Raw genomic sequence first — 72,089 nt, 5'->3', positions numbered from 1 at the left:
ATTTTAGCCTCGGAGAACCCTGAGCAGAGAACCCAGTGTCACTATGGCCAGACTAATGATCTACATAATTTTGAGATAATAAAGGGGTATTAACGTTACTCTGTTAATTCATGGCAATTGCTAATTCATCATCAGCGAACAACACACCTTGGCCAGGCTCAGCCTCAGCGTATTGTAGTAAAATGCATCCTATGTATTATGGCAGTTGTTTGATTGAACTCAGTAGTCTAAAGGACAATTATGAAGAAAAATATTGAGGATAATCTATAATGTAATATAAACTTCTGGGAAATATTCTTTAAGAGATCCAGAGAAAAGATAGGATTTTCAAGAAAAGACTTGTCTATGGATATTCTCTTCATAAGAGATGGAAAATTCTGTCCATATCAAACCCAATAACACCAATTATTTTAAAAGAGAGGCATCTAAACCAAACATGTTAAATTTCTGAGACATTAATCTTTTAAAAAGAATGTTTACAAACAATGATAAAATAATAAAATAACATAAAAGTATTAATCTAAAATAGAAAAAGAAAGTTAAGTATCAGAATAATTTTAGGTTAATAAAAATTAAAAAATAAAAGAAGTAATCTTGTGATCCACATTCAGGCTATTTATTTATCTATCCAAAAAGCACTTCTCTAATTCTGTGCACAATGTATCTATAAGCCACAAAACTTTATACTTTGTTTCATCAGCCTATGCTGATAAGTCATCCAACTGGCTAAATGAGAGGCAAAGTATCCTTACTTCAAATCACGGTGAAAAACTAATTTGGATTCCCCCACCCTTCTTTTTTTCTGGATCTTCCTTTTATAGGCCAGATTTTTTTCTGTTATCCACGCTGGAGTACAGTGGCTCAATATCAGCTCACTGTAACCTCTGCTCTCAGGTTCAAGCAATCCTACCTCAGCCTCTTGAGTAGCTGGGGCTACAGGCATGCACCACCATGCCTGGCTGTTTTATTTTGATTTTTGTTTGTTTTTGTTTTTATCTTTTTTTTCCAGTAAAAATGGTTTCCCTACATTGCTCAGGCTGGTCTTGAACTCCTGTGCTCAAGCAAGGCACCTGTCTCATCCTCACAAAGTGCTGGGATTAGAGGCATGAGGCACCATACAAGCCTGTGTTCTCTGTGTGTGTGTTTTGTTTTATTTTGGTTTTTTTTTTTTTTTTAATCAGTCATAAATTTTCTTTAACTTTCTATTTAGAAACCTGAAGAAATCCCATCTCCCTGCTTGATAAAACTCATGGCTTAGGCCTATAAAGACACTGTCACAACTTTATGCCTTGGTTTCATTTGGACCTATGAATCCTGGTTATTCCAACATATCTACTATTACTTCCTCGTCACTTTTTGCTCCTGTTCAAAATATCAGTTTGCTCTGCTGATACACCTAAATATTCTGGAATTCCTTTCCCTTCCCTTTACAAAGTATGTCCTTTTTAAGAGTGAACAAATGTTAAAACAAGTTAATCCACATTCACTGGATGTCCAGGCTCCATGTGGACCACGTGGCTTTCAATAGGTAGGATGCGGCTGTGACATCAGGAACAGAATATCTTTGCTGGAATAAATGAGTAAGACAGAGTCCGGAAAGGCTACTGGCAACCAGACTGGAGCCAATAAAACAGTTGTGTAACAGAGAAAGTAAGAAGACAAGGTCAGGGGCTGCTGTGTTGACCTACCCTTTTTTCAGCCTTTTTATGGCAGATGAGCTTTGAGGAACATTAATTAGACAATTGGAAAAAATTACAACTGGGTTGAAAGCAGTAGACAGAAGCTTCAGGAAACAGTAGATCCAACAGGGGTGAGGAAAATGAAGAGTTATAATCTTCAGTAGCGGTGATACAGAGGCAGATGGTCACTGAGCTGGGTCCAGCTCTGATGTTTTTCCAGAAAATCATGTCTTGCCAATACATGACTTTCAAAGTTCTCAGTATCGGTTTCTAAATGATACAAGGGGTGACTGAAGTGAAACCCTATTTCACTTCAGGATTGGATTATATCTGTTTATTCTGCCTAGGATCTTGTTGTGCACAGTACAAATAATTTCAGGTGGCAGAAAATGTATTGGTAGTATTAGATTAGTAGGTAAGAGACTCAGAACTAGATGCAGCTGTCCCAAACACCAATTGGACTTTTACTAAACTACCTCAGTTTCCCTAATATTAAATTTTTTTTGGTTGCTATAAAAAGTCTTTGGCCCAATAGACGGGATCTATCTCAAAATGTATTATTGAGCTTTGCTGTGAAGAGCTCTATCGGGTACTGGCCCAGAAATGTGAACAGCAAGGGAGGCAGTATGGAATCATGGTTCACCATAAAACTCTGGAGACTAATTTTCTAGATTTGAATCCTTCCTGTGATAGTTAATAGCTGTGTGAATTTCAGCAAGTCCCATAACCCCTATTGTTCTCAGTCTTCTCATTTGTAAAGTTCAGTTAATAATAGTGTGTACCTCATGGGGCCCACGTGCCCATCAAATGAAATGTTGTGAGTAAAATGCTGAGCAAGGAGCCTGGCCCGTGGAAAATAACCAGTTATTGGCTAATTTTATTATGAAGTGCTTGTGGGAAGCCCACTTTCCTATTGATCATATGTGATACCTCCACCACATCTTGGGAGCAGTAGTACTCTGGCATTACTAAATATTTAATAAAATAGAGACTCTTGATTTCATTAATATCCTCAAGTTATTTTTATGTGCTAAGAGTCTCCATTTAAAATTGATATTCTCTTGCTTTATCAAAATTCTCTTGTGGTGAAGAATTCACATTCATAAGGGAGAGAGAAAGTTGTTTTTTGCTCTTGGACCAATGAGAACAATACCGCAGTCTCCCATTCCATCTGCCTACAGAGTTATTGAAGTACAGGTGCCAGAGGAAAAGGAATAGCAAACATTTGGCTTGCAATGATAACAATATTAGTATAATTTATTATCTTAACAACTGACTCCAGGCAACCCTCAGGTACAAATACTTTTATGTCTCCTAATCCTACCTAAAATTAGGAGCTATTTTCCACTATGTTCAGGCCTAATGTAAACTGGGGTGTCTGGGGACCATTAGGTGGCTGGGTTGATTCTAAACTTTTCTGCAGGGCTTCAAATTCATTCTAAAATGTTTTATGTATTAGATGTTTTACAAAGGCTAGATTCGCTCAAGGCTTTTCTGCCAGAAAAGTCTTGTCTTCTAATATATCTGGATCCTTTTGGCCTAATATTACACTGATTATACGTTTCTTACTAGAGAGATCAAATCATTGTTCTCTTTATGATCCCATACCCCAGGAGTCAAAGAGTATCTAGCCAATCATGAATATATTACACAGAACAATGAATTAGGCCTAAGGGCAATTATGATCCAAGAGCTATGAAGGTAAGCATATTTATTGAGGTTATAACTTGGTTACCAAAAGTTAAGTAAAATATTGTTAGGTTTTATTTACATAGTTACATATATGCAGGGTAAATCCTTTCTTTTCCTTCCTATAGTCTGGCATTTTGTGTAGCATAGGAACTGAAACTGAAATACCGAATCAGACACACACACTGTACTTTTTTTTTCTTCTTTTTTTTTTTTTTGAGATGGAGTTTCACTCTTGTTACCCAGGCTGGAGTGCAATGGTGCAATCTCGGCTCACCGCAACCTCCGCCTCCTGGGCTCAGGCAATTCTCCTGCCTCAGCTTCCTGAGTAGCTGGGATTACAGGCACGCGCCACCATGTCCAGCTGATTTTTTGTATTTTTAGTAGAGACGGGGTTTCACCATGTTGACCAGGATGGTCTCGGTCTCTTGACCTCATGATCCACCCGCCTCGGCCTCCCAAAGTGCTGGGATTACAGGCATGAGCCACCGTGCCCAGCACATTGTACTTTTTTAGGCTACCATTGCTTGGAGGCAACTTACCAATAATTGGTCTGGAAAAAAGACATTTATGAATATGTAGGTTTCTAGTAAAATGTATGTGGTAAATACACATTTGTTTCTCATTTCTGTTTGATCACAAAATAATAGATGCTCATTGGAGGGAAATCAAAAAATGTCGACCAGTATAAGTAATAAAGAAAAATTAGCACAAATTTTTTTCTTCAGAGATAAACACTGTTAATATATTGGTGAAACTTCCCGTTTCATTTTTCTTTCTCTGTTTCTATCTTTGTCTCTCTCTAGATCTACCTTTTTGATTCTGTGTGTATATGTGAACTGTTTTGTAAATAGCTTTTACTCGGAATCAAAATATGAAATGTTTCCCTTAATAAATAGAGATATTTATCTAAATGCTTTAATGGCCACAAAATATTGCATTATCTGGAAAGGCTGAAATCCTCTGTGAATGGACATTTATATTGATCTCAATCATTTACTATCAAAACACCATGATAAGAAAGTTTTAGTGTGTATGGTAGAATAAGGGCCCCAAATATCCCCACATCTTGATCCCTAGAACCTGTGATTATATCACATTCTATGGCAGAAGGGACTTTGCTGATGTGATTGAGTTACACACCTTGAGAAGGAGAGATTATCTGGATTACCTGGGTGGGCTCAATGTAATCACAAAAATTCTTATAAGAGAGAGACAGAGGGGGCAGTGCCAGAGAAAAAGATTTGACTAGGGAAGTAGAAGGTGAGAGACAGAGGGAGAGGCCTGACCCAAGAAATTTAGGCCTTTTCTACACTCTGGAAAAGGCAAAGACATAGTTCCTTGTTTAGAACCTCCAGAAAAAAGGCAGCCCTGTGGACACCTTAATTTTAGCTCTATAAACGCATTTTGAGACTTCTGACCTCCAGAACTGTGAGAATAAATTTGTCTTATTTAAGCCACTAAATTTGTGGTGATGTCACAAATGAAACAATGCAGTGTCTCTTTGTACTCTGTCCAATTAAGGTAAAATCTCAGAAGTGAGATTGCAAAGTCAAACACATTTTGTTTGCAATTTGTTGCACATCCTCAAAATTCCACAGAACCCCTCCAAAAGTTTCTAACTATGTGTGAGTAGAGACAGGGTTTCACAATGTTGGCCAGGTTGGTCTTGAACTCCTGACCTCCAGTGATCTGCCTTCCTTGGCTTCCCAAAGTGTTGGGATTACAGGCATGAGCCACCATCCCATCCTTTTGTTGAGATAATTATAGCTTCTTTTATATATTTTAACAACATCAAGATGTTGTTATCTTAATCTTGAATTCTATTTGCTTTTCATTTTATAGTTCTAATGTTAACTTGCTCATATGTTATCTTAAAATATGCAAGTAGATAGAACTTCTACCGTTGACCATAAACTGGAAGAATAAACAATTAAAAGTGGTGTATTAATATTTAAATTTTGGCTAAATTATATCATTAATTTGGAACTTATTAATAGTCATAATTGAAAAACATACTTTTTCAAACTGTGTGCAATTCAAAATTAATAAGATAAAATCTATGTAGCTACTATTAAAATATGAGCTTGTTTCAGTAATTATTTGAATTTCACGTAGTCCCAGTTCCTTACATATTCAAGGATTTATAGCATCAAAAACTGGCTCCTGCTTTGGTGGTAACATTGGGTATCTTTGGTTGGTGCCAGGCTCCTGCAGTAGTTTCTATGATTAACATCATAGTTATCAGTGGAGAAATCAAGTTCTCTCCATTTTTCTTTGACTCTAGTGCACAAAGGAGCTATAGCGCATAAAAGGTTAAAAAAAAAGTATTCAGTAATAACCATGAATGATCATTAAGAAGCAGAGATATTTGCTTCCCCAAATTAAATGTAACATGAGCACACTAATTAATTTAGTATAAACTGTGACCTCTTGTGGTAGGATTTTTGACATTGTTTCATTACGTTTATGCTCAGTATTCTCTGACTAACGATTAGTTTAAAGGGATTTGTCACTATCTTAAGACCAATCTGCCAGAAAACGGTTTTATTGGCAATTTTGATGCATTATAATAGAGGTAATGAAACTGTTTCACTGCTAATCTGTAGGATTTTGGCTTTTGGCATTAATGAAAAGCCTCCTTCTGTTTGTTTAAGGTACAATATTATTTGTAGAGTTCAAATGGAACTTATAATGATGTCTTTGTAATTATTTATTTTTTACTTCATTTGCAAGATAAAAATCTCTTTTCATGTGCCCAAGCAAACCGAAGTTTGTGAAGGGAAACAGCATTCTTGAATTTCTTTTTCTCCTACTTTTTAAAAAGTAGAATGGTCTGTTTTGTGGAACAGCAGGTTTTTGTGCCATTTCAGATGACATTGCATGTGGCAGAATGGGCCCCATTCACATTTTCGGTGGGACAATTTGCAAAGGCACCGCGCTGTGAGAACCGTTTTTAAGAGGAGGGTCTGTAGGGGCAGGCAAAGGGCTACACAACACCTGTAGTAAGACACAATCTGTTCAGGACTCAGACCTGATTTTACACTTTGTTTTATTCCCCATAAGTATTCAGCATATGTTCTTTTCTGTGAAAAATAAAGGGCTCCCTCAGATGGTACATATCAAGTGAGCTCAAGGAGGTTAATAGATTAACTCCAATCAATCTAAACACTCCCTCGTGAGACCTTAATGCTGGTTATTCACTACCCTTGCTATGATGATGTTCATTTTATTAGAGCATATAGCTCAATAGCCAGAGAGCACAATCTTTTTACGGTGAAAATCTTTCTGCATGCCTTCTTTTCTCAGGATGAAAGCAGCAGTAAAATGGTATGCATTCCCTTTACAAGACTCACAGTGAATCTGGAATAACAGAAATAGGTTTTCCATTTTAAATAGCTGAAGTGAATGTCTAATCTTTTCCTGGGCCTGGCAGTACATTCTGTGGACTGGAATTTTTAAATACAGTGTTTCTAAGCCCCAAGGCTCTGCCATGTTTCTTTCAGTCTCCTTTTCCCCCTTGTATTTCTAAATTAGAGTATTTGGGTCTGTACAGAGACACGTACAGTAGTGATGCTCTGTGGTTCAAGTCAAAGAATGTTTAGTCTGAATCCCACAGAGGCCCACAATTCTCAGCACATAAACAGATACAGAAAGGAAGGGAGAAAGTAAATGTAGCATCAAAGAAAACTTCTGAATATAGACACCACCAAAAAAACTAGCTCTGTTAGCCCAATAAAAAAAGAAATAACAAGGGTTTTGAATGCTAAAATATAGAGGATTGTATGAAAGGGAGGGAAACATACACAAAGTAGACAAACTGAATAAAAGTATTTATCTTTAGACCACGCAAGTCATGGTAATTAAATTAGGTCAGGCTGGTTACAATGCTACAAAAAGCAGGCTGTAACTAATTTCAAAAGGAACAGAAAAGACCTGAAAAGAAAACAGATTGACAGCTCCTGATTTTTTTCATCCAGTCAAAGCAACCCAACATCAAAAAGTGGGAAGAGAAACCTGATTTAGTAGGAAATTTGTCTCATTATAATATATAAACTTTGCACATTTATTCAAGATCAGCTCAGAAATACGGGAAATTATTATTTGCTCTATGTGAGAAACAAAAGTATACATATATGAAGCTTGCCATTTGAAGGAAACTGATTTTAAAAAGTCTCTGCTTCTTAATAGTTCAACTTCTGTTACAAATGCCACAATCGCCTTGCATATTGTAACTACTTAGGGACTTTCTCCTTCTCAGCATATTCTGCTTTCAATTGTTTAATGCAAACTCTGAACGTATTATGTGAACAAGAGAACATTATGAGATGTTTCTTTCAAATTGTCTTAATAAAGACCACTTGCTGATGCCTATTACAATGACTTTTAAACATAATTTCAAATATTTACTTTGAATGTAAATGAGCCAAGTTGTAAAATTACATTTGGAACATGAATTTGGATATGGGAGAAAATAACACAGGCAGACTTTTATTTGGAGTGCATTCGATATTTTTAAAAGAATGTTTAAAGTGTTTCACATTCTTCCTTTCTTTCTTTAAAATAATTGATACAAGATTGGGAAGATTTTATTAATTTAATTCTTTTACATACGAAAATCACTGAATACCAAGCAATTAATAATGCAAAGAAACAATAATAAAATGTTTATTAAAATTTCTTCATTTTCATCTATTAACTAACTTCATTTGTCTTTATGTTTCACTAAGGAGATCTGAGTTATGGGGAACGTTCAATAGCTATGCAAGTGTAGGTGCTGGATGAATAAAAGTAATTGTGCGGTCTGATCACATGTTTTAGGCATTTACTATAATATAATATATTTCTATATTTCAGAGATGAGTCTGTCTTCAGCTGCTATGATAGGTAGACCTATTTTCAAATTTATATAGTGTTCTGCTCCTCAGGAATTCTGACTTCAGCAGGAAATGCTAGTGCATAGAAACACATATGTCATCATAGTTTTATTTAAACATAGTTTCAACTTTCTGATATATGTTTAGAGCATGTTTAATACTTCTCCATTTGCTGGAGGGCTTTCCAGAAATGTGGTTTGGAGATTTCACAGGGTGGGCCAGTGGCGACTGCTGTTAATGTTATTGAGCTCAGGGTAGGGTGCATAAATGTCCATACCCAGAAAGCATGGATACAATTGTTACTATCAGAAAAGACTGTTGAATATAGGTGAGTCAAAGTGAAGTGGGAAAAACCTGTGTAGGAAACAAACCATGTTTAAAGTCTACCATAGCAACTGATAGCATCAATATCCATTAGCTTAACTCTCAAAGATCCCACCCATGCATCAAGAGGCAGCGGTATAGAGAATGTGAAGAAGGCAGATGCTGCTGTACTAACATCTCCACGTAGTGACAATGGTGTGTACCCCAGTTCTTCATGAAGATAGGCATCCCAAGGGGTTGTGAAAAATCTTTCTGGTGTCCCTCTGCAGCAGTCTTTCCAGTGCCCAGAAATCTTAGTAAGGTCTGCTGTGTCTGTTAGGACACTGGAAGAGATGTCTGCATGCTTGTTAACAGGATGCAGTTGCTAATTTTCCAACTGCCTCACACAACATCACATCCCTCTCAAATAACCATTCGAATTTTTACTGTGTGCCTCCTCACTAAGTTTTGTTTTGCAAGGAAAGCAACATAAAAGGGGAAGTGCATCAAGGCAGAAAAGGGTGGATTTGCAGAAGGAAGAGGGAGGGCAAGCCAAGGAGAAAGATGTGGAAATTGAAAGGGACTGCATGTTTTAGAAAATAGGCAGAACAAAAGAGCTAATGTGACCCATGCCCCCTTGTGAAGGTCTGCATCTGTGGTAACGAGGTTCTGTTGTTGGGTATTCAACCTTGTAAATGGGAGCACCCGAGGGCCCAGAATGGGGGTGGGTGGGCCAGAGGAGAAGGGGAACAATCTCCTTTCCCCACATCCATGACCTGGGGCTGACAGGAAACCATTGTGCACACCCACAGTTCGAGTGCTGAAAACAGGAGGCAGTTTTATTGCACAAGCCAGGGCACGATGGAAGAAACATTTTCTTTTTAAAGGTAGCTCATTGAAATAAGTTATTTCACCTTTAGAATTGATATATTACATAAATCTGGACAGTATGCACACAGATAGAATGGTCCTCTAAGAACTGAATGAGAATATGCAGGCTAAATATCCATTTTACAGAAAGCACAGGTCTTCGCAGTGAAAACTACAATGTAATTCTCACACTGAGATTTATTTCTGTGTTACGTTCTTCAGCAGTTACATTGACGGTATCGTTTCTTTAGCCACCCTATTCCATGTTTCCATGGATCTCAGGGTTAATTTTATGTGACATTCTAGAATGAGGACTCTGTGCATGCACACACACCCACACACACATACCCCCAGGCTGGAATGACTAGCTTTGTGATATTGACTGTTAGGCTCAATCTACAGGAAGACACAATAAGCACTCAATAAATGTTAGCTACTGTGGCATTATGACTCTCAAGAAATTATAACTTAGATCGTGGTGTTCAGCAGTTTTTATTTTTGTCTTTAACTCTTCACATTACATCATAGTATTAATTTTCTCAGATTGGAAGGTGGTTTAAGGCAAGGCTTATGTTTTATTTATCCTTTTGTTTCTAGTTTTTAACACAATACCTGGCACTTAGAAGGAAGTTGAGGGATGGCTGAGTAAATGATTGGATGAATGAAGGAAATAAACATTGTTTTATGCTGACAAATTTATTTTTCAGTTGAGTGATGATTATTCTTTTAAAAAATTCAGCAGAAATCTGAAATCTGGAGGAATGGAAGTTTTTAGACACACTTTCAAAAAATAAGCTTAACTCAAAACCTTCTAAAATCCTCAAATGAACCTTTCAACACATTAGTAATTGTGATTTCTTTTAATCTAAAACACTCTTGGCATTCTTAATTATTACATTAACTTCCAAAATCTCTTGGAATGCTGATCTAGTATGCAATCAGTTAGCTTACAGCTTTACCAGGCATTTAGAATTAAATCCCTATTTGTTACTTGGATAACTCTCAAAGAATAGAAAACTTGTGACAATATTATACCAGCCTCCTCCAAATTTTTGTGGTCTAAATGTGTATTTTGTTTTTCATAGTATTTTCTGTTGTTACTATCATGTTGCTTTAAACAGTAATTCTGTATTTAACTCTATTAAATATTAAAGCTGGTGGTTCCTAACTTGGGATCAAATTTTACTCTAAATTCTAGTTTACATTGATTTCTTGGAACCTGGTACAGACATTTCCAAAGAAATTCTATCTTATAATGGATATAGAATCTCTCCACCCAATGAAAAAATCCTTTTTTCATTCATAGGTGCTATGGTCTGAATAATATGAGAATTCATAGGTGCTATGGTCTGAATGCTTGTGTCTCCTCAAAATTACTATGTTGAAATCCTAATCCCTAAGGTGGTAGATTAGGGGGTGAAGTCTTTGGGTGGTGATTAGGTCATGAGGGCAGAGTTGTTATGAATGGGATTAGTGCCCTTATATAAGAGTCACACAGAGACCCTTACCTCTTCCACCATGTGAGGATACAGTCAGAAGACAGCTGTCCATGAATCAGGAAACAGACCCTCACCAGATTCCGAATAGGATGGTGCCTTCATCTTGGACTTCTCAGCCACCAGCACTGCGAGAAATAAATATCTGTTGTTTGTAAACTATTCAGTTTGTGGTATTTTGTAGGCCACAGTGCACGCAGACTAAGACATAATACCATAGTGTTGGAGAGTATGGACAGTGGACTCAAACTACTGTAGTTGTCCCAGCTCTTGTCAGTGCTAAATGTCTGTCCTTAGACAAAACAATGATCTAAATTATGTTCAATAAATTTTAAAATATAACTTTTAATTTTAAAATAAAACTTGTAATGAGATTTTAAAATAGAACTTTTAAGTACAGTATACATACAGAAAAGTACATAGATCCTAAGTGTGCACATTGATACATTTTTACAACTTGAATACATGCATGTAACAAATAATCACATAATGGAATAGAGTATCAGCCCCCCAGAAGCTTTCTCATGTCTTCTTCCAATAATAAGTCCCTTAGTTTTCTCTTTGTGAGCTTTACATAAATAGAATCATAAAATATGTACACACAGTCCCTGACTTACCATGGTTGGACTTATGACTTTTTTCTACTTGATGATGGTGCAAAAGTGATATACATTTAATAGAAACTGTACTTTAAATTTTGAATTTTGATATTTTCTCAGGGTAGTGATATGTGGTATGATATTCCCTTGCAGTACTGGGCAGTGGCAGCGAGCTGCAATTCCAAGTTAGCCACATGATTAGGAAGGTAAACAGATACTTGACTTCCTCCTGAAAAACATCACACCTGCTAAACTATCAAGTGTAGGATGCTCCAGTGCCTTCTACCAGCTATTCTTGAGAGTCCTCAGGAGAGAGATTGATGACACTGTCTCTGCAGCTTTCTCATCGCCCAGCAATTAATTTTAGTTCAGTGCTTCAAACACTCTTCATGCACAGTGAGTTTTCTCACATTAATGGTGAGAACTCACACTACCATCCTGTTTTTCACGTTCATTACAGTATTCAATATATTATATGAGATATTCATCAGTCTGTTATAAAATAGGCTTTGTATTAGTTGATTTTGTCCAACTGTAGGCAACTGTAAGTGTTCTGAGCATGTTTAAGGTAGGCTAATCTAAGCTATGATGTTCGGTAGGTTAGGTGTGTTAACTGAAGTTTTAACTTGTGATATTTCCAACTTACGTTGGGTTTATCAGGATGTAATCCCATCGTAAGTTGAGGAATATCTATGCTCTGTTTTAGACAACATCTTTTAATCAGTTCATGTGTGTTTGTTCATTTTGTTATGTGGACTTGTAGTTTGTTTAATTTCATTGTTGTATATTATTTCACATATGCATACACCAGAAATTATTATGTATTCTACTTTGATAAACAGTTGTTTCCAGTTTTTTAAGCTACTGTAAATGGTACTGCTATATACTAAACATGTCATTTGATTCATTTATCTATGCATTTCTGTTGAATATATACTTGGAAATGGAATTACTGAATCATAAAGAATGCATATATCTAGATTGTATTAGTTTTCCAAAATCGTTAAACCCGTTTAAATTTTACCAGCAATCAGTGAGAGTTCTAGTTGTTCCACATCTTTGCCAGTATTTGATTTTGTTTGACTTTTTCAGTTTTGACAATTTAGTAAATGTGTAAGGGTTTCTTTGTGGCTTGAATTCTCATTTTTCAGATGTCTTTTTTAAAAAAAGTTGATCACCTTTTCACATTTTTATTGCACGTTTGAATATTCCTCTTTAAAGTGCTTATTTAATTTTTTGCTCATGCTTTTAGTAAGTACAGTGTTGACTTTTTAAATAGTTGTGTAGGACTTCATTATAAATTCTGAATACAGATCATGTGATGTATAGGTTGCAGTTATATTTTCCTACTATGTGATTTGCCTTTAGACTGTCTTTACAGTGTATTTTGATGAACTGAAGTATTCAGTTTTAAAGTAGCCAAGTAATCAGTTGTTGTGTGTGTGTGTGTGTGTGTGTGTGTGTGTACAAATTTAAATCTAGAACCCCTCTGTAATTGATCTGTAAAAATCAATTTTTTTTTTCTCAGTAACGGTATTCACATGACATAGTACAGTTTATTGAAAAAGAAATTTCCTCTCACTGTACTACAGTATTTTTATTGTCATAAATCAAGGGATAGCAATCAGGATTCAATCAGAGAAGCATCATCACTAGAAGATAAGCATATACGTAAAGGTTTATTATATGGATTTGCCCATATGGAGGCTGGTTGAAGAGCCTATATGAGGTTACTGCTTCTGTGTCTGGTTCTGCGTAGTCAAACAGAAAGGAAATACGGTTATGAAGTGGGGAAAATATTGTCAACTGGACCCTGTGAGGATGAGCTAAAACCTGAACCGAAACTCAGGGCAGTCTCACTACCTCCAAAATCCCATCTGCAGTGATGGATCTGCAAAAGTGGATGTTCTTCCTATGGAGCTAACATGTTTGGCCCAGGGCTCAGGGAAACTGAAGGAGAGAGAGTTGCAGGTCCAGCTGCTGCCCTGCACCAATGAGCGAGCCTCCAGATAAGTGACAGTGCAAGCGAGCTACAACAGCACCTGTACTCTGTACAGACTTTGGGAATATGCTTTTTTTTTTTTTTTTTTTTTTTTCTTTGAGACGGAGTTTCTCTCTAGTTACCCAGGCTGGAGTGCAATGGCGCGATCTCGGCTCACCGCAACCTCCGCCTTCCTGGGTTCAGGCAATTCTCCTGCCTCAGCCTCCTGAGTAGCTGGGACTACAGGCACGCGCCACCATGCCCAGCTAATTTTTTGTATTTTTTGTAGAGACAGGGTTTCACCATGTTGACCAGGATGGTCTTGATCTCTTGACCTCGTGATCCACCCGCCTCGGCCTCCCAAAGTGGGGATTACAGGCGTGAGCCACCGCACCTGGCCGGGAATATGCTTTTTAAAATGTTCCTGCTGCTTCACCTCCAGGCTCCAAATCTCATGGCAAATGTTTCTTGTGGCCCATGCTGACTAGGAAATACACAGGAAAGGGAATATTAAGAAACATAATTCCAGTGTAGTTATGATATAATATAAACCCACCATTTCTTGTATATGTGGGTCTCTTTCAGAACTCCCTATTCTTCTCTACTGGTTTATTCATCTATTTTTGTTACAAATCACACTGTTTAACTAACATAGCTTATAATGGGACTTGACATTTGACAATGTAAATTCTCCAGATATTTTCTTCCACAGATGTTTTAAATAGGTAACCTTTTGCATTTAGTCTTAAATTTTAACATCAAGTTGTCAATTTCCAAACAGACTGCTGGGATTTAATTGAGATTGTATTAAATTTATATTTCATTTGGAGCATAACTGAAAAATTTGCCTTACTGGAACTTTTAATCCAAGAACATGATTTCTCCTTTCATTTTATTAGGTCATCTTTAATGCCTTCCTGTTTTTAAATTTTCAGGGTAAAATTCTGGCATACATTTTATTAGCTGTGTTTTTTAATGTTATTTGAAGTATTATCTTTTACAATAATCTATTTTCTGTTTTTTAATTATATGTATAAATATAATTTATTTTAATTTGTTGTCATATTCAAAGATCTTGCTAAATTTACTTTTTGTTACTGTTTTCTGAATACTTTTCGAAGTTTCTACACAAAAATCATTTTAAAAACTTAGCTAATAATTACAGATTTATTTCTCTCTTTTCATTCATTTGAGTGTTATTTCTTTTTCTTGTGTTCTTGTACTAGCTAGGAACTCAGTTAAATGTTGAACAGAAATGGTCATAATTCACCATTTAAATAATTTATCACTAAGTTTAATGTTTACTGTGTGATTTTGTAGATACTGTGTCAGATTAAGGAACCTTCCTTAATCCTATGTGGAGAATAATTTTGCTATGGTGGATATCATGGTAAAATTCCACTGAAGCTGTTTTTAACTGTACTTCATAAAAATTAGAGGTTTCTAATGGAGATGCCTGGAAATCATTTTCCTTCCCATTTTAAGTTCTAGCAGACACACCTTCTTTATAGCCTAAGAACATTACTTAATCCCCCACAACACCTATTTCTTTCTTGGATACAAACCTATAATGACAACCTTTTTGGTTCCATACACTCATCAATTTATTATTAAGAATTGAAACAAAGTGAAATTTCATTACAATTGCTTTTGACACACAGATAAAGATTAGGAATCTTTGAGGAGGTGTAGATACCATAGGTATAAAAATTCTTGCAGCTTCTGTTCTCATGTGTTCTGATGGAGCTGGGGCTCTTTGGGGAAGTTTATTTAAAATAGAGTATGTAGCATATTGTTTAAAAGTTTGGGCTCTGGAGCCAAACTCCCTGAGTTCAAATGTCAGCTCTGCCACTTGTGGACTACCTTATATAGGTAATTTAAATTTCAGTTTTCTCATTTGCTAAGAGGGTGAATGTAACAATTTCTACCTTATGGGATTATAGTAGCATTAAGAGTTTGAATGTAATAAACAAACAACAGTGTCTGCAAAGTTGGGAACAATAGACACTGGGAACCACCAGAAGGGGAAGGAGGAAGAGGGGCAAGGTTTGAAGAACTACCCATCGGGTACTGTGCTCACCATCTGGGTCGCAGATCATTCATATACCAAACCTCATCAACACACAATTTACCCATGTAACAAACCTGCACATGTACCCATTGTATCTAAAAGTATAATGCCAGCACTTTGGGAGGCTGAGGTGGGCAGATCACCTGTGGTCACGAGTTTGAGACCAGCCTGGTTAACATGGTGAAACCCCATCTCTACTAAAAATACAAAAATTAGCCGGGAGTGGTGGCACATGCATGTAATCCCAGCTACTCAAGAGGCTGAGGCAGGAGAATCGCTTTAAGCTGGGAGGTAGAGATTGCAGTGAGCTGAGATCATGCCTCTGCACTTCAGCCTGAGTGGTAGAGTAAGGCTCCATCTCAAATAAATAAATAAATAAATAATAAGTCACCTGAACAACTGTTCTTCTTCATCATCATTAAAATAGCAATATCACTAAGACATAATATTATACATATTTAGGGAAATAAATAAGTAGTAAGATATTCTTCAGGCACTCATTCCATGAACTAATATATGATTATATATAAAGGATTGTATAAAAGGAAACAACTGAGTAGTAACACTATAAACTGAGATATTCTTCAGGCACTAATTGTGCCAGGTTTCTGCTTAGCTCTCCTTCCTCAATGCCCATATGGGGAGTTACCCACAACCACGTTTTCCTGGCAACGGCTGGCCTGTTTTTCACTGATCTGAGGTAGAAAAGGCATTGAAACTGAAGGAGGATGATGAAATACAAATTTTAGTGAAAAGTGGCATTCAGTGTTGCACAACTATAAATAAGACTATAATATTAGGTCATAATATTTTTACTTCTATCATCAGAATAGCTTTATTAACATTATTACTTCAAATAATGTTCTTTTTAATTATCTTGTTTGTCAGCTTTTAGTCAAATATTACCTGAGCTCACTAGATACCAACAAAATGAACCATTTTTTTTTTTTTTTTTTTTTTTTTTTACTGCAAGCATTTTACTATTGCTGCATGAGATTCTTTTGTGGGAAAGATGATATCTTTACACCAAAAATTAATACATTTATTCTATTGTATAGATTTATTGCTGAGAAGTGGCTGTCCAGCCAGGGACCTACTTTTCTCAGCTCTCCTCACCTTGAACCGGGGGAGAGGGGTACATGAATAATTCTCCAATGTAGAATGGTGAGTGGAAGTGATGTGTGGTTAAGAAGCAAATGTGCCTTCTCTCGATCTCTATTTTATTAACTGGCTGAAGAAGAGGAGACAGCCAGAAGAAGAAAAGAGATCTGTTCCCTGAGAGATCACTGTGAAGTCCTCTGAACCGGAAAAAAAAAAAAAGGTTGGGGGGATGGTGATGTGAGCAGGAAGTGTAATACTTTGTTAAGCCTCTGCAACTTCAGGGTTTTTCAGTATAGCAGCTACATTCTTCAGGATATGATTCAATTCCCTGATTAATCAAAACTGAGAAGAGAGTTACCTATTTGTTAAGGTAAGAGATGGAGGGAAGACACATTTGAGTCCATTTTGCTTTAGATGTCTTCGTTCTGTGTTTTTCAAGCAAATAAAATATTTATTTAAATGATGAGTCTCTGGTCATAATCTTTTTTTTTTTTTTTTGAGAAGGAATCTTGCTCTGTCACCCAGGCTGGAGTGCAGTTGCATGATCTTGGCTCACTTCAACCTCCACCACCCAGGTTCAAGCTCTTTTGTGCTTCAGCCTCCTGAGTAACTGGGATTACAGGCACCTGCCACCACACCTGAATATTTTTGTGTTTTTAGTAAAGATGGGTTTTCACTGTGTTGGCCAGGCTGGTCTTGAACTCCTGACCTTAAGTGATACACCCACCTCGGCCTTCCAAAGTGCTGGGATTGCAGAGATGAGCCAGCCCGCCCAGTCTCTGGCCATAATCTTTACACTTATATTTTACGATTGATTTGGAAGTGTGAAAGTCAGCTTGCAAATTTTTGTAATATGGCTGGAAGTCGTGTGTGGAAAGCATTCACCATTCCTTTTGTTGAGAGCTTTGTATTTGAATAGTTTTATCTAGGAGTTGGCTGAAGAGAGAGATGAGACTATAATGCGCATAGGCAAATAACAAAATTATTTAATGCCTACTCAGAGTTTGGGTCCATTGATCTAGAAGGCACCTTCTTTTGTTGAGTCGTTACAGCTTTGGGTGGGTGAGTAATTTGTGCAGGAAACCTAGACAATAAGAGATCTGAACTTCCTGGAAGAAATATGAGAGAGGGAGGAAGTGCTGCCATACAGACACAGTGTGGGAAGAGTTAAAAAAAGAAAAGAAAAAACTACATTTCCTGCCATGATGGAATTTTGAAAAACAGAAATGTCTAATGCAGAAGGTTGGAGGTGTTAGTGAGGCATGCAATGTGAAAAAGGTGTGCTTGCTCATGCTTGTGTAAGTGTTTCAAAGAAACAAAAAGTATTTCTGATTTAGTTTGCTTCTAAAACAGGCATAACAAGCACCAGAAGCTGGGAAGGGTAGTGGGGGTGGGGAGGAAGTAGGGATGCTTAATGGATTTAAAAAATGGTTAGAAAGAATAAGACCTAGTATTTGCTAGCACAGCAGGGGAACCATAGTCAATAATAATTAAATTGTACATTTAAAAATAACTAAAAGAGGGCCTGGCGCTCACACCTGTAATCACAGCACTTTGGGAGGCCAAGGCGGGCAGGTCACCTGAGGTCAGGAGTTTGAGACCAGCCTGAACAGCATGGAGAAACCCCATATTTACTAAAAATACAAAATTAGCTGGGCATGGTGGCACATGCCTGTAATCCCAGCTACTCTGGAGGCTGAGGCAGGAGAATTGCTTGAACCTGGCAGATGGAGGTTGCAGTGAGCTGAGATTGCACCATTGCACTCTCGCCTAGGCAACAAAAGTGAAACTCTATCTAAAGAAAAGCAAAAAACAAACAAACAAAAAGAGTATAACAGGATTGTTTATAGTACAAAGGACAAATGTTTAAGGGAATGGATGCCTCATTTACCATGATATGATTATTATGCATGCATGCCTGTGTCAAAGTATCTAATGTACTTCACAAATATATACACCTATTATGTACCTGCAAAAATTGAAAATTATTAAAACAGATATACCATGTATGGATGCAGGGACAGAATGGTCCACGGGCCGTAATAGTGTTCCATTGTGTACACAGACCACATTTTCTTTGTCCACTCTTCTATTGGTGGCACTAGGCTGATTCCATACCTTAGTGATTATGAATAATTCACTTTAATTTATTTTTGTATTTGTGTTTCTTTTCCTTTTCCTTTTTTATTTCTAGAAGTATTTTAATTTTAAAATAGAAATTATCATTGTGTTAGTTTACTTCATTTTATGCCTTTTTTGGTTAATATTTTTGCTGATTGAAGAAATTAGTATTTTTAAAAAAATTTCTCTAGCATCAAAGCCCCTATTTGTTTCTCCATTAACATTATTAGTGACAAAACAGTAAGCAAAATCAACCTTGATCAGTGAAACAATTGTGTAGCCCCAAATCCTTCCCTATCCTATACAACATGAGAGCTGCATCTTTGTGCCAGCTCTCCAAGTTGGATGGAAGAGGCTTCTGATAAAACTGAACAGCACGGAATTTTGTAAAATTTAACTGTTTTTTGGCCTGGAAATTAAACTGATGTATTACCAGAAAAGTTTATTTTTGGTAAGCAGTATTTTATCTATCCTATTCGAAATTATTCAGGGAATACAACCTGACAAAGCAGGCATCTGGAAAATTTTTCTAGAAATTGGAAATGCTTAAAAAATAACATTTATAGAAACTAAAGCTAAAAATAATTTTGGATTATTAAACTGAAGATAACATCTATCAAGTACTTCATTATCTTTCTCTGACACCAGATATATATTTTTCTTTATTGCTGGAATAGAGCCTTGGCTGTCCTTTGTGGCCCTCTCAATCAATTCCATCCTATTTTGTTGTGCAGTATTTGTGTCACGCATTTACATTTTAAAAGTTGTAGTCTAGGCAGTGTGACTTTCAAACAATTGACAAACCTATTCCCATGTCAAACCCTCTGCTTAATCAGCAGTCACTTTATTCCCACTCTTTTCAAAGGCACTGGAACTGCCTGAAAAGCTAAGGGACAATTCAAGTGAGTGTGCTGGGCTGGTCCCCTTCTGTGTCCGTCTATTCAAATTCACCCATGTAATCTGGCAAAGAAGGGGTGCGCTTCAACAGCACCATCACAGCAATATGGAACAGACGTCATAAAATAAAAGAAGAAACATTTCGTTCCAGAAGGAGGAGTTGATTTTTCTTATTCTATGTATGTGAGTATGTGACAGTTGCAAGGTTTAGAGTAAAGACTAAAGTTAGAGAAAAGGAACACTTTACATTAGCAGCACATGGTCTTACAAGACCTTCTTGTTTGGTAAACATACCCTGAATAGTTTTATTGAGTTAATACCATTGTTGCCCTACCCACCAATTGTTTGACTCTGATGATTACTTTCTACCATGTCAATTTAAATATGCATTCAATATCATTCAGAGTCCTGTCCTTGATGCTTAGGTGCTTAGGCATAAAACTATTAAAATATTATTGATAAAAATTAGTTTTTATTTGTCTGTTGGTTTTACCAGAGAGCATTGGATAACGGTAGGCTTAAGTCCCTTGAACCTTTGAGAAAATGTTTTAGTTTTTACTGTGTTTGAGAATTCAGATTTGATCAAAAGCAAATATAACAGGGAACTGAAATACAAATATTTTAAATATAAATAAAACATTCGATTTGATAAATTTATTTGACTATGTGTCAATTTCTTTAAAAATTTTTGAATGTATAGGAAATGTAATTTGGAGCTAAAACTTGAGAAAGATGCATGCTTTTGTGACACACAATTTTGTGACCATTTAAATTTCCAATTTAACAATGTTTTAAGTAGATTTAATTATAAGATGGCTACGTTCAAAATATGTGAATATTGACATATCAGACAGGTAAATGTTTATGTTAGAGAATACAAAGCAAAGGATGATGGTACTTGCCTTGATGTATTCCCAACCGCTAACTCTAAGAGCAAGATTTAACTGTCACTTCAACATTATCCACCTTGGGAAAAGCATAATTTTAGAGTAAGACAAACACATTTGAGCTTTATTTGGGTCAATAGCTGTGTGACCAGGAGAGATTATTTTACGACCTTGGAGCTTCAATTTTCCTTATTAATAAATACTATTTCCACCCACACCCAGGGCTGTCTTGACTTTTACATGGTAGCTATGAATATTTTACCTTGAAAGTCTTTGTCTAAATACATTAAACACTTGAGAATAAGAGCAAAATCATTCATATTTCAAAGGTATTTTATTATGATTAGGTAGGTATATTTTGTCATGTTTAATGTACTTATCCTTTCTTAAAAATGAGGATTTCACTATTTTCCCTGGAGTAACAGACTTGGGGGTTCTCATTGTTTCTTGATTACTTTTTGCAAATAGTTTTGCCTGCTACCTTTGAATTTAGGTTGAACTTAAAACCCACTGTTGTTTGGCTCGTACAGTTTTGGGTTCATTTGTTCTGTATATTAGTTGCAGACACCTTGGGGTAACTTGGCTTCATTTCTGCTCTCTTTTTCTTATTACATCCTGGAGTTTTCAAAATGGCTGGAATTCAAATTAAGTTTGGTATCAGGAAGCAGGGAACCCCAGAAGAGACTAAGGGAAAAAGGTACTGGGTACTGCCTTTAGATGAGATTTATACATGAAACAGATTTCAGTGAAATTCATGAAATCATTGCAAATTTGTTAAATTTAAGAATTCATTACCTACTATGTGTTAGGCACTACTTCAGGTTCTCAGGGCATGGACAGCTTGGGGAAGCTGACATTACTGAAAAAGATGTTGTTACTGTAATAAGATTTGTAACATACACTAATGTGCTTCTAAACATTCCTTTTAATAATCCTTACATCAGGGGTCCCCAACCCCTGGCAGCAGACTGGTATCTGTGGCCTATTAGGAACTGGGCTGCACAGCAGGAGGTGAATGGCAGGCTAGCAGCATTACTGCCTGAGCTCCGTCTCCTGTCAGATCAGTGGGGCCATAAGTTCTCATAGGAGCGTGCACCCTATTGTGAACTGTGCCTGCCAGGGATCCAGGATGCAAGTTCTTTATGAGAATCTAATGCCTGATGATTTGAGGTGGAATAATTTCATCCAGAAATCGCCCCCAGTCCCTCACCCATCATCCATGGAAAAATCAGCCATTGGTGCCAAAAATGTGGGGAACCACTGCCTTATATACATGTCATTCTAGCTCATTCCTTTTGGTACAACTGTTTTTGAACCCAGAGACTCCTTATCCACAACTTCAAGCCATGGTGTTTTCACTTTTTTTAATGTGTGTAATTACCCAGTAAGAGTCATCATCGACACGTGAATATCGGTGCCTCCAGGCAATACCTCAGCCTTAGAACTAACCATCCTATCTCTCCCTCTTGTTTCCTTTGCTCCAGGGTTAATTCCCTTTCACTCCCTTTTTGAGCCTTAACAAGGATACAGTTTAGGGGAACTAGGAGAATGGATTGCCGACTATGTTGGGTTAAAGATCAGGGATGTCCTTTACATTTATCACTCTAATAGTACAAAGCAGTATTTTTATGGTGTGGACATGTTTCACTCAAATTAAATCTAGATAGTGTAATCAGCATGCCCATATTGTTAAAATAGGGTGTAGGAAGTCCACCAGATACCTACTTTAGACCTTCCCAACACAAAGATGGATATGTATGCATTAGTGGATGCCAGGTTTTTTTGGTGTGAGATTTTTACTTTTTTTTTTTTTTTTTTTTTTTTTTTTTACAATGTTTTTCCTCTTCCTTTGCCAAAAATTCAAATATTCAAATATTAAAAGTGACATTCTGGGTCACCTTTCCCCAAGTGAGGTAGTTTGCATGTATTAGTACTGCTTTTCAGCTTTTCCTTATGTGGTGTAAGGTTATAAAAATGTCTTCCAGTTGATTTCTTAGGTAGCAGCAGAATCTATTTTCTTAAACAGTAGCGGGGGATTCTTGATATACTGCCTTCTAGAGGTACTGAAAACAACTGGATCAATGTGCTGAAGTCTGTATTTATTCACAAGCTCGTTAGAGGCTGAGTCACAGACACACGTCAGCTCAAGTCATCATTTCTTTTGTCTAAATCGTTGTTGTTGAGCCACATCCATCTGTATGTGCAACACTAATGTGGTAGGTAACAGCTTCTTTATACTAAGCCAGAATTCATTTACCTGCTGGTTTTATTTTAAATGTATGAGCTGTATTAAATAACATTCAAATAAGTAATCGAAATTTAACTCAAAGAATATGGAATGAAAAGTCATACAGGCACATGGAGAACAAATCGGAATCTGGCACCTGTCAGTGATTAACAGGCTGAACAGATTAGCCTAGACCCAAATCTCTGTAAACAAAATGAAAGACAGAAAATCTTTTTATTAAAAACAACTTCAACAATTTAATAGGCCTATGCAATTTGAAAAAAAAATTGATTTATGTATCCATCATCAATCAATGTTGAGATAGGCTGGATGATTTTGAACAGGGCATACCAAAAAGGAAAAAAATTAGTCAACTATCTCCAGACTTCATTTGATTAAAACCAGACTTCTGGGTATTTGAAAACACCAAATTATTGATGAATATTTATTCAAAATGGCTACTTGATATCATATATATTACTAATAACTAAAAGATGATATTAATAGGTTTTATTTATGAAATATTTGTGAAAGTATGTCTATCATTATAGTTAAAAATCAAGAAATTAGTTAAATCTACTGCCTAAATAATTTTGATCAAAATATTTGACATTTTAGTAAGTGCCAGCTTTCATGTAGTATGGCAAACTATCCATTTCTTTATTTCGTTTTGCCATATGATAAAATAAGCCTGAGTTTGTGGAGGCATTTTTCAAGAAACCAAGTCTCTTCCAGAAAAAAATTTGGATATCAATAGAGATATTAATGTCATTATATACATAGATTTCTGAACCTTACAGTAATTTGTAAAATTTGTTTGGATACATCAATTTTAGATTACTTCAACATGAAATGGTCTTTTTTTATGTTATATTGAATATACAATGGTCCAAAATAGATGCAAACAGACAGCAACTTTGGCTGCCATTTTAAAAACCAAATATGTTAGCATAATACACTATTCTGTGAATATACAGATGAAAACCCAAACTTTGAAAAGAGAACTTTCTTCAAATACTGGTGCCTTCTTAGAGGAGCCAGCCTTCTGAAGGAAAACAGTTCTCTAATTTTTTACCACCTTGTCTCCTAAATACATCAAGGAGATCTATTCAGAATTAGTTGCTCGGGTGGGTGCAAGGGGAGCCTATTAATATGTATAGACTGCCCATTTCCAGAATAAACCATGTTTCTTCAACATATTTCTTTCATGGCACTTTACAATATCTCCAAGTTTAGTTGGACATAATTCCAGAGATGTGACAAGCAAATAGGTGAAAAAAAAAACTCAATAAAACCATAAGCTTGATCTTCAAAACATGCAATTCTTCCTCTAAACGAAGCTCTCTTATTGGTGATCTGTCTCAAATTATATGTATATAAAAATATCCTGGGTGAGTAACATGACCAAAGCATAGTGTCTGGTTGAGATAAAAGTCTTCTTTGAATATTGTTTGTAACTTGAAGACTTTGCTCACTCATTGGATAGATTCCATTAAACACAGCCGGGAGCAATATATAATGTGGATTATATGACTTTGTCATAATGGACATGCAAATACATATTTTTCACACACAATATACAAACATTTCAGCAGGACAATTGGATAATGGAGCCAAAAAATCAGAAAACTGGCAAATGTACAATGGATTACTATGGTTTGATTCCACACTTCAAACATAATTAACGTTTAATACATCTGATGCCTTTTTCAAATTGGAGACACATTGGTAGAGGGGCATTTGAGTTCACAAACACGTTCAATTACTTCCATGTTAACCACATTTCACAAACTTCCAACTTGTGAAGTATTTTCTTTAAAAAAAACCTTATATAGTAGAACTTGCAGAGCTGACCAAATAAAATTTTTATCCTTTTTTTTTTTTTTTTGGCCTTTGCTTCTCAAATTATGCTCACCTGAAGTCAGATTTCATATTTGTTTCGTCTTCATGTGGCAATTTTAAATTGTAATTAAAAATTGTCACAAATTTAGAAACTAAAAATTTAATTTATTTTGCCAAAGTGTTTTCTGGCTTAACATAAAACTTTCAATAATGTTCCCTGGATGTTATAACTATACCTTCTATTTGATTATATTAAATAAACTATAGTAAAAAATAATAAAAATATCTTGATTTGCTTAGCTTTACAGTTTAGAAAAGGCATTTATTCATTCATTTAAACAATAAGTGTTTGATGAATAAATACAATGTGCCATGCATTTTTTCAGGCTCAGGAAATAAAATGGAGAAGAGAAAGTATTGGTCTCTGCTCTCATGAAACTTTCAGTCCGGCCTCAGAAAATCCTCTCACATTCCTGTGAAATGAATACCTCTAAAGTCTATTAACCTCCCACTGCCAAGTAACTACCATCTGAACTTTGTGTTATAATTTATCCCATACAATTGTATTTCTAAACAACGTATTTTTCAGCAATGCCTGTTTTTGCCTTTATATAAATGAACTCCTATTATAAGTTTTCATTGGGGGCGTTGTTTTTTTAATTCATAATTATTTTAAAATATTTTTCCATGTTGCTTTACGTAACTATAGTTGTCTGTTTTCACTGCTGCATAATATGAATATATATCAACTTGTAAATCAGTTCCTTTTCTAGTGGCTATTTGTGAATTCCAAGCCCTCCATATCTTAACCAGCTCTTGAAAGTATTAGACATAATTCTTTGACAAACTGGTGAATTAGAAAAATATATCATTATAGTTTTAATTAGCATTTCCATAGTTATGAATGAAGTTAACATTTTAACAAGCTTATAGGTCATTTGTGTTTTAAGACTTTACATTTGTCTATTTTTAATGTTTTTTACTTTTCTTTTTGAGTCATACACATTCTGTAATATACATTTTCTAAATACGTATCTTTTGTAAGTAATATGTGTTTTCTAAATATTTTCTCCCTGCTATCACTTGACTTTCCACCATCTTTACTGAAATATATTTCTTTAAGTTCTTGATAATCAAAAATTCTTAAAATTGATCTAGTCTCATTTACAGATATTTTTATGTATGATTTTTATATTGTATCATGTTTAAGAAATTTTCTTTACCCAATAGTTAAAACAGTCTTCTCCTATATTTTCTTTTAAAGATTTTAAATCCTTAGTCTATGTGAAAAGAGTTTTGTGTGAGTTGCTTTGCAGGTATCCAGTCTCCCAATGCAAATACAGTTGCGCAAGTATGAGTTTATTTAATTCTGCTTTGCTAGTGCCATTGCACACCTAATTTCTTATTTTACCCTGTTGGATAGGGTAACACATGCAATGTTTAATAAAAGGGTTGATAGCAGCATCATTATCCTGTTCATGATATAAAAAATGAGCTTTCAATAATTCATCATGTACATTTGGCTGTAGCTTATTTTAGACAACTCATATATTTAGAAAGTTCCCTTTTGTTTTCAGTTTGGCAAAAGTTTTATTTTTAACCAACCTCTTTTTCTATGCTTATTTTATATATATTCATAGATTTTACAATGTTCAACTATTCTGTAGTCCTGAGATAAAGGTATTCATGGTTTTATTCATTTTATATACCTATATAGCAAAATTCAGTTTGTTAGTAATTGGCTTAGAATTTTTATATCTGTGTTCACAAATGAGATTGTGCTAAAGTTCTTCCTTTCTTGTTTTGTATCAGTCAAGCTTTGGTATTTATCCTCAGGAATTGAGTTGTGCAGTGTTTTCACTTATTCTTTGGAAGAGGTTATATAAGATCAATATTATGCTTTTATTTTTACATTTTGAATGTCTTGAAGACTTACCACTGAAGTTTCTGAGATTGACCTTTCTTACATATGTGGTAATTTCCTCCTATATGTCTTTCTTCCAGTTTGCCAATTCTTCTTGGGGATACATGTTCCAATGTGGCTAATGAGCTTTTTAGTTATTGTTTTATTAATTCCAATATTTAGTTATTTTTCAAATCATTTTTGTACTTTCTTCTCCTCTGCAGATACTTTCATTTGCTATTTATTTTTTTTAATCTTGTAAGCACAGTTTTTTATTTTAATTTTTTATTATGGATTCAGGGTACCTGTGCAGGTTTGTTACATGAGTACATTGCATAAAAGCATAGTTGTTTTAATATTTTTGTCTGATAAGTCTAATATTTGATATATTTGCAGATTTGTTTCTGTTACTGTTTTCCTCTGGCATCTTTCACGTTGTCTTACTTCCTTGTGAGCATGTTATCTTCTGCTGCCTGCTAGTCATCGCCTAGAGAAAATTATTTTCAAGGTTCATCAAGGTCTAAGATAGACGTGACTTCCTTCAGAGAGAGTTTGCTTTTGTTTATTACAGTTTCTTGAGGAAGTTAAGTTTTGGGGCAATCACTTGTACAACTTAGGTAGTATGGTCCATTCAGCATTAATATGATTAATGGGTAAATTCATGAAAGACTAATATGTAGCAACAAGTTTGCAGAAAACTTCTTCCTTTTCTTTTAATTGTTTTTCTTTTATTACCTGTACTCAACCTTAATACTGCTTTGTATGCTATTCCTCTGTGTTGGGAAGAAAAGTAAAAAGTTTGAATCCTGTATAACCTTTTGAGTCAGAGGTTAATTATAAGCAAGTTTTTATCATATTTCCCCAGTATGGTGCTAAAATTCTTTTTTTTTTTTTTTTTTTGCACACAACGGACTCCCACCCCATCTTTTTACTTCTGTTGTTCACAAAGGCATAAGCAAGGGAAAAAAATTGAAAGATAAGAGTCTTATGATAGTAGAAACGTCTCGATCCATGATCTTGGGTTAAAGCTGTCTACATCAAGGATGCCATCTTCTTCTCGGGAGGAACTTCTCTGGTTAGTTTTACTTTAAGGATTTGAATGGGCATTCAGTTCCAATAGTGTAGAGGGACACTTCTGAATTGTAAGATTATGAACCCAAGGTTCAAGGTCCTGAAGTTATGCTACAGTGTGGATGGCAAGGGCAGTTTTTCTCTGATGCTCTCAGAAGATCCAATCTTTGGGTTCTAGATTGTGAAAGGGTTGATTGTCCTCAGTCAGTGAACCATGAAGAGCTCTCTTTACCTTGTGAAAATATGCCAGTCCAAATGATATGATTTGAAAGTTATTCAGAAACCTGTATTCAAGAGTGCTTCTCAGGTTTCTTTTCATCCTGTCATGAACCTATTATCTTTCCTACTGAAGCATATACGTTGTCTGGTTTTCTGGGATATATATCCTGGGGTTCATTTTTGTAAGCATTCAGGTGCACTACTAAGTTGTACAAAGAGAATGCTTTTTGTTCAGAACATTTTCCAATAGATTACTTATGAACTGTGAATAAGTTTGCAGTATGTATAAGGCAAAGAATTAGTTGTTTGGATTCGATGATGCATTAGATCAAGCCCTCAAGAAACTTTCTGTTATATTTAGCTGGGGAGCAAAGATATGTTGAAATAGCTGATGGAACTCATGGATTTCAGGTTTCTGCCTCCTACCCTCACCCCACCTGGCTGTGCTGGGCTGCCAGACACCAAGATTTTTTTAATCACTAAAGAAGAAATATTCAGAAAGTGAATCACATAGTCTCTTTATATACACAAATATAAAGCAAAGTCCTTATCTGACATCAGGGATGTGGTTCAGCAGAGGTAAAATGGCTTCCGGGTAAGAATGTAAAAAGCATGGGAGAGTCTGGCTCTGCAGGCTGGGTTGCCTTGGAAGTGATGAGCTAACATGAAGAGCAAGAGAAAGATCATGAAGGGATGATTTGTCCTTTGTATCTTTTATATCTGTTCTTTTAAATTTAATTCAATTCATGGATAACGAAATTATGTGAATTTATTTTGTTTATAAGTGTTTTTAAACATTATAGAGGCAGTGCTTTGGGAAACCAAAGCAGGAGAATTGCTTGAGCCCAGGAGTTCAAGAGCAGCCTGGGCAACATAGTGAACTCCCATTTCTACGAAACAAACAAACAAGAAAATGTCACAGAGAATGCTACTTTTCATGTGACCTTCTGCACTCCCAATCAATTCTAGTGTACTTTCTGCAGGTAAACCTGGTGTAAATTCAGAATTTATGCAAATGTGTGTGTGTGTGTGTGTGTGTGTGTGTGTGTGTGTGTGTGTGTGTGACTGTACATATCTTTAGAAGTAGTATTGTATGTGTGTTTCTTCTGTAAGGTAGTTTATTCAGTGGTGGGGAGAGCAGGCTCAAACTACCTGTGTAACCTCAGGCAAGTTACCTAATTTCTTTATGACCCATCTGTTACTTGGGGATAATAATAAGGCCAATGAAATCAGTGTTTTTCTTTGAAAAGATTAATAAGTAGAAAAGTTATTTTAAGAGCAAGAAAGAAATAGAAAGTCCAAAAATGAGGAAAGACAACAGGAAATATTTGTAAATATGGTCAAGATTTAAACATAATAAGACAATGTTGTAAATATAATTTTATGCCATTAAATTGGAGAATTTAGGTGAAATGACAATTTTTCCAGAAAAGTAGAAATGACAAATATGTATACTTACATACACATAGATGGACAAACAACCTCCCAAAGCTGAAGATATATATGTGTGTGTGTGTGTATATATATATATACACACATATATATATATATGTATTTAGCTTGAGTAGGTATTAGTAAACCCTCTACGAGAATTGTAGTACCAACTTATACCAACAGCAATTGGTGAGGAATTGTTTACTCTTTGTTTTTATTTTCCCATGTAAGCTCCATGAAGAGAGAGAGAACTTTTACTCTATTCGCTACTATATTTTCTGTCAATTTTGTAATTAAGTAAATTAATTGGATATTGGCACATAAGCATTTTTTTTTTAACATGGTAGTGAAATCAATTTATTTACTTTTCTCTGAACATCGTTTTCTTTTCCACAGCTCTATTTTTTACCTATAGGATTCCTCTGACAACAATTGTACTACCTTCCTTGACCACTCTCAGTTCAGGACATTTCTCCCCAAGAGACATTACAACCAAGCAGGTGCAATTACAACACAGTCCTAAAGACTAGCTTTGGCTGGTCAGTTTTGCTGGTCCCAAGATAATCAATTAATACGCCAGAGGGAACTTTAATTCAGTTTCGCAACTACTTTGGGAAGTTGTCTGTTTATCTATGCATTTATATATACACTTAACAAATATTCATTGGGGAATTCTATGTGCCAGGACTGTCCTATGTGAGCAAAATCAGTTCCAGCCTGTGTCCTTATAGGGCTTATGTTTGATGATAGGTACTGATATATTACAAATAATCAAAGAAATAAATGCAATGCAAAATCACAAATGAGACAAGTCACACAAAGCAGAGGAATTTAGATCCATGAGGAAAAAATGAAAATATTTTCTTAGTTAAGAAAGTCATAAATAATTTTCAGAGAAGTAGCAAGTGAACTAATATTTAGAAAGTTAAGCGCATGGAGAAAAATAGGAAAAGTATTTCGGCTCTGGGGAATCCTGTGAAGTACAAAATCCTGCGAAGAGAGAAGATGACCAAAACCAGCAACTGTAAGAAAACCAGAGTTTGGGCCTGGAGAAAGCCAGGGAACACAGGAACAAACAGGCTGAACAAGAAATTAATTGTTTGCCTTTTTAAAAAAGTGTATCTTTATTCCTTAACTGGATGTGGTGGCATGCACCAGTATTCCTAGCTACTTGGGAGGCTAAAGCAGGAAGAACTCTTTGAGCCCAGGAGTTCAAGATTGCAGTGAGCTATGCTGGTGCCACTCACTCCAACCTGGGTGATAGAGTGAGACCCTGTTTCAAAAAAAAAAAAAAAAAAGTAAATCCTTATTCTATGTGTAACTAGAAGACACATAATGTTTTAAAAGTGTGTGCTGTTGGGTAAGCTAACATGATGTGGTGCATGATCAGATTTGCTTTTAGAAAAGGTCACTTTGGCTGAAAGGTGAAGTTTGGAAGCCAGAGATAAGATGGAAACAGGAAGACAGACTTAGGGGCTTATTGCAGTGGTCTGTGAAGGAGGGGCAGTGGGTTCTATTTGGGTGTTGGTGGTGGTGGTGATGAAGATATGCAAAAACCACTCAAGGGATATTTGTAGGATGATATTGGCAAGCCTGATGATGGGTTAAGTGGGAAAGAATGGAGAGGGATCAAAGAGAGTATTTGGATTTCTGGCAATGACAACTAATTGGATGCTGATGCCATTCATTGGGAGCAAAATGGTAGAGGAAGATCCTGAGGTCTGGTTTCATCAGGTAGCCATGGGGAAAATGAGGCTATCTAGGTAGAGGGAATGACATGACTAAGACAGTGACGGGACATGTATCTTTAGTAATGATTGAACAAGTAACAAACTTGATCCAAGTATAAGATTTGTACAGCCTAATGTTGAAATTTAAGGAGCGATGTGAAAGCACATCCCTCATTCCATTAAAACATACAAATTGATTAGGAAATAGAGGAGTCAGACACAGAGCCACATTTGTAGTATTAGGGCACGGGCTGGGTAATAGTGTTGGGCTTAGAAAAAGCAATCAAAGGTGCATCCTAATAATTCACCTACAAATTAAATTTGCCCCTTGTTAAAACTGCAGCCTATCTGGTATGTGGAAGCAGAGCCTGTTCCATTAATTTGCTATCAGCAAGAAAATACAGGATATTTCCCACCCCTTACAGGTATCAAATTCTAGTTTCCAATTAGATAAGTAATTTTGCATCTTTAGAAAGGAGTGGGAGTATACAGGAGAGAAGCAGAGGCTGCCATTCTCAAAGTTTTTTTTCTTCCTTAATTGATATGCCCCCAGGAAACATGGGAGAGTGAGAAGATATTTTCCTTACAAATAATACTGGCAATGAAGTCAGCATGTGAATATTGTAGAGCTAGAAAGAATTCTGGTTGTGGAACTAGTGTAGAATTCAAGCAGGGCCAGATTACTGAGCACCACAATGCCAGGCTATGATATTAGTGTTTTACTTAGAGGGAATTGAGGAAAAGTTACAGGGTTTTGAATGGAGAAGTGGCAAAGTGAGCACTGTAAACAGTAACTTAGATGACCAAGAGGACTTGGCAAATACTGACCACAGAGGACTCCCAGCTTTGATGCCATTATTATGAGCTGATATGGCCTGAATATTCGTGTGACACATTTAGGGGTATTTTGTTTTACCTTTTTAAGGCTTCCAAGATATCTTTCACTGCCAGAGTGATCAAAATGTTCTCAAATCAATACAAAATATATGTGATTTATTCTACTAAGAAGATTATGCTCTAAGCAAATATAAATAACTACCTTGTAAAGATGTAAACTTTTTAAATAAATACCTTTTATAGGGCACATATAGACCCCTATAAAGATATACAATCCTCTCTTCTGCTTTTTCCCCCTTCTTTCTGAATGCCAGGCTTTGGATAATATCTCTGGAGATGTTAGAGTCTATTCATATGATTCTTCTTTGTATTGGCATGCTTTCAAAATTACTCCATGTTGAAAATTGAAAGTCATGCTTATTATTTCCTCAAAGAGCCTTAGTTCTAAAAGTGAGATGGAGTTATCAGAAAAAGAATTTACTAAATGACTAATCAATGAGTTTTAAAATATAAAATAAATAAAATATTAGCTACTGTACAATGTGCAAGAAAAATCAAGCTTAAATTACATAGCTAGTTAAGCAAGTTGATGAGCTGCATATTTTTATTGGTAAAAATCTTACATGTCAGAAATCCCAAAGCCAATAGAATATTCTTGACTATTTTTTGCAAAAACTCTGTACTTTTCCAGTAATGAATGATCTATTTTATACTGCTGGCAATTTAGTAATTATTAACTTCTCCATAATTAATGAACAGAAATGGAATCACATGTGGGAGTCTAATTTTTATTATATGAAGCTTTTCATGTTTTCAAAAATAATTGTCTAATTTTTTTCTCCAAGGATTAACAATTAATAGGTAATTTTCAACATTGCTGTGTTTCTATCTCTTGAGATTATTAGATGTGAATAACTTTATAAAATAATTCTCTGGGGTAGAATTTCCCATTCTTTGTATTGAATCAACCTGTCCCATGAGAGCTGTGAATTTGGGAACTGCAAGAACCAAGTCCAGACTTGTTCAGCTTGGAACTGTTTGTGTGTTTACCATTACAGGTGACTTCACCCCCTCTTGACGTTCTGTTGAGCCAGTCTGAGCCTGGTGATTTCATTTTAGGGTTAGCATTAAAAATGAGGGAAATAAATATTTTTCTTATATTCTCCATATATAATACAGTAAATAGTTACCAAATCAAAGCAAAATGTGAGTGGTGAGTTACCTTCAGAAGACCTTCTCTCTCTTCTCTGGATGCCCTGATACCCTGGATTTCTTTTGAATTCAATAGCATGGAGATGTTACTTCTGAGTTCTTCCATTCTACAATGTAAGTTCCAGCCAGTGACTAGAGTTAGAGTTTATTGAAATTATCACTGGTGGCAAAGTCTTCTACTCCTGTCCACTTTTTTTAAAAGGTAGGCTTGATCAGTAATTAGTGCTACTCCTACCAAAACTGTGCACAATTAGCAGAAAAGTAAAGGAATCGGCTCTAAGCACAATTACTAAGTAGTCAGGTCACAGGGGACTATTGTCCCATTTTCCCTCTGCAGATGTTTTAAAGGCATCATACTGTGTGTCAGTGTAACATATAGAGCCTATAACTTGGAGAACAACTTGTTTGCTTGTTAGTTGTTTCCTAGGAGTTATATTTTATTGTTGGACTAGGCTACAGCAATTTGAAGAGCATTATTACTTAGCCAATTTAATCTGCATTTGGCTAGAACACACTTCAAGTTCTGGGGATATAGTCCAATTGTTAGGCAAATTTAGATTGCTGCCTTAGAGTTGAGGCAAAGTTATACAAAAAGGAGATAGCAGCTGTTTAGATGAAATAAAAATTTAACTGGATTTAAACCATATTGAAGGCCAGACAAGTTTAGGCAGAAGCAGTCTTTCGAACACTATTTCTATGATATTAAAACTTGTGAATGCATTGACATACATTGATGTATTCTAAAGCCCTAATAAAGCTCTGTTAATTCCCATGTTACAGTTCCAGATAGAATTGGGCTGACAATGATGTAAAATAAATAAATAAGTTTTCTTAACTAAGAAATAAAATATAGGGGACGTAATCTGCAATGGATTATTAACTACAAAAATAACAACAAAAGCAAATATAATTATTATAAAGACAATACTATGTATCCCATTTAATAGACTATTTCTATTTCTGTATTTCTTTAATTTGAGACTTTTCAAAGACATCTACACCTGAAAAGAAAGAGCAAGAATAGTTTCCAGAGTCTTTATTCAAGCTTTGAAGAGCTCAACAATTGCTTGTGTGTTACTTTTCCATTATATAGCAAAGACAGAAGAAAAAAAAAATTACAAAAAGTAAAATATTCAAAATATCTCCACTGAAAAAATTGGAAAACTTTTCAAAAACAATTTGAGTATTGCCTGAGATCACAACTTACCTGATTAAATCAATATTTGTGTGTGTATGTGTGTACTTGTGACTTTGAGTTCTTGTAGTCTTAGGAAATCTTTGAAATTGCATTTAGGAAAATGGGAAATTTTAGTGGATATTTTAATTCAGTTTAACAAATATTTGCAGAATCTGCATAATATGCCTGGCCACATATTCCAGGATTATCTTTTAATTAGAATGTATTAAAATTTCTAAATAGATTTCTTAAAATTAAAATTTGATTTAGAAATACTTGGTTTAACACCCTAGGTAAAGATATCTCAAATTCTCTAAAACTCAATAAATAAGCATTTTCATCACCCTCCACTATGTTCATAAATTTATAATAAGAGATGTCCAGAATAATATTTGCAGAAAATAAACTGAAATGTAATATGTAGAAAATTATGGCATTATGCTAAGCAGGTACATTCAGGATGAAATAATTAGAAATTTCTTTTAAGCATTATGATGAAATTGATCCTTTATCTCTACTTTTTAGATATGTGGACTAGTATACATGTATCAACTATATATAAACTGAGAAACTTTCTTTTTCCTCCTCCTCCTTAAGTTATTACTCTTTTCAGTAATGACGGAAGCTGCGTTTCCTTGTTTGCTGCTTGGCATTCCTGTGAAAGCAAATTTTGTTGGGACGTTTATGCCGCTCAGAAGTGCTGTTAAACTTGGTTCTAGAACACCCAGTTTCACAGGATCCACTTATCTAGGGCTCTTCCCACAATTTGCTAATTCTTAATATTATTTCCCTTTGAAAATTACTATTTTTGTCAATGTAATAAATATGCAATTTATTTTTGCAAAGGCGAATCCTAATCCCCTGAGACCAGCACTTTCCGTTTTTAATTCCTTCTAATTTAACTCTAAACCAAATACTACAGTCTCTGACTTATAAGCTCTAGAAATTACCCTTTGACAATGATGGACATGTCCTTTGGAAACACTTTCCTGTCAATTGCTCTCCCTCACCTCTCCAGCAGTTTAGAACTTATAGCATAATCTTTGCCTAAACCTGTAGTCGGCAAGTGCTGCGACGTGATTAACTATTATTCACCATGGACCCAGGTTACATGCTGGGATTTTATTGCTTTTTAAAAATGCAACTTTCTTCCTTGAGTTCAATAATTATTTCACTCTATATCAGTTTAGTTTCCTTTGTACCTATTTGCTCAGTTTTGCTAAAATACTACTACTTATCTTACATTTGCCCAAAAATAGTTTTTCCATTTGTTTAGAAGATTTTAAACTATCTTTCAGTTAAGTGTTTTCTCCACTTGGAAGTGTCTCTCCTACAGCCTGGTTTCTTCCTCCTCTGATTTAGTTACTCTCTCGACAGTGTGAAGCTATTACCTTGTTCTGCTCCCATTTTGCTTGCTGCTTCCACAAATAGTGTGCATAAGATACAATTTTTAAGATCTTGAATATCTGAAAATGAATATATTTTACCTCATATGTGACTTGTAACAATGATCTCATTCAAAAGGTTTTTTTTTTGTTGTTGTTGTTGTTTATTGGGTTCCCACTGTGTACCATGCACAATTCTAGGAACTGAAGATACGAGATTAAGTACGACAATATGAAAACAAACTAGGTTATTTTCTAAAAAGAGCTTTTATTTTGGTGTTAGAGGAAAATAGATAAATAGCAACAACAACATGTCTTTCATGTATCATATATATGTAGATGTTTGTCAACATATCTGTGTATACACAAACACATATATGTATAGAGAAAAAGTACAGTAAGGAAGTTAGAGTGTGATGTTGGAGCGTTATTTCCTATAGTAAAACCTCAGAAGGTCTAGAAAATTTGAGCAGAGTTTTTTAAAAAATTAGAGAATGAACCATGTTTTTATTTCATGGAGGAGCATTCCAGACAGAGTGAAAAGCACCTGACTTCTGCTCCTCTCAGATAAGACCTCCCATAAAACTTGGGCCTGTAATTTTTGTTTCAGGCTCCACTGAGATGTGTAAGATTTAGAGAAGAAGGAAAGCAAAAATACAAGATGTTCTTATTGAGTGCACCATGGGTGCCCAAACAAATAAGAGTAGCTCAGTTGCATGCAGCGTCACTACAGAGATGGAAATGGAACTCTGAACTTCAGTATTATTCACTGGAGAAGGAGGTCTCCTTCCCCTCTTCCACCTCTCAAATTTCAGCCAACGTATGTCAATTCCTTTGTGCTCCTGGGCTGCATTACCTAGCTTCTTTGTGCAACTACTAGGAAAGCTCCACCTACACTCCATAATGTTGAGCTTCTGGGCCTGTAGTTGATGGAGGAGCCATCATCTCCGTGCATCAGTCAGGTACACCCAGGATAAAAAACCCCTTTGGCTCTTATCACAGTCTAAACATCTAAAACTAACCCAAGATATGCCAGAGATATCCAGAAGAGAGGAAAGAACTGGACCTCACATTCACCAAGTGGCAAAATCCCTAGGTGAGGGACATTGTTATAAAATGGCACCACAATGAATTATGCCTACCTAGGCCCATGTCCCTTCACAGTGTGATGTTGCCATCACTCCTGTCGTAAGGAAGATTCTATTTCTGAGGGGTAACTCCTCAGCAGAATGTTTTAAGTAAGGAAAATGAAAAAAGACTCTTTTTTTTTTTTTTTTTTTTTTTGAGACAGAGTCTCTCTCTCTCGCCAGGTTGGAGTGCAGTGGGCAATGGTGCAATCTCGGCTCACTGCAACCTCTGCCTCCCAGGTTCAAGCGATTCTCCTGCCTCAGCCTCCCAAGTAGCTGGGATTACAGGTGCATGCTACCATGCCTGGCTAATTGTTATATTTTTAGTATAGACAGGATTTCACCATGTTGGCCAGGCTGTTCTCAAACTTTTGGCCTCGTGATCTGCCTGCCTCACCTTCCCAAAGTGCTGGGATTAGAGTTGAGCCACTGCGCCCAGCAGAAAAAGATTTTTTTTTTTTTTTTTTATGTTAAGGAAACCTGATTGCCAACCTGAAATACTGTATGTACTCAATAAAAATATTTTTCAAAATGAAGATGAACCATATCATAGCAGAAAATCTCAGAGTGCTTTTCCTTAACAGATTTACATGAAAATAAATGTACAAAGCTGTTATTTCAGCAGAAGGAAAATTATACCAGATGCAATGTGTTTACCAGATTTTGGTATAAATATTAAGGTTATGCTGACCTTATAAAATGAACTGGAATTGATTTTCTCTTTTCAAATTCATGATTAAAGTGTGTAATATGGGTGTGTTTTATTCCTTAAATGTTCAGATGTATTTGTTATTGAAAACATTTTTGCCTTGACTTTACATTGTGTGAAGATTTTTAAATTATAGGTCAACATCTTATTAGATACTAAAATACAGAGATAAGAATTTTTTTCATCCAAATAATCACTTTTTTTACATAAAGTTGTTCATAATTTCTTACCATCTTGCTTTAAGATTTTTAGTTAATGTCTTATCATTCCATGTATGTGTATGTTTGTATTCTTACGTTTATAGCTCTCCTATCTTTTTCATTAATGTTGTTAAGATTTATAAATTTTACCAGCCTTTTCAAAGAAACAGCTTTGTCTTTATTTTTCTCTACTTTATGTCAATTTTCTATTTCATTTTTTTCCTTTTTATTCTTTACTTTCATTGAGTTTAAACTTTTTGTTCTGTTTCTCATTTCCTGAGATAGATATTTAGAATATAATTTTTTACCTATGTTTGTTTTCTAATCTAGGCAGCTATATTTACACCTATGGTTTTCACTCTAGGTCCATTTTTACTTGTAGTCCATAAGATTTGATATATTGTTTTTCATTATCAATTAATTTAAAATATTTTCCAATCTGCACTGTGATTTACTGTTTGTCCCATCTCTTTTAAAGTTAGTTTCTTAATATTTGAATATTTGGGAATGTTTTAGTAACCTTTAATGTTATTATTTTCTTGCTTAATTCCACTGGGAATCACAGAACATACTCTTTTGATTTAAATTTTTAAATATTTGATAAGTTGCTTTAAATTCCAACATATATAAATTCAAATATTTTGGTAAATATTTTGTGTGCTCAGGAAAAGGATGTATGATCTGTAGTTGTTGAGTGCAGAGTTCTATATGTGTCAGTTTACATCGTTTGTTACTTTCAATGTTTATCAAATATCCATTACTTTTATGAACTTTTTGGCCTGTTGATTTCATTAGTTATTGAAAGGTATGGTAAAATCTTATCTATGATTGTGGATTAGTCCATTTTTTCTTTTAGTTGTATTAGTTTTTGTAGTGAATAATTTGATGTTATATCATTATGTTTATGCATACTAAAAATTGGCATACTTTTCTAGTGGATTGACCTCATGAAATGCTTTTTATCTCTGGTAATGTGTCTTGACTTATATTTAATCTGACCAATAACAACATAGCAACATCAGCTTTTTGTTGGTTAGTATTTGCAGGGCATGTTTTCCATCCTTTTATTTTCAAAATTTCTGAATTCCTTTATTGATGTAATTAATGAAAACATTTTTTAAAACATGAATATACTATAATAATTTTTAAATAAAGATTTTAAAATTCAACCAGTGATTTTTGACTTTTAATTGCAGTATTCAGGAGCACAACTTGCATTCTGTGTGCTAAGGTACTCTGATGCTCCATTTAACTGACAGGGACGCCAAGGGATAGTTTATATTATTGCAGGAAACAAAATAACATTTGCTGGAGACCACATGAGCTAGTAACCTGAGACAGTTTATAGTTTGAACAGCAGTTTGAAGTCCAGTTTCTTAACTTGGGAATTACTGTGATAAAAGTAAGTTTTGTGCTAAAGTCTATATCGAATAGGAAATACAAGTGGTGGAGATCCAATCTGATTTCAAATTTAATTTCCAGTCTAATTTGAAAAGTTGTGCAGTGCCCCTCACAGGCACACACATCTCATTAGTAAGTAATTGTGGTTAAGACTGAAATAAAAATACTTTCATAAATTCCATTGTGTGAACGTTATTCTTTGTATATACTTAAAAACTCATCATCAATATAAATATGATGAACATATTTAGCACTTACAAAAGTTTCCTCTAGCCATTTTGTAATCCCAGCCTTCCTCTACCTTACAACCTTGCCACTTTCCCTGGCAATCACTAATCTACTTTCTATCACTATAGATTAGTTTGCGTTGTTTAGACATTTATATAAATGAAGGGTAGTTGAACACTTTTTGGGAGCGTGGCATCTTTCATGTAGCATATTTATTTTGAGATTCAGCCATATTTCAGGCATCAATAGAACATTGTTTTTATTACTGAGTAGTGCTCTATTGTACAGATAGGTCACACCTTGTTTATCCATTTGCCTGTTGATGATTTTTAGGTTTCCTCCCAGTTTAGGACTTATACAAATAAACACTTTCAATGAACATTTATGTACAGATGATTTTATTACTTTGAGTAAATATTAGGAGTGGAATGGAGAATAGATGTCAGTCTAATTTTTAAAGACTGTCAAAATGTTTGCCAAAATTGTTGTACCATTTTATACTCCCAGAAACAGTATATGAGAATTCCACATTCTTGCCAACACTTTGTATGAGCTGTCTTTTAAAATTTTAGACAGTTTAATACATGTATGTGTACCATCGTATGTTATTGTGGTTCCATAATCCCTAATAATGCTTAGCATCTTTTTTTGTGCTTGCATGCTATCTGTACACCTTTGGTAAAGTAGATGTTCAATTTATTTTGCCTCTTTTGTTGTTTTTCTTTCTCATTATTAAATTTTAATAGTTTTTAAATATTCAGGGTACAATTCTCCTACTATATATTAGATTTGCAAATATTTTCTCCTTTTCTGTATTTTCTCATTAATTCTCTTAACACTGTATTTCAAATAGCAGATGATCTTAATTCTGTTGCAGTCCAATTTATGAATTATTTTTGTGTATTATGCTTTTGGTGTTCTAGCTACGAAATCTTTGATTGAAGATTACAAAGTTTTTCCTACGTTTTCTTCTATAATTTTATGGTTTTTATGCTTTGTTTTATATTTAAGTCAATGATCATATAAGTCAGTGGTCCCCAACACTTCTGGCACCAGGGACCAGTTTTGTGGAAGACAATTTTTCCACGGGGGTGGGTGGCGGGGTGGAGGGGTAGTTTCTGGATGAAACTGTTCCACCTCAGATCATCAGGCATTAGTTTGATTCTCATAAGGAGTGTGCAACCTAGATCCCTCACACGAGCAGTAGGCAGTTCACAATAGGGTCTGTGGTCCCATGAGAATCTAATGCTGTGCTGATCTGACAGGAGGAGCTCAGGCTTTAATGCTTGCTTGCCCATTGCTCACCTCCTGCTGTGCGGCCCAGCTCCTAGCAGGCCAAAGGCCTGTTACTGGCCCACAGCCCGGGGTTGGGGACCCCTGCTATAAGTGACAAAACATTGACTCAAGTAAGTGCCATGCTTATCTGGTTCCATGGGCTTAAATAATGTGATCAAGACATTTTCTCCCTTGTTCATGCTCTTGACACTTTTTCTTGTGTTTTAGTTTCATTGTTTTCTTCTTAAGATGACTTCCTTTCTACACAGCAGGAGACTATGCTACAAATAACACACTCTACATTGTCCTTACATATCACAATGGCAGAAAAAGTAAGGTCCTCCTAATGACACCAGAAGAAACATGCTAGGTCAGTTGCTATTGTCCAAAGGTAATATATTTTGCTGGAGCTGCACATCATGCCCACCTCTAGGCCTGGGGGTAGAAGGTCACGTTGGGCCTAATTGGTGCCCATGGGAATGGCTTTAAAAGAAAGCAGGGGCTCAAAAGGAGAGTTGCTGAACAACCCATCGAAAAATGGCCACTACATACATCCTGCCATTCCCTGCAATTTTTATAAGCAATTGTTTGGATGAGAAGTGACTACAAATTCACCTGCCATTTACCTTCCTTTTTAATGTTGGTACAATGAGTCATGCATTTTACATTTTGTGGATTACTTCCATGATAGTCATTTCTGTGTTTTAGGTACCAATTTAGAGTATCATCTGGAAAAATAAACTATTATTGCACTCTATTCTTAAATTAATACTCTTAGGAAAGAGAAGTATACAGGGAAAGAAAAGATTCAGAAATAAAAGAATAGAGAAAATGGGGCATGGATATACTGAGGGAAATGGTCCAACAGAAAGAATACCTGTGAGAAGTGCTGACCTACATAGTTGGTATGGCACATACCTCCAGGAAATTACGACTACTGGTATAAGAGCAAATCATTAAAATAATCTTTTCTAATACTAAGTATTTTCTGCTTTCTTAAATCAGAAGGGGGATTGTTAGGGAAGGCCACAACTTGCTTATCTATTTATTTTTTGATGAATTTTGCGGTATTAATGAAGGTCATTAATATAGGATAATGGGCACTTTAGGCAATCATCATTGATTTCTCCATTTGGTCTGAGGAAAATTATGCCTCCTTCTTTTTTTTTTTTTTTTTTTGTCGAAGGCTTCACTTTTTTTGTCCTGTTCAATTCTATGGCTTATTATATGGGTAAATACCTATTTCTAGATTCTAAAGGGTTTTCTAAAATTCATTTGATAAATATTCTGAAAACTGAGAATTTTTCCAAGGAATCTTTGTTTAAAGATTTAAAGTAGCCACTAGCAACATGTGACTCCTGAGTATTTGAAATGGGGCCAGACCCAACTGAGATGTACTGTCAGTGTAAAATCTAAACCAGATTTTGAAGACTTAGCATGAAATAAAATTCAGAATAGCTCATTAATAACTTTTAAATTGATTACACATTTAAATAATATTTTGCATATATGTTACATATAAGTATATTTACATATATAGATAAAATTTATCTTCATATAAATATTTATTGATTACAAATGAAAAATGATGACTTTTTGGTGGAGAAATCTAGCACAAACTTGATTATATGCCTCCTGCTTTGAAGTCATAAAAAGGGCACAGAATTACTTATTTGATATATATATGACCTAACTCTACACATGAGGAAATATCAAGTAGAAATAGGTGAAGCCCATTCATCAGAAAGAAATAATTATACTCTTTAAAACTCTCAATGTCATGAAAAACAGGGAAAAATAGAGGAACTCTTTCAGATTGAAGGAGACTAAAGAGACATAACTATTAATACAATGGAAGATCCTGGATTAGATCCAGGAATAGAAAGTAAAAAAGATTTATTTGGAGGACAACTGAAAAAAGCTGAATGTGATCATAGCATCTGTAGACTGACAGTAGTGTTGTGTCAATGTTGATATCCTGATATGAATGATTGTATTATGATTATGTAGAGCCTGGTTTTAGTATCCCTGTTTTTTCTGTAACTTACTTTAAAATGGTTTGGAAGAATAACATGTCTAATAATGAACATTTCATTCATAATTTTTAATATAGGGGAGAGAGTACAGATGTGGTGAGAGACTTACAATTTAGGTACCTGAGTGAAAGAAATATGAAAGTTCATTATACTTTTCTTGGAACTTTTTTGTAAATTTGGAATCCAAAATAAATTATGAAAACTTATTGGTCAACCTAAAATGGAACAGAAATAATAGGAATAAGATAATTAGTAAGCCGACTGAGCAAAAAGATATTTAGAGCGTCATGGAGTAATATGGAGAAGAAGGGTGTAGTCTTCAGGGACTGGGTTCAGGAACTAGATTCTAAAGTGAGGATAGGATTTTGATGACAAGCAGAGCATGGAGAGAAGGAGGAAGGGCATTCTGGTTCAGAAAAACAGTAAGAACAAAGGATTTGTGATGGAAATAAAGATGGTGTGCTTGGCAAATAATAAATGACCTGGTTGGCTAGAGTGGCGGACTCTTGTTGAGAAATGGTGGGAAACGGGTGGGAGATGTGGAAGAAGTCCAGGGTATAGAAGGTGCATCAATATAAAGTAGAACAAATTAGGGTTTGATCTCAGTTTCAAAAGACTTTAGAGACCAAAAGTTCAAGCAAAGAAAAATAGAAAATAATTTCTGTTTTTTACTTTATCAAGGGATTTTTGTTTTGTTTTGTTTTAAAGCAACTTTACTCAAGAAAATATGTCAATTCAAACTTTATATCATTGGCTTAATGTTAATCTAAGACAAACTCATTGTTTTGTGAAGACTTCATTTACTAAATAAATATGCATTTTTATGTTACTTGTTATAATTTCTTGAACACTTTCAAACCCAAATTCGTCTAAGATCTTTGCACTTGCTCTTCCCTCTACAAAACCTTCTTTCCCTAGATAATCATATTTTATTTATTTTGATTTTGATTTTAAAGGAGTAACTTTGAGTTTTAATTTTAGAACCCTCATTAAGAATGCTTAACTTTTTTTTTTTTTTACAACAATTAATATTTTCTCAAAGCTAGTTAGGGATGATCCTTGTAAAATGGCAAAGGGCTTCCTGAGTATTTTATTAAAAAGGTGTTTAATCTCTATCACTTCTCTCACTGGCCACTGTCCCTAGGGAAGCCAGATAGTGATAGGTGAGGTTAGATAGGGTAGGTCTTGGCTAATTATTGAACAATAAATGAGCATTTTATTCTTGGGCAGTTAATTCACAAGAAATGTATTTACCAAGATAATTTTCAGTTTTTATTGGCTTATGATTTTACACATAGTTATTTAAAGAATATGGGGTCTAAAATATGAAGTAATGTCTCAAACTTACATTTTTCTTCTTGCTACAAATAGCTAAAATTTCCTTTGATGGTACTTATTGAGCAACTGCTTATTTTCTCTTTGATTTCTGAGGCCATTATCATTCTCTACTATGTTATTATGAACACTGCTTCCTTTCTGGATTATTGTTCTTTTACATTGGTCTATCTCATAAATATTATATCATCATACTATGTGTGGATATAAATTTATAATGTATTTTTATTTCTGAGCACCTAAGTTCCTTTCATTATTCTTCTTTTCCTCATAGATATTCTTGCGTTTGCTTATACAAAAGAACTTTAGAATCAATTTCTTCAGCTCCAGAAAAAAAAATAGATTTTTATGGGAATTACATTTGCTATAAATCAACTTGGAAATAATAAAAGAAAAACTGTATTGTTTTGTTGTCTTTCCACTTAGGATTAAGTACCTTCCAGAGACATGTGCATGCATGGAATTTGGAAGGTAGATGTGAGATGGAGACCCTTCTTTCTGTGATGGTTACAGGTGTTGGACAGGCTCTCACAGATGCCAGTTTTTCAGAGCTAGACAAGGCTGCAGTGCTACTGTCTGGTGGAATCGGTAGCTGTGATGACAGCACCAGTCTCCAGGTGTTTCCCGACCTCAGAATGTTTCAAAAGTAGTGAAGAGCTAAACAGTTTTCTATTTGGATAGCAGTTGCATGGCATGGGCTTGCCTCCTGGTGGCAGTCCCATGACGTTCACTCTTTCATTAATTCCAGTAAAATTTTAAGTACCCAATTTGTTTTTTGTGTGAAATAACTAGGGTGATTTCTAGTTCCTGTACTGAAACTTTGTCCTATAAAATAGACTCACAAGGACTGGAGCCTGGAGTTATTATCTATCTAGGTTGGGCTTAACGGTAATAATGACCTCATTGCCAGTAGAAAAAGAAACATGGTCCATTGAAAAAATAGAACTATCTCTTAACGATTATCTGAGGCCACCTAGAAGAAATGGGGTGCTTAAGGCAAGCTAGTGGCAGATAATATAGCTGCTGTCATAAACCACTGTGATGGGACTAAGGAACACCTACCTGTACTGTGGGTCAGTTGGCTACTTGTAAAAGTAATGACGAGCTAAAGAAAGATAATAAAATGCTCTGGAATTTAAGTTTTGGTCTTATGGTATGATCTGAGGATGTGACACCTTCTATGACCACTCTAAGAATCTCTCATCTTGTATACCCAGAGTTGATAAAAATGTGACAGAGTCTAATCTTGCAACTTACTTTACTCCCACACAGGATGAATTCGCTGCTTCACCAGATCTCTTATGTGAAACTTGGGACATTAATTAGCATAAAGTGTGACCTTAAGAATGAGATAGGTACAACTGGTATATTTGGATGAATCTGTTTTCTAGAAATGATTTAATCCTAATGAGCTTCTTTGGCATCTGTAGTTTTTTCTCACAGATGAAGCTAGTTCTGTTTTACTTGAAGATTCTGCAGGGTCTTTACCTGAGATAGTCACCTACAATGTGATGTTAATTCTCTTTATGTGCACCTCTCATTGCCATCAGACCCATATTAGGGTCAGAATCCAACATGCCCCAGAAGAATGATTACTAAGTTGGAGGCCTAAGAAAGTAGCTTCACACCAAAAATAATTTTAAGGTCTTGCTAATTAACATATATGAATGAATTCTAATAAAAGTGATGAAGAAGGAAGAAACTTACTAATGTGGGACTAATGTATGTATATGTGTATACTTACCAAAGTTGTGGTTTCAATGTGTGAGCTTGAGCATCTGAGATTGGCATTAAAAATCTGATTGATTGCATAACAGAAATATTTATGATGGCCCTCATTAAATCAAAGTGGGGTGCCAGACTTATCTAGCATAATAGAAAGTGTGGTAGCCATTGTTTGTTGATAAAATATTTCATCTTCTCCTGGAAGCACTGCAGAATTGCACTTCCAGGCTCCCTTTTTAGTTAGTGGGGTGTGTGACTACTTCAGTTCAATGTGCTATAATAGTATCTGACACACATTATTAAATGCCAGGACATTTATCGTTAACACTGCACTCACCAAGCATTGCTTCCCTCCAACACAGTGACAGGCAATATCCAGGATGGTGGCTGTTTCGTCAGCTAGGTTTATTGAGCAACTCCAGTAGTGGAAACACCTTTCTGACCTGCAGTGGACAAGCAGTGTGAGTAAAACACAAACCTATCATGTTTTAAACTACTGAGAGTACGGAATGGTTATTGTATAAAAATCTATTGTGACTCACACCTAGAGGAAGTAAAACATTCAGAGTTTATCATATGTTATCCATAAATCCACCCACATCACTCGACACCCCAGGAAGCCTCCAAAAATTCTTCTTCATCAAAGCACAAGGAAATAAATATATTGGTGAGAGAAGCATGAATTTCCTTGGGAAGGTCTATTGTGACTGCCCTCTGAAAGCTGGAGATGACAGTGGAAGACCTCATGATTGAAATGGGCTGCCTAATTTCAATAGGGTGGTGGAATTCCAGAGATGTGGAATTACATTTCAGGACTTAAGCACCAGGTGCAAAATGCATATGGATACCATAATGAGCAATAAGGCAAAAGCATTAATTGGAATGATTTGACCCTCGGGAATCACAGTCTCCCTGGGACTCACATACATCTACATGAGCAACCTACTGATTATTATGTGATATGTATTTCCAAAAATGAAGCTCTAAATGTGGGAAACAGAAACCTGAGTAAGTTACAATAATGAAGAATCATAGTTCTTCATCCAATTCCCTGACCCGACTTTGTTCCCAGACTCAAAGTCCCCAAAAATATTAGAGATGATGGGTTGTATAAAGAAAAGTCACTGCAATACAGTCAAGTTCTGATTCATGACTACTAATGTCACAAATATTTATGAAAAAGTAATTTATTATTTGTCATCTTGCTATTAGTGAGTGTGCATACTATCCACACAAGTCTGTCTTCTGCTTTCTGAGGTTGCTGCAGGCCATTTTGGCTTTTCTGGTTCAGTAGGTTTTAGTGCTCCTCAGATATCTTCCACTGTGGGAAATGTAATTTATTAGTTATTGTTGTATTTCTTGGACTCATCTACATAGGATGAGTGCTAAGACATTTAGTTTAAAAAAGACTGTTTTTTAGGCACATCAAGAACATTCTTCCTCTTTCTTAAGCTTCTCATGTCTATGTGATTTGCATAATGTAATGAGATATATATATATATATATATATATTTTTTTTTTTTTTTTTTTGAGACAAAGTCTCACTCTGTTGCACGATCTCAGCTCACTGCAACATCTGCCGCCAGGATTCAAGTGATTCTTCTGCCTCAGCCTCTTGAGCAGCTGAGATTACAGACACCTGCCACTGTGCCTGGCTAATTTTTGCATTTTTAGCAGAGATGGGGTCTCATCATCTTGGTCAAGCTGGTCTTGAACTCCTGACCTTGTGATCCATACCCCTTAGCCTCCCAAAGTGCTGGGATTACAGGCATAAGCCACGGTGCCCTGTCTTGAATAAGTTAATGATTCTAACATTTTTCAAAAAATTAGAAGGTCTACTGCATGTCTCTTAAAGTTGGCTTATTTAGGGAGTATGAGATTATCTAAGTCAATAAGAACCGAACTAAATCTACTAAGATTGGTTAGTATATCAGAGAATTTCTTGAATAAATTCACCCTTAATAAGTTTCATCCTAAGAAAAAAAAATATAACATAGTGGAGTTGGCTTTGTGTTTTGAAGGACAAAAGAGCACAATGAGATTTCCTGTGACCTGCTGAAGTCCATATAATTTTACATACAAAATTCATCTTTTGATGATGTTTCATTCTACACACAATAAATTATACCTGTAACATCTAGAATCAATCTCTTTTCTCTCCTTTTAAAAAATACTCTGTATTTCTTTTATAAAAATAATGATCATGGTGTCTTAGCTACAAGGTAGCCTAAAATGGAACAAAATATTTGAAATCTGAAGTGTTTTAGATTTTATAATCCACTTACAACTTTAGTCTTGCACTATATAAGCATGTAAAATTTACGAGAATATTCATACCTAAAATATTTTCAATTTATTGTATTTCCCTTGAAAACACTGACATTTTTTGAATTTTAATGAAAATAGTCAGTCAAAAATCATTTTGTATTTTGATTTCAGTCAATGTCACCCAGTCACACAAATATAGATTTAATGTTGATTAAAACAAGCTTTTTGAGTAGAAATAATGCATGAGAAAATTAAAAAATAAATATTGGCTCAGAATATTTTCACTGTTATAAAATTTCTTCCACTTTGGTCTAGTTTTTTATATAAAAAGATATGTGTTCATAATAATACCTATGATGTAATACCAAAGACTCAATTCACATTCTATAATAATGTTGACTTAAGCATTCAAATATTCAAAAGAAGAATTTTTCATTCCATTTATATGGAACTATTTTAATTGATAATTACATCTTTCTCTGGAAAATAAATATTCAAAACAGTTTAAGTATCTTTTTTTAATTTTGCCCATTTTTACAGAGAAGATTGAGTTTGGAGAATGAATCTTATATTTGTCAGCAATATATGTTAGAATTGTTAAAAGCTCAGCAATTATAGTCAATGTATTTTCTATGAATTTAAACTACTCCTACTTCTGAGTGATCATCTTAGATGACTTGGTCCTTTAATAATTTTATATGATTGAAGACTGTGTGTACTTATCCGCACTTAGTGACTGGAAACCAAGAATATACATAAACGCATCCTCTGGGATAGGGAAGGAATTTTTAATCTGCTTTAGACTGAATTATGGAAGTAAGATTAGTAAAATACTCTCTAGGTCTGGAGTACTGGTGTGTTCCTGTCCGTTGGTCACAGTGGGTTTGAATATGTGAAGGTCAATCGTTAACAACAAAGATCAACAGGGAACATGCGAAAGATTGGAGGCTAGCCTATAAGAAACCAGATGATAAAATAGGGCTTGAACAGACTCCGCAAGTATTACAAATGTTAGCAACTAAGGCACACTGATACCTCCATTATCAATCAACAGGCTTGGTGACTATAAAGATATTATGCTATTATTTGTTTGTTCATTATGTTGTTTATGTATGTAAATTACATTTGTAACAAGATCATTGAATCTGATTGTGCACATTTGTGCACAAGTTCACATTTCAAACTATCAGAGCACATCATCCTTAAAAATTCTGTCATACAAGTGAAGCATTCCAACCACTTCAAGTATTCCAACCAAGGAAGATTAAGCTAGGAAGAGAGACCACTGTTTATATTCTGCTTCAAATACCTCGAAAAGGTCCCAGAGATTGCAGGGAGCATCTGCCTTTTTTAATAAAATGTAAGAAGGAAAGTTTGAGATGGTCTGGGACAAAGGTAACAGTCAGTGGAGAGTCTTCTAGACTTGTTTTCCACATTCAGAACAAGTTCTACAAGAAAGTAGAAAGAGCTTACTTTCCTTAAGTTTTTCTATGCAAACCCAAACCTAGCAAGACATGAAAGCCAAACTATCTCCAGTGGACTTATTGATGGGAAGCATTTCAGGACCAGATTTCAAATTGAGTCATCCGCTCTGTAGTAATTCATGGTATTATCTCCACATGTGTACACAGGATGCTGCCATTGCATCACTGTGAGGACACAGATGGCAGCACCAGTCACATACCTCCTGGGGGCTCTCCAAAATGTCATAGACAATTTCAATTGTCAATTTTTTTTTCATGGTTGTTTTAGTAGTTGCTAATAGGCTTCTGATAGACTGAATCAAATTAATTTATTAATTCGGAAGACTATTAAGATATACCATCTCCTCTCTCTTGCATCTACTCATCTTCCCCAAAGTCAAATGAATAAATTAAAAATGTTAGCAATAATAATATTTGTTCTGCTCAGTTTTAAAGGGCCAGACCTTACATATCAGGAATGATTATTTATTGTTAGAAGCTAAATTTTTAATTGCCCTGGAGCTGTTCATATTATCTATGGATGGTCAGTACAGTTTAGCAGTACAATTCTGCTGAGTTTTTGGAGGCAGCTGCCTCATCATCTTCTTCTTTATTCTCAGGCGTGTTGCTCTCTTGTGGAGCCTAGATGGGTATGTTATTTAAAAGAGCTCTTGTTGTACTCTGATATAACCCAAGTTTACAAAAAGAGGAGGAAAATGATAGTAAAGTAGTTTTGAGCGCAAGTTCAAGTACATTAATAAACGGACACATTGTTATTGTTAGTATATGTAAGGCAGTTTGCAAAGGACTGAGTCAGTGCTACCTCATCACTTACTGTCTATGCAATGCAAAAAACTTCACTGTCCGCTAGCTTCATCTTTCAAATGGGGAGAAAGATATACAAATCTCTTATATTTAAATGAAATAACACATGTAAAATGTCCATCATTGATTCTGGCAGATAAGAAACACACAATAGATATTAAATATTATCATTAGTAGGTATAAAATTATAAAATTAAAGGTTATATTTGTTTGTTAATAAGTATACAATATTACCTAGTGTTAATTAGTATCTAGTGGTGTAGGACGATTCTGTGGCAAGTTGTATTATTGTTCTCTGATATATGATGATCCTCTCCATGGAGTTTATATTTCCATGACCCACTGACATCAGATTGGCCATGTGTTTCACTTTGGCCAATGAAAATGGGTTGAAGTAATGTGTGTTACTTCTGAGCATTAAGTTTAAGAGACAATATGTGATTTACCATTTCTTATTTTCCCTGTGCCATGATCATCAGAAAAATGTAAACAGAGGCTGTTTTATCAACCTGGATTCCAGAATGAAGACAGCAAGGACTGAAAATGCAATCCATCTGTGTAACAAGTTCCACGAGCAAGAAATAAACCTTTTTTGTAATAACCAAGATTTTGAGATCATTTGTTATTTCACCATAAATTGCATTTTAAAACATTTCTGTTGTATAAGTTAATATCAACATTTCCCCCAACCTCTAACCCCACCAAAAGGAATTATTTTACTTAGTCCTCAATGACTAAGCCATTCCCAAAACAAACACAGTGAAGGCTGCTCAGTTTGGTATCTGTCTTTTCCAGTGGAAGGAATAGTTATTTCCAGAGAGTAAATTTTAGGTTTGGCACTAGACTGAAAGCATTTTGTGGGCTCCTGGAGCTTTGCTTTCAAGAGAATTGCAATTGTGGGTACTGATCCTTCACAACTCTGCATAGCAAGCAATTACTACTAGTGTTTCTCAAATGGTCCCTTTCCAAAAACAACTTATGAATATAAAAATCAAAAGCTAAAGTTTCATTGTTCTTTAGTTGGAATAAATCCCAGACAACTGCATTGAATTTATTCATAATACATGAAAAGACTTAAGAAAATCTCAGTGGGAGTAGGAAGGGAAGGTAGGAAATTGGCATGATAATAAAAATGAAACTTTACACAGTCATAAGGCAACAGAGAGCAAAGGTCAAGGCTTTTTTAATTAGAAATTTTATACCTTTGAAAATTAGACTTATTTACTTATAGTATTACATGTGTTTGACCATTAAAATGTCTATTTGAGTTCAAAATGTTAATTTCAAGGATGTTAGCTACCAGGTTTTTCATGATAAGGCTTAAAAAAATTTTTTTTTTAGTTGGGGGGCTGAGTATAAGTAGAGTGTCAGGTGAGGTTCTCCTGGTGCAGGTTATGGATAATGGCAGGCATGATCTTGGAGATTTGTATGAAAATAAATTACACTTTAAATGTGCCCAAGACATTTGCTCTTTAATGTTTTATTTCGAATAGGTCACAATGATGATTTGTAGTAACGAAAAAAAGCCATTCCTAATTTACCATTTTTGATCAAACTTGTTTTTAGACAAGCACCTAGTTTGTTTCATGTTGTTCTACTTAATCTCATATCTTCAGTTCCTAGAACTGTGCCTGTTACATGGTAGGAACTCAATAAACAACAATAATGACAAACTAAAGAATAAGTTGGTAAAGGAGTTGTTAATAAAAAAAAAAGTCAAGGGTACTGGTATTTAAAAAGCTTGAAAATCAGACCTCTTAAATTCTTCAAGGACTTTTTGTCAGATAACTAATGAACAATCAATTGTGTATTATATTTGTTAAAAAGTACTGGGCATCCAGTATATGTGGGACATATGTCCTAAATAATAGGGATGTATCCATAAACAATATGGACTGAAACTCATATCTTGGTGGAACGTATAGTTTTGAGAATAAATTAATAAATGCACCTTATAAGTAGACCTTTCATTGTTCCCTATAATATTTATGCTTAAACTGAGGTACAAAAAAATGCAATGACTGCCTTAAGCATGATAGGTTTAAGTTTATCCACCATAACTCATATACACAGAAGTTGAATTATTTTTAATAAGTGAATTCAGTCTTCTACAGATGATGGAGGGAGGATCTAATCTTGCCATTTCAAGGCATCTCAGTCACTTGTGGCTAATAAAATTAGTGTCTTGTGGCTAAATACTGAGTCAACTTCAACATTTTCCCTTTTCTCCTTCACCTGCCCTTCTTTCAAGGCCTGATCTCAGTGTTGACTGGGCTGACATAATTTTCTGACTGGGAAAGAATATTTATTCCACACTAGCTCTCAAAGATCTAGTGCAATCTGCTCCTGGGGCATCACCCTACTTTTATGATGACCACTTTTGAAGAGTCTTTGTCTGGTATGACTTGTATTATTTTTTTCCTGGGTTAATACAGTTCACAGGGATCATCCTGGGGAAGCTTGGTAATGTCACCCAGCTGGTAGTGAACCCCTCTGGATCACTGCTGGTGGTGCTTGATCTTCTAAGACTCAGCTGTATTCTCCTGCTGACCTTGCTCTGTGCTGTCAATCCAGTGACTTCTGAAAAGGGGCCCCCTTTTCTCTTGGGATTTCAGACTCTGAGTGAAGTGGTGTGTGTATGTGTGTGCACGCATGCATACACACGGACATGAAAATGCACAGGGAGCAGGCTGTGTGTTCATGTCCCATCCATTAGGGATTTTTTGGGTTCAGCTTAGAGGGTATTCTCCTTTCTGTTGAGTGGGAACTGTTCCTGGGTCATCTATTGCATCTTTCCTACTCTGTGGCTTAGGGTAAAAACCCTGTGCTCCTTGGTTGGCAGTCTCTGCTTGTTGCTGTTTTAAAAAGTTTTATTATTTTTTTATTTAGAATATTTTGTTCCTTTTCTAAAAAATACTGAATTACAAGCTAGCTCTTACAATTGTCATCTCTGAAGAAGGTATTAAGTGTTAGCCTTAGAAGTCAAAATCTGAACTTTATCACCTCTGCTGTTGGCTGGCCTCTGCCCTTCACTGAAGCTAAGGATGCCTCACACAGTAGGTGAAGGACTCTGGGGCAGCAAGAATTACCAGGAATAAACAATCACCAGATAACATTTCAAAACATTTCTCTCCCTCATGAGAGCTTCAAAAGACATGAGAAAATAAAGTCAATCCTCACTAACACTATGGCTAGGAAAAATAATTCAGTTGTTTTAGAAACAACAACTGACTACATTTTTAAAAGTTGATGCTTAAGTTACTGGTGTCCTGGGATCAAGTTAGCACATTTTTATGCACACACTATTTCAAATAAATAACATACTTTTGGCTAGTAATGAAAAACATGAAAATTCTGTTTTCAAAGAGATTGAGAATAGTCTGGAGAGCATCTGTAGACTTTGTAAGATACAAACATCAATTTTGGAAAAGATGTAAGTCATACCCAAGACTGCTTACTCCAGAGTACAAAGTCTAGTGGTACATTCTTTAACTTTATATGTGACAAACGAACCAACAAATAATGGAGGAGAAGGTAAAACATACTGTAATAATTATTTCAGATATGTAAAAAAAAATCTCACTATTAGCCATTATGGAAATAACTCTAATTAGCAATTCAACATTTGAGGATGCTGAACCCCAAGAAGATATTCCCCAGGCCCGGTATTTTCTCCACTCTGTCTCTCTCAGGGATCTCTTCACTCGATAACAACCTATGTGACATCTCTTAATTTTGTAATCTCTCGTACTACGCTGTGAGCTCTCATGAGAGCAAAGGCGATGCTTGTTTGCTCTGTCCCCCGAACCTGGTATAGTACCTGGACTTAGCAGGTTTCCTGTAAACATTTTTGGAATATTTTAACACCAAAATAGTCCCAATTACCTTGTTTCCAGATAGAAAATCAGTTTGTAGTAATTTGTAATGGTCCAGATATTCAAATGTAGATAAAGACTAATGAGAATGTGACCAAGACTGGGCTTCTTAAATAGATTCTCCTCTCTTCCAAAAGGCTCTAGAAGTCTTCTAGTTATACATAGAGGATATCTTCTAGGAAGAGCCTATTTGGATCATAGACACAATAGCTTCTTGTATTATTTGATGAATCAGATCACAGTGAACTAGCATTCTCACAGGACAATATGAAGGATTTTCATTGCCAGTCCTCAACATATAGGCAGTCACAGAAAAAAGCATTTCTCCTGAATGGTCAGCTCTTATTATTTTCCTCATGTCCTTTATAGTAAAATTTGTCTCCTTATTTTCCTAAATCTCCAGCATATAATCCTTAATTTGTGTCTAAAATGGACTTACTCAGTTTTTGTTGTTTTTCATAACCAGGGCTTTTACTAGCCAGGCAATATTTTTAATTTGTATTATTAACTTTATTTACAAATTTGTAAATACATGAACAACCTACAGAAGATTTTATTTAGCAAACATAGGAAGAGGATGTTAAAACATTTGAGATTTGAAATTAAAATCTATAAACTTGATACAATCTCATGGATTCCTTTGTTATTACTAAGGACAGAATGAACAAGATGATGGTGAGAAATTCACTTGATGTTCTGTGTTTGTTTTGCCATATCTTGTTTCCATATGCCTTCTAAATTGTTTCCTCTCCCTCCCTCTTGCTCATGGCACTCCAAATCAGTCTGTCCCAAATTTCTGAGGCAATAGGCCGTAAAGTAAAGGGCTAAATATCAAAAATGAAAAAGCAACAGCCTGTTGTAGAATACCATTCTCACCATAAACGAGTTTTTGAATATTAACCTAAGTTTGTACAGCAATGGAACCCAAGATTTTAGTGGAATATCAGTTAGACCTTAGTTTGATACCAATGATGGATTTTATTTTAGCTCATAAACATATTTATCTAACCTAAAACTCAACCATTGTTTAAATTAGAAGGTGTAGCAAGTAGTATGTAATTTGGAACAAACAGCTTTTTTTCCTTCCTATTTTCAGGGCATAAAAGAGGAAGTGAGGGGAGAAAAATAATACTTTTTGTTTACACATGGAGGAGTGGGAGTGGAATGGGGAAAAACCCAGACAGCTTCTTTTAGATTGCTTTAGATGTTGAGTAAAATCCATGCACTACTGAATCACATAATAAAGAGCCTGTGAATAACATTTATTTGCTCATTGCTAAACATTGGAAGATATTACAAATGTATTTTCAAAACTAGTCCTTTTCTTTTGAAATTTTCTAACTCGTTGATAAAACAATAATAGAAGAAATATAAAAGAAATTACAGTGAGAAAATCAGGGTAAGTTTACATCATACTGCAGGAAAAAAACTTGTATCTGAGAGCTAGCTACTGCCAAAACAATGCTGACTAATGAACAGTGTATCTGTGACATACAATAGGTACCCATTTCTCACTCACATGTCTGCAAAGCATCTGGGGTCTGATAATTCTAGGTTAGGAGTGGCTGGGTTTTATTTGGTTAGTTTCATGTCCGCCTCACGTTATCATTGATTTGGGGCCAGTACATTATACAGGGCAGGTTCTTCTTTTGGGGCCAGTACGTTATACAGGATATTGTACGTAGACAATGGCAGAAGTGTAACAGTATAAGCCCAAGCACTCAATCACATTGCAAGCCTCTGGCCAAAGTAGAGAAAAAGTATAGACAAATACACCCTGCCCATCATAAAGCATATCAAGTATATGGTAGTATAGCCCAATTACAAGAAAATAAAGAATTGAGGCTGATAGTTCACTCTATGCATATAAATTATAGTGCATAAATTAATTGTAATCTAAAGTGAATCATATTTTTAGTTTAAAATATGATGGATTCTATTTAAGAAAGCAATTTATTTCAGTATTATTAAATACCATTATAAAATGAGAGCCATAAATGTGATTATGGTATATCAAATGTCAAGGACATTGTAAATTCTTTCTGAAAAAAATGAACTTATGAAGGGTGAATAAAAGCTGTTAAACTGAATGTTGTTTCATTTTTCTTTATTAAAAAGCCAATGTTAAAAGACATTCTTTGGTTGATGTTGGATTCATTCTTAAACAGATTGATTACACCAAGGCACTAACCAACCAAACAAGACCTGTAGTTAATATGCATGACTAACTTAATTTATAATTTGTTGGTTTAATGAATGATTCATGTATTTTCATCTAAGTTGATTGTGCCTTTTTTATATTAAAGCGCAAGTAATCATTTTTATAGCATTTTACTTTTTTGTTCATCCTGTCATCTTCACATTTCTTCTCTTTACCCTCCTCCTTCCTCTTTATTCTCTGTCTTCTTCTTGTTATGTCATTCTTATTTTATAGATGAGGAAACTGGATCTTAATGTGGTGATATGGTTTGCCTGTGTCCCCATCCAAATCTCATTTTGAATTGTAGCTCCCATAATTCCCATGTGTTGTGGGAGGAACCCAGTGGGGGGTAATTGAATCATGGAGCAGGTCTTTCCTGTGCTGTTCTCATGATAGTGAATAAGTATCACAAGATCTGATGATTTTATAAATGAAAGTTCCCCTCCACAAGTTTCCTCTTTGCCTGCCACCATGTAAGACGTCCCTTTGCTTTTCCTTCATCTTTCACCATAATTGTGAGGCTTTCACAGCCATGTGGAACTGTGAGCTAATTTAACCTCTTTCTTTTATAAATTACTCAGTCTTGGGTATGCCTTTACTAGCAGTGTGAGAAAAGACTAATACAAGTGGTTACATTACTTACCCGAAGTGACACATGTACGAAGTACCTAGACTTGTCTTGAAGAATTAGTGACTTCTAATGCTTAATCCTCTAATGTTGAACTTGAGTGTTATTTAACTTTATAGCTCTTTGATTTCATCCTTAGAATGGTTACCTAGTATAATGGTTGTCAAGTGATTCTTTAGTGCCATCTGTTAACAGAATACATTTCCTGGCTTTAGGCCTGTCATTGTGATTCTCAGTAGATTTATGGCTGTGCTGGTAAGTCTCTATTTCTTTCTAAAGTCCATTTTATACTGTACACTTTATGCTGTTATATTTTTTCCTGAGCACCTATTAATTATTATTCATATTAGATACATACATGTATGCACACACACATATACATGAACACTGTTTCTTCTATTTTTAGTCTTCAGTTGACATATATGTTAGTTACTATTTTCCCATTAGAATGCAAGATTTGTAAGGGTCCTTTTACTGACTTCTTTCACTGTAGATTACCACCACTTTGATTAATGATCATATATGTTTGATGCTCAATAAAATATGTTGAAGTAATAAATAAACATTACATTGACTTTCCAATCCTTTTTTCTCTGTAAATTGTATGGGTCATTGATAATTTTGCTATTATAGTGTGTTATATATTATTAAAATTATTTTTCTTTCAGCTAAGAATCCTAGGTGAATGTTATCTGAAGGTGAATCTTAGGTTAAATATATGGGATTTTGAATATAACAATATATATTCAATAATTACCTAGTCAGCTACTGGACAGATAGAAATCTAAGGCAAGTATCTTATGCTCTCTGAGCTTCAATTTCCTCATCTAAAAATATAAATGAATAAATTCCTAGAAACAAACAACTTACCAGGACTGAATCATGAAGAAACCAGAAAATCTAAACTGACAATAATAAGGATATTGAACAGTAATAAAAAGTCTCCTGAAAAGAAAATCCCAGGATATGATGACTTCACTGGAGAATTATACCAAACATTTAAAGAATAATTAACAGTAATTTTTGTCAAACCATTCTAAAACATTGATGAGAAGGAAACACTTCCAAAATCATTTTATGAAGTCAGCACTACCCTGATACCAAAGCAAGACAAGGACAAGAGAAAAAAATATATAGGATAATATGCCTGGTGAGCATAGATGCAAAAATCCTCAGCAAAATACTAGCAAAGTGAATTTAGTAGCACATTTAAACTATCATTCACCATGATCAAGTGAGATTTATCCCTACAATACGAAGATGGTTCAAAATATGCAAATCAGTAAGTATAATAAACCACATTAACAAAAAGAAGGATAAAAACAGTATAATCTTCTCAATAGATGCAGAAAAATCTTTGGACAAAATCCAACACTGTTTCATAATAAAAACTCTCAGCAAGATTGCACCACAGAAGTCCAGCCTGGTGCCTGGCAAAAGAGTAAGACTCTGTCTAAAAGAAAAAAGAAAAAAAACCTCTCAGCAAATTAGGTCTAGAAAGAATGTAACAAAATAAAGGCAATGTATGGCACACTTACAATGAATATTACACATAATAGTGAAAAGCTGAAACTTTATCCTCTAAGACCAGGAATAATACAAAGTATTGAAATACATAGTATTGAAAGTTCCTCCCAGAGCAATTAGGCAAGAAAAATAAATTTAAAAGCTTCCAAATATGAAAGGAAGAAAGTTTCACTTCTCTCTTTGCAGATGACATGATTTTGTACATAGAAAACCCTAAAGACTTCACTAAAAAGCTGCTAGAACTAAAATGGATTCAGTAATGTTGAAAGAGAAAAATCAACATATGAAAATCTATATGCTACCAATAAACTATTTTAAAAAATTAAGGAAATGATCCCATTTACAACATCAAAAAGAATAAGATACTTAGGAATAAATTTAACCAATAGGTGAAACATCTATACATTAAAAACTATCAAACATTGATGAAATATCAAGCATCAATAAGGTGAATAACATACAAATAAATGGAAAAATATCCCATGTTCATGGACTGGAATAAATAGTAAAAATTTTATAATACCCTAGGCTATCTACAGATTCAACACACTCCCTATCAAAATTTCAATGGCATTTTTCACAGAAATAGAAAAAACAATCCCAACATTAATATGAAACTACTAAAGACACTGAACAGTTAAAGCAATCATGAGCAACAATGACAAACCTAGAGACATCATACTCCCGACTTCAAATTATATTAAAAAGTTGTAGTAATCAAAAGTCTGGCAGTAGCTTACAAACAGACACATGGACAAATGCAATAGAATGAATAGCCTACAAATAAACACACAGATATATGTTCACTTAATTTTAGACAAAGGAACCAAGAATGCATAATGAGAAAGTGCGGAAAAATTGGATATCCACTTGCAAAAGTATGAAATTTGATTAACTTACACTACATACCAAAAGCAACTTTAAATGGATTAAAGACTTAAATGTACACTGCTAGAAGAAAACATGAGAAAAGCCCCTTGTCAATGCTCTTGATAATACATTTTTGAATATGACACCAAAAACACAGGCAATGAAAGCAAAAATGAACAAGTAGGACTGTATAAATTTAAAAATTTCTGCATAACAAAGAAGAAAATCAACACAAGGAAAAGGCAAACTATGAAATGAGAGAAAATACTAGCAACACACATATTTAATGATAGATTAATATACAAATATATAAGGAACTTATACTACACACCAAAAGCAACTTCAAATGGATTAAAGACTTAAATGTAAACTGCTAGAAGAAAACATATGGGAAAAGCTCCTTGTCAATCCTCTTGGTAATAAAATAGGCTATGGACCTGAATGGACATTTTCAAAGACATACAAATGACTAACAGGCATATAAAAAGTGCTGAAATAACCAGTGTTGGTGCAAAAGTGGAAAAACAGGTGGGAAAGCAAATTAGAACAGCCATTATAATAAACAGTATGAAGATTCGTCAAAAAATTCAAAATAGAGCTACCATATTACCCGGCAATACCTCTGCTGGGTATATGCCCAAAGAACATGAAATTATCACCTCATAGAGATACCTGCACTTCCATGTTTATTGCAGCATTACTCACAATAGCCAAGAGATAAAAACTACCTAAGTGCCTTGTCAAAAAATGAATGAATGTTGGTAAATGTGGTATATATATGCAGTGGAACATTATGTATCCTTGAAAAAAGAAAAACAAATCCCGTCATTTATGACAACATGGATGAACCTGGAGGACAGGCTACTTGAAATTAGCCAGACACAGAAAAACAAACTCTGCGTGATCTCACATATCTATGAAATCTAAAAAAGTCAATCTCATAAAAACATAAAGTGAATGTTGGTTCCGGGTCTGAGGGATAGGGAAAGTTGGGTGATTTTGGTCGAAGGGTATGTATACACTTTGAGTTATAAAATGAAATTTGAAATCCTAATGTACAGCATTATACTTAAACTTTATAATAATGTATTACATACTTTAAATTTGCTAAGAAAGTCGATCTTAAATATTCTCATCATACAAACACACACACAAAGGGAACTACGTGAGGTGATGGATATGTTAATTAGCTTGATTGTGGTTGTCATTTCACAGTGTATACATATATCAAATTATCACATTGTGCATCTTCAATATATACATTTTCTATTTGTCAATCACACTTCAGTAAAGCTAGAGAAATAAAAGTTTGGTGGGGCTTTATGAAGCTTTTTGTGGCCAATGATAAGAAAAACAATTACAGATTAGATATACTTCACTTAAGCCAGCTTTTGTGCTGAAAGGAGAGATAAAAATTGAAAGTTGTTTGTGCTACTTAGTTGTAGTCATTTTATGCTTCATAAACGTTGTCATGTTGAAAAGTGCTAAGTCTATCCTACTAGCGCAATGGTGCCCATATTTATGGTACCTTGAACTTGTGCAAAGGCCATATAGAGAGAAGGTAGTGACCAGATAGAGTCTTTGGTGCCCCACTCTGACTTCAATCTGAATACCTTTGATTTTCATAAATTGACTAATTTTTTGTTCCACATAGGATATTGTTTTACAAAAGTTTTATGATAAAAGTAACATTTCCAAAGCCTGAAATCAGTATGAGCCCTAAATTCTATTACTCTTTCAAAGATAACTCCCCCAAATAATATAGCATTATTTGAAAAAAATTGAAAGTCACGCTTTAAGAATTGTAATCCAAAATGTGTCATATCTACAGAATTCATTTAAACACCAACCAACAAACTCTGGCCTACATAACAGAAAATTGAAGCAGAAACTTTCATTTTTAACTTTCCTTTCCCACCAAGCCAGTTGTATAACTTCAATTTATGCAGCCTCATTTTATTCCAACACTTTCTTGCCTTGTCCTTTATCTTGTCCTCCAAATTGTGCACATAAACTATCACCTATAACTTTAAATAGAAATCATACCTCCTCCTAAGAATAGTGTCTCTTAACACAGCATGCTATGGTTTAGCAGTTTTTACCAACAGCACCTTTTCTGGCATTTTAATCAAACATTTACTTAGACCTTTCTGACACAGTATTAATATTACCTTCTATGACAGACAGAATTTTGATATAGGCTTTCCTCCCCCTGTGATTAAAAATAAATAAAGGCAACACTGAAAAAAATTCAAACTATGACCTTGGAATGCTCATTTTATCAAAAAGGCTCACAAAAGATCAGAGATATTAGCTGCTAAGGAAAGAAGGTTCAACATGAAAATTCTTACAGATCACGATGGATAAAATGATTTTAAAAGTTCAAAACAAAGTCAATTTCCTTGTTACATTAAACTAATTAACTGCATCCTGCCCCTGGCTGTCTTTGCTAATTTGAATTTTCTGGAATCTGCTGATCTAGGTTTAACATGCTGTATAGAATTAACTTGTTTCCTAATTCGTCTATAATCACAACTTTACCCTCTAATTCATTTATTCATTCATTCTACAAATACAGTATTGATGGTATAACCACTCTGTGCTAGGTAGTTTTGGGCAAAGGAAACATATCAGTGGAATAAATAAGCAAAATTCCTACCTTTACAATGGCTGGGGAAGGTAGTGGGAGCCAGGCTTCCTGGAGTGAGCCAGCACTGCTTGTATAAGCTCGGGCAAATTACTCAGTCTCCTTTGCTTGTTTTTATTTTCTAAAAGAGGAGGATATCAGTTTCTACTTCACAGGGTTACATGTGAATCAAACGATTTAACATACATAAAACACTGCTAATTGTCCCTGACGCATGCTGGGAGCTCAGTAAGTTAGCTCTTTATTATTATTAAATGAGTAAATAGAAACTATTATTAAAGTGAAGATAATACTGTGAAGAAAAACTAAGTAGGATAAGGAGCTTGAGTGATTACAGTTGGGATGGGCCTTGTTACTTAGATGATCAGGTCAGGGAAAGTTTCTCTGAGGAAGTAGCATTGCCCTGAGCTCTACAAAGAAATTGGTGATTATGCCAAATTGAAGGCCAGGAGCCAGAAGACAGCTATACTTGTGTGTGATTAACAGACTTCTTTTGAGACTGAGTTTTGCTCTGTCACCCTGGCTGGAGTGCAATGGCGCGACCCCATCTCACTGCAATCTTTGCCTCCTGGGTTCAAGTGATCCCCCTGCTTCAGCCTCCTGAGTAGCTGGGATCATAGGCACTTGCCCCCACACCCAGCTAATTTTTAAAATATTTTTAGTAGAGATGGGGATTTCACCATATTGGCCAGGCTGGTCTCAAAGTCGTGACCTCAAGTGATCCACTCACCTCAGCCTCCCAAAGTGCTGAGACTACAGGCACGGGCCCCCGCTGTCTGGCCCCTGTGATGAACAGACTTCTACTCTGTTTTTCTATCTCCTTTGGCCATTTTCTGGTGGGTAAAACAGAACGATGAAACCAAATGAAACAGAGATTGGGAAGCCAAATGAAATAGGGATTGGTTGAGAAATCAAAATTTAAAACATCAATAATAAAATAAATAGCCAATCAAGATTTTAAAGTAATAGTTTGGCATATGAATACCAAACAAGGAAAATACACGCTATTAACCTGAGACCTGTGATGAACAGATTGTAACAGATTGTAGATTGCTTTAATTGACTGATCTCCAAGTTCTGTCCCTAAAAAACTATGGTCCTTAGAGGTCCAATAGATGCTTAGACCTCTCGTCTGTCATAAATTCTATTGGTCATATGTCCACTAGTCATAAGACTTTATGGAAATCAAAAGATGATCCTTTTCAGATTGGAATTAAATAAGACTAAATCATATTACTAACTCTAGAAAATTATTTTTTTGGATCCATGAATCACTCATTTATCACAGAGAGTTTTCTATCTTATATCATGAAGAACAATGTCCAAACCTCACATTTTGCAGGGAAGAAGACAAAACAAAACAAAACAAGAGATCCAGGTATTGAGAATAAAGCACTGCTTTAAAATGTGAAATGCAACAAGAAATACAAAGAAAAAGAGAGTCTTATAAATTAAATAAATTCATTTTAGTTATCTTGCCTAAATTAAATCTGCCTAAAAGCCATATGTTTTTATGTTTACATTTATTGTTAATTTGTAATTCTTGGCTATGAAAAATGACTTACTTTATTTGTTTTATCAAAAGCATAATTTTAATGCAGTTTAAAATTTCTGCCATTTTCAAAGTTTATGCAATTAGACAAACTTATTAGAGAAGAATTTGTTTTAATATTCTCCTCAAACTTCACCCCAAAATTCTCTTTCTAGTCTCCCCTTTCCATGCACCTGCCACATAAGGCAAAATGAAATACTCATCATCTCCTAAATGTCTGCCACCAACTTTCAATTCTCCTAGTCTTTCAATTCAATAGCCTTCCTTTAAGGCAAACTATCATGGATTTTAATTAGAGAAAACAGTAATGGAGAGCCCAAGGCAGAGTGAAGGAGGAAAAGTGTACCCATAAAAATATTTGTAAACTGAGGAAAGAGTGACAAAAGGAGGTTAAGAAAGAAATGTAGACTCATAGGCAGAGTGGCAGAGTTTCTACAAGTGCTTGAATGTCAAGGAAGGTCCAGTTATGGCAGTGTAAGTGGGTTTGGGGAGTGAGACTAAAGGTTGGATGAAAACGTGTCAATGCTTAGCAGAGTCATGACAATAAAAATTATTTTTAGTCTTTGCTTTTATAAACATATAATTCTGTTAATAAACAATGGTTAGTAAAAAATTGAAGTTGAGCACAGTTTCCATCACTCCTGGCACACAATCCTTCATGACCACACAGATCTCTGTAGTGGGCCAACCTCAGTATAACAGTCTGGTACACGTGCATTCAGCATGCTCAGTTTGTGCATCCCATTCCAGGGAAGATATTTGTATCAAAAGATTTTGGAACACCTTAAGAATATTTCTTTCCTTTTTACTTGATGAAACAGAGTTGTGTGTATCTTACTATTTTATGGGATAAGGTCAGTGTTAGGTGGGTAAGTCAAGATCCTGGAATCTTTTTGTTTATTATTCACTGATATTGGTTAACTGTTCCCACTAAATGCCCTATAATCTATCCAAAATAAATAGTATTTTGAAATTCTTCTTTTTGTCTGTCATCTTTGTTCTAAGAAGAATAATAAGAATTTTAAGGCACTATTGTACCAAGTAGATTTTAACTCAAAATATACTGTAGTGCAAACTGTAACAATCAGGCCCCAAATCAGTTTGCAGGAAACTCAAAAAAATGGATAAATGGAGGATTATTCCTAAAAATGACACTATATATATACACACACACACACACACACACACACACACACACACATATATATGTTTATAAAATGAATATCTCATTCTCTAAATAAATGATGTAGGACAAGATGGAACAGGTTGAATTTGCCTTCTTTCCAAAAATACACCTTTGCACAGTGGATTAAGAAAGTTGTGCAGCAATTCTGTCACTGTTTATTTTCCCCATTACTTTGTAACTGTATTATACTTAATTCATACTTAATTCAATTGCATTTTTCTTCGTTTAAGAACTCAAGTTTATTGAATCTTTCCAAAGATTTTAACTTAATTTTTATGGAAACAACTTATTTTCATTATTATCATTTCATATAACATTTAATTAAATTTAATAATCATTATACAAAATACATAAATGATTGAAAATAAGCAATTCTTGGTAAGTATGCAACTCAACTGGTGGTAGCTAATGGGCACAGGTAACTAGGAGTTAACATTCTATGGGCAGCAATGAATCAGATGATCCACTGGGAAAAAGAGAACCTCAGCTATTCGGGAAACTCAGTTAAATAGGGATTGGCCAAAATAGCAATGTTTCTAACTCCTCGTAACATGTTTTTTTCTCAAAATGAGTGTGGTTTGTAGTGACAGGTGCAGAACTGGAAAGTGAATTCACATTGATTACAAACTATTTCTGAATACTTTCAGTACTTTTGTTGATAATGTACTAAAGCAACATAGTAATCCTTAAACCTTTTAAATTAGTTTTGTGAAACCAATAAAAATTGTTTTCTTTTCTAAACTGCAGAGTTTTTCAAAGTAGAAATTCTGGATTCAGATTGCTTAGGGTCAACTTTCAATTAAACCATTTACTAACTGCTACCTTCGGAAAGTTTTTTAACCTCTCTTTACCTTATTCTCCAATGACAAAACAGAGGTAATAACGGCATTGAACTAATAGGGCCATGAAGATTAGATGATATAACATATGCATGGAGCTTAGCCTTGTGCCTTGTCCAAAGTCAGAATTCAGCAAATGTTAGCTACTATTCTTATTCTTTTTGTTATTATTGTTTTCGTTTGTGGCTAAAATGCTAAAAAGATGACCAATTCTTTCAGAACACTTATGAAACAAACCCTGAGAAGGGTAATAAGGAATCAACCAGGGGAGTTCTAAGAAGGACATCCAAACATAGAGAACATAGGGTGAGGAAATGTGGAGATTTTCATGTATTTGTGATTGGAATATTTCTTTTTTTGCTTTTATTTCAAAACAAACTATATTTCTGACAGCTCTGATTTAAAGATCTTATGAAATAAATTGATCCAATTTCTAAACACTTTATGTGAAAACAAACACCTCTTTAGAATAAGTTTTGAAAAAATATAATGAACTATTACAAATGAATAATCAATATGCAAATGACTTTTTATATTAGTCTGTTTTCATGCTGCTAACAAAGACATAGACAAGACTGAGCAATTTAAAAAGAAAGAGGTTTAATGAACTTACAGTTCCACATGGCTGGGGAGGCCTCACAATAATGGTGGAAGGCAAAAGGCACATATCACATGGCGGCAGAGAAGCGAAGAGTATGAGCCAAGTGAAAGGGATTTTCCCTTATTAAACCATCAGATCTTGTAAGACTTATTCACTACTAGAACAGTATGGAGGAAACTGCCACCATGATTCAGTTACCTCCCACCAGATCCCTCTCACAACACATGGGAATTATGGGAGATAAAATTTAAGATGAGATTTGGGTAGGGACACAGCCAAATGATATCATTCCACCCTGGCCCCTGCCATATCTTGTGTCCTCACATTTCAAAACCAATCACACCTTCCCAACAGTCCTGCAAAGTCTCAGTTCATTTCAGCATTAACTCAAAAGTCCACAGTTCAAAGTCACATCTGAGACAAGGGAAGTCCCTTCCACCTATGAACCTGTAAAATCAAAAGCAAGTTAGTTACTTTCTAGATACAATGGGGGTACAGGCATTGGGTAAATATAGCTATTCCAAAGGGGAGAAATTGGGCAAAACCAAGCGGTTACAGGCCCTATGCAAGTCAAAAATCTAGCAGGGCAGTCAAAGCTCCAAAATGATCTCTTTTGATTCCATGTCTCACATCCATGTCACACTGATGCAAAAGGTACACACCTTTTCCCAAGGTCTTGGGCAGCTCTGCCCTTGTGGCTTTGCAGGGTACAACCTCCATCCCAGCTGCTTTCATGGGCTGGCATTGAGTGTCTGTGACTTTTCCAGGTGCACAGTGTAAGCTGTTGGTGGATCTACTGTTCTTGGGTCTGGAGGACAGTGGCCCTCTTCTCATAGATCCACTAGGTGGTGCCTCAGCAAGGACTCAGTGTGGGTGCTCCAACCCCACATTTCCCTTCCACATTGCCCTAGTAGAGGTTCACCATAAGGACCTCACCCCTCCTGCAGACAAGAGAAGAATGAGAGCCAAATGAAATGGGTTTTCCCTTATAAAACCATCAGATCTTGTGAGACGTTTTCACTACCACAAGAACAGTATGGGGGAAACTACCGCCACGATTCAATTATCTCCCACCTGGTCTCTTCCACAACATATGGGAATTGTGGGAGATACAATTCAAGATGATATTTGGGTGGGGGACACAGCCAAACTATATCAGTTTTCCACAACTTTTATAAATACATAGCATATTACAAATACTATAAATCGGCTGGTGAATATTTAGTATGGTAGAATATATTCTATCTACATTTTCTGGGGAAGTCAGAGTTACTTTGGTGTTATATCTCTTTTAAGCCGAATTAATTGGGTTTCATCTTTCATAAGAGATGTTTCTTTTATAAGTAATAAATATATGAAATCAATAATATTGATACTGACATTAATTTATGCCTACAACATCTAAGAGGGTATGTAGGGAACATCTATTACCAAAAAGAAAAACAACCAAATGATTATACATTGTGCAACAGAAAGAATGATTGAAAAATTTAGAAATACATATACATATACACAAATATTTAAATGTTTACATTAATAGCTATATTTTCTTCTTATTCCCTGCCTCCATCTTTCATTGAATCAAATTTCTGTCTATAGAGATACCAACTCCCATGAACTTCTGGAAATCCCTTCTCTTGCATCTATCATTTCTCCTTTTATTCTCCTTTTATTTCTTTTGTCCTTCTCACTTCTCTTTGTAGATCTCTTTTTTCTCTTAGTAACATCTGGTTCTTGTGACTTTGATAGTTGTTCCTGTTTCTGTCCCTGGTGCTACTCAAATCTGTCTCTGATGAAGGATTTACATCTTTCAGGTTGACCAGACCCCATTTAAAAGCCAAACCCCACTGAAAAACACAGATCTTCATATTCTGATATTGACCACTTCTCGTGGTATAACTTTAACATCTTGCTAGGCTGGCAGTGTCTTTCCCAAAGACAACCCTCCCCTTACCACTCCATCTCCTGAAACATGGATGGTGGGAGCGAAACTTCCTGGGTAAAATAAAATCCCTTTCTATCATGCTGGAGTCAATCCATTTCGGACCTGTTGCAAGCTCTGCAACTGAGACAAGTCTACATGATTTTTATTGTCAGCTAACAATGCTGAAAATGTTCCCTTTAGATGATAGTGTCTAAGCTTTCCAAACCCAAAAAGAAATCACAAAAAAGTTCTTATTGTACCTGTGTTGATACATAATACTGTATCCCATAAAGGTGTACAAATATTCTAAGTCAACTAAAAAAATTTTAGAAGGTTCTTATTTCAGAAAATGCTAATCTTTTAGTGTAGTTCTTTCAGATATTACTGGAGTTATTAAAATGTGTAATAATAACAACAGTCATTCCAGTTAAAAATGACTCAAGGACTAAAAACTCCCAATAAAGAGAGAAAGCACAAAGGGAAATTAGGAAATATAAGAAAACTGAAATGACACGGCTGGTTTGAGATACTTAGCGGTGAAAAACCTCAAAACCTTAAAGACACATATCTTTAACTTGAAGGCAAAGAGGAAAATTTCCTGCACTGTTGCAAGTGGCTCTCTAAGATTTTAGAAATAAGAACCACAGGCAAATAACCGTTACTGGATTAGAGCAGATATACCGTAGTACCCGAAGCCATAGTAATTAGATACCTACTATCATTGGTAGTTGAAAATTCTACATTGTTTCTAATTTTTAAACTTATATTTTCATTTTACTTCTCTTTTCAATCTTGAAGATCCTTTATTGATTATCTTATATTTCATTATTTCAAAACACTGTACCTGCCACCTTGAAGTTCGAATTTTTAAGAAATTTCCTTTGAGCATAGGTCTTAAGTATTAACATTTTTCTTGAATGAATTATCATTTACTATTAGCACACTATAGATCCAAACAACATAAATTTATTTTATGTTTTATAAATAACTATTAAATGTCAAAACTGACATTTAGGAATATTCAAAGTGCATTTCTTTTTTTTTTTTTTTTTGAACTCTTTATTTTGGAAATTTTCAACGTACAGAAAAGTTGAAAGAAGAGCACCATGAACGTCTTCACACCCTTCACCTAGATTCACCAATTGTTCATGTTTTGGCACAGCTTCTTAAGGAGCAATTAAGTATATGTAACATAGAATGGCATTATATTTCCCAAGGTAATTCCAGGCCCAGGTTTAAAATGAAATCCTATAAATAAATGGTAGCTCAGGCACCCTCTCTGTCTCTTTTTAATTTTTTTTGTGGGAATTATAGTCTATCCAAAGGCCTCTCACCTCCTCAATTACTCCTGAGACGTCATTGAAAATGTATTGTATGTACGTTGAGTAAGTTCCATTGGCTATCACCTGACATTATTATCTTCTTGCCTTTACATGCCTTCCACAGAAAAACCAATGGTGTCTGTGAAAATATGCAACAGAACTCCTACAAGTCACAGGTATACCCAAAGGTACCTAACCTTGCCAAGAGGCATCACGAACTTCGACCCAACATTTCCTTAGCATTGCCCCCAGCAAAAAATCCATTCTTCACTCACAGACTATTACTGATGTTCTGTGTTTTCTCAAGTTCTTGATGCCCTGAAACATAAATACATTTATGAATGCTCTCCTGTCCCCTCTTTCATTCTGTGTAAATCACATAGTTACTGTATAGCTTGCCTCAATACTTTTGTTTTTTCTTAATGAAATGACTGTTGCTCTTTAGCCTACAACTTACGCACATCACCAAAAGACTTAAACATAACTCCATATGAACAGAGTCCTTGCCACTATGTAACACTAAGTGAAATCTGTCTCCCCTCTCTGATTTCTGAAGCCTTATTATTGGGCCTAATTTGTCTGCCTTTTTCCCTTTTAGGAAAAATTCTCTCCTGCAGGCTCTTCATTCTCTCATGCAAGCTGATCCCAAATGAGCCGACCATACCACAATACTAGTTGTAGACACTACTCAAGGTCGAGCTCCTCTGTCTTCCCCAAAATTGATGGACATATAAAAACAATGCCTATGAAATAGCCAAAAGATGAATCCCAACTTAACCTATCAGCAAATATGTTATAACATGGTAATTAAAAATAAGAAAAATTAATAACTAAAGGATGAAGTTAAGAAAGAAAAATACTTATTGATGGTCAAATTGAGTGTAAACTTAATAAAAGAAAAAAGTATATGATTTAGGTTGCTGTAGAATTCCAGGAACAAAGGTTTCTAGTATCTTTAGCTAGTAAAACTCAAGACTTTGGGGATGGGGGTAAACCAGGGATTACCATTTTGATGAAGTTTAAAATTTCTATTCTTCATTCTGAAACCAATAAAGCAAAGTCAAATACTTGGTTTACTTCAGTTTTGCAGGTCAGCAGTTTGAGTTTTATAGAAGTATACATGAAAGAGCATTTTAACATATTTTAGGTTTCTACTCCTTACACCATTAAACTGGAAGGATGATGTTCTCTTTTGACTCTGCATGAGTGAATGCAGTAACTGTCAGAAATGACCAATCTTTTCCTTCCAGTCTCTGTGGTTTCTGATGAGTATAATGTCTAGTGAAACCATTTAAAACTTCTTTTGCTGCTTTTAAAATAAAACATACTTTAAAATTTTGTTGAATAATTTCACATTCTTGTACAATTGTGTTTTCTATTCTGAAAAGCAAAAATCAGGGGCTGCTTAAAAAACAACAAATTAAAATGACTTTTCTTTAAAAGGTTTTCGAAATTACTTTTACCTTATCAAGATTACACATTTAAGTAAGAAAAATGCCTTTTTTCCAAATTGTTTTTTTTATTTTTGACCCACAGTCTCTGGAATCTTGGAAAACATAATTATTTCCACTTGAGCACTATATGTTCTAAGAATTTCTTAGTTATCACTATTTCTTCATTTATTCAATATATTTTAATAGAAAAATTACTCACAAAATAAGTGAACTAGTAAGGGATTCCATGAATGTATTCCTTGTTATTAAAGGAGTTGTTTTTAATGTTAAAGTTTTCAACTTTTCTTAAAAAAGTAGTAACAGTTAATTTTTCCAATTTCAAGAAAAATTATTGCATTTCAATTTGCATTAGTCAATTGCAACTGGGAGGCACAGGCTGGGGGTTCTGAGATGCAGCCACATTTTCTTTTTTCTCTTTTCATTCTATATTTTGAGGGAAGAGGGCAATATTCCAAAGTCTCACATTTTTATTTGTTCCTCTCACTAGCTTCTCATTCATCCATATGTTCCTCTCACTGGCTTCTCATTATTTTATTTCTGTTTGGTTTTTATATATTACATTTGATTTCCTCCTATACTCTTTGTAATGAAATATTTATGTTATTTTCCTTTCCCCTACCTTTACTGTAAAGCAACCCTCAAATGAGAATCAGAAAAAGAAAAGATGGCCTAATTTTCTTTTAATCTTTATAAATAGCACCCAACTGAAATTTTAGGTTTCTGATCTAGTTGTTTGTTCTTTCTTGTAGTTAAATGAAATGAAGTAGTAAAAACAAAACTAGAAATGTGATCTTAGTAAATTTTTTTTTCTTTTCTTAGTAAAATTTTTGAAATATTGGATTAAATTTGATTCAAAACAGTACTTAAAAATTTCATTTTCCAGGTATTTTCAAGGACCTCTAGAGAAAGAATTAATTTCTATGTGACTTATCCATCAACTGCCATAAGATGAATTCTGAGTTTGCAGAATATAAAAGGTTTTTATTTGAGTTACTTTATGGGTCATGCATGTACTTGTGTGATACATATTATTGGCTTAAATATATTTTATATGTAATTTCTGAAAAAAAATCAGGCACCAATTTGGTACTAAGTACTCAATAAATCTTTGGCAATTAAGCGTGGCTGTTAGGCATTGAAAGCCTTGCCAAGATTTGGGATTCAAGAGAGGACAAAATGGGGCCAGGAGAGTTGAGGATAAGCATTGATGACAGGCTCGTAAGATATTTTTCTTGGAGAATGCAGCCTTTAAATTTCCCTTATA

Source organism: Sapajus apella, unplaced genomic scaffold (genome assembly GCF_009761245.1).
Source record: "Sapajus apella isolate SASKATOON/1434 unplaced genomic scaffold, GSC_monkey_1.0 scaffold27, whole genome shotgun sequence".
NCBI classification, from domain to species: Eukaryota; Metazoa; Chordata; class Mammalia; order Primates; family Cebidae; genus Sapajus; species Sapajus apella.
The sequence above is the reverse complement of the archived record's forward strand: the minus strand, read 5'-3'. Positions refer to the sequence as shown.